Raw genomic sequence first — 72089 nt, forward strand, 5'->3', positions numbered from 1 at the left:
GAAAACATGCACTTTAAATCCTGGTTTGTAAACTGCTGTGCTCCAAAATTAGAAGGGCACCCCAAATATAGTTTGGGGAAAGGGAGTTTTGGATGTGTCCTGTAAAGGAGAAAAGACTCTCATGGTGATGTAATTGTTATTACTGCTTTCTCAGTAAGTTCGATCTCTATGTGTCTTCTGCTGCTAAAATAGGATGTATCCGGATGAATAAGTCTTGAGGAAGAGAGATTTCTCTCTTACAGTTTGGCAGCTTAGGAAATTCAAGTTCAAGAGGCTGTAAGGATGAATGTCTTCATGCTACAATACTCCATGGCAGATAGTGGGAGCTCGGGGAGTATGTGTGTGTGTGTGTGTGTGTGTGTGTGTGTGAGAGAGAGAGAGAGAGAGAGAGAGAGAGAGAGAGAGAGGAGACAGAGAGAGAGGAGACAGAGAGACACACACACACACAGAGAGAGAGAGAGAGAGAGAGAGAGAGAGAGAGAGAGAGAGAGAGAGAGGGAAAAGGAAGAAGAGGAAGAGGGGGAGAAGGAGAGAAGCAGCGATTGGGGAGAGTACACTATGCAGGAAAGGGCACGGGAAAGGTAAAGTATGGTTTACAAAAATAATCCATTCTTGAGATAAGAACCTACTCCCACCAGAACACTGTGAATCCCTCATACATAACCCGATCACCTCTAATGAGCTCTACCGCTGAACGCTGTTGTGTTGGAGATGAGGTGTCCACCATGTGAATCTTTGGGGACATAGTCAAGTCACAATAGTCTCCAAAGGGAAATCTGGCAGGCTGGAGGAAATGCCGTATTAAATATAAGGCCCAGTGTTCCTACTCATGCCCTTTTCTCCACCCTGAGCATAAGAATCTTCCTCTCTGGGCTGCCAGAATTTCCGTGGTGTCAGCAAACCTGACTCAGAGGTGACCATGTCGCAGAGGGTTTGAATGATTAGTCAGACTCCAATTCTCTCCTCCTTTATTTACCCTGTTCGTTCTATGAGTAACAGGTTTCGGCATGATGGCAACACTAGGAATATGTTATCTAAAGTTATTTGTGCTTTCTGCCCTTTTCCCAGTTGTCATCTGACTTACAACAGCCCACTTGGCATCGCCTGTCTTTCTTGGTTTGATGGTTTGTAATGTTTAAGGTTTATCACTGACACTTCAGACCCCACCTCACCTCCCCCCACTTCACCCCACTCCACCCTACTCCTACGAAATCACAGCAAACTAAGGGGATAAATGACTTGAACTGCAAAGCTCAGCAGCTGATTCTGGTGAACAGAAGTCAGATTTATTAATCATCACATGGCTTTGTTTCTACAAGGGACTCTGTCACACGCCAGGTTTGTGAACGGAGCCACACTTTCTTGAAGCATAAAATTTGAGCTTTTGCGTAGATCCACATTTCTGATAGTATATTCACATCTGGCATCTGTGACAGTGGTTTCAGATGTCCTTCTGGAAAGGTATTCTATGGCTGTGTTCATTCGTGCATTGCTGTGTGAGTATTAGCAAGCATGAATATTTAAAAGTTAAAGGTTCTGGGAAGGTTTGAAAAACAGAAATGTGTTTCGTGTTTTGGATAACACCCTCATCGTTCCCTAGGGAGCTCAATGAAGGAGTGACTAAGTGAACTTTCTGGGGATCTGGATTGCAGTTCCATTCCCCTTTGTATCCAATATTATGTGCTATGACTCTAAAGGGGAATGGAACAGGATCTCTGCTTTTCTGGCAGAAAGGCCCAAAAAGGAGAGAAAGACAGATAAATGAGTATAACAGTGTGTGGAGGTTTATTCAGATCATAATGCTCATGGGGCTGGGGAGATGGTGGCTCAGTTGGCAGAGACAGACCACAAATAACATTGTCCTATTAATCAGTGAGCTTTGGGTTCAGTATTACTTGGGGAACTAATCCTAAATATGGTCTACTACACTAAATATTCCTGTTAGCCATGTACCAAAGTTATTTTTGATAGTTACAGAGGAAAGTCATACATTAGTAAAAATTAAAGGGATACTTTTGTGGGATAAGACCCCAGTCACTTGTTACATTGCATTTATTCGAGATTTTATTTATTTTTTATTTTTTAGGGTTATTTTCTTAACAACCTTTTGAAGTGTGGGGTGATTTTTATTTAGGGGCCGAGGAACTTCCTCTGAGAGGCAGGATACGGAAAGACCCAAGACCCACATTGTTGCCTCAAAGCAACCTGCCTAAACGGATCACAGAACCCTGTATTTAATACTTGGGGCAGGCTACATCCCATTAGCACCAGCTGAAAGAGTTGCTTTCACGGGTTCACAGGCATGGCTCCCCCGGGATTTTCTTTCTCAACTGCCCAGAACCCAGACACTGAGTTAGACTGGAATTGTTGCTCTAGATCATTTCTCAGAAGAATGAAACCACAGAATTCACCTTAAAAACAAACCAGGCCATTAAACCTGGCGACTGTGTCACAGACTAAACACAATAAGGGCAATCAGGAGCAGCTCCTGAGATTCCACAACCCCCTCCCCGCCCCCACTGCTTTTTTTTCCTTTTCACTCAAAGAGGTAAAGCTACCCCTCCCCCCCATGGTCTTACCCTAATACCAAGGCCACCTCCCCTTCAGTTCTTGAAAGCGACAGGTATTTAAGGGAGTTCCTCCTTCTGATTTGTTTTGAAGGAAGATAACAAGCTAACTAAGGAAGGAACTAACAGATACTAACTAAGGACACAAAGCTTTGGAAAGAAGGCGCAGACCAAGGGTTGTTTCACTGTTCATTTGTAGTTAGAAAGGCTGCTGTAACCAAGCCTGCAGGTTTTGCAGGTTTCCAAATCCCAGTTGCTGCCTCTGGAAGAAACTCGGTGCTCTTATCAAAAGGCAATGCAAAACAAAATGAGATACAGGGCCATTTACTTGGGAGCCCAACAACCTATACCCCAGCAGTTAAAAATAAAGGTCAGCAATGCCAGGCTGTGCCTTCAAGAGCCTGCCCACCTCCTACCTGCTATCTGGCTGTGCCATTCCCCACCCCTGCTCCAGTCACACTCCCTTAACTTGATATCTGTTTACTCGAGAGGGAGCGGGCTTTGAGAAGAGATCATAAATATCTTGGCCCAATGCCCTAGCAGCCATAACAAGGAAAAGAACATACTCGCAGGAAGATAACGTTTGGGATATTTAAATGTGTGGGTTAAATTTTTATCCACGCTAATAACTGGATATATTTTTTTTTCTTCAGACTCCTTCCTATTTCTTTGCTATTTCTGCCCCGAAGCTGCAGATACAAGGAACTCTACAGGCAAAAATCGGCCAGAGCCTGCTGCCGGATAACCTTTTAAGGACTGCTTCATTGCACAGTACCTGGGTGGCTGTTCCTTCTCCGAAATGGCAGGTGTGAGTGGCTGCTTAAAATATTCCATGTTTTTCTTCAACTTCTTGTTCTGGGTAAGTATTTTTCTTTGAATTATCAGTTTTATACAAGAAAGAGGAACTTGAGATAAATATCATAACCAAGAACAGACTTAGATAGCGCTGGAGGATGAGGAGGAAAAGACATTTTCCATTTAACTGTTTGGATTTGTTTGTCTCTCTTTGGTTGTTTCGGGAACTGAAAATAAGCCAATGACTCTGAAAAAAAAAAAGGGTACTCAAGTTCTCTGAAGATAAACATGTCTCAAATGTTTTCATATTGTTGCAAGACTAAACACAGGGGAAAATATCCCTTAATTAAAGGACGATTGTTCTTAGTTACATGTCAATCAGCAATCTCTGGTTTAAGGACTCCAAGGAAAACAGTTGGCTTCAGCCTGGCTTCTGGTTCCCTCCCTTGACATCTGGGTTTAAAACAGGTGACTAACTAGTGGGTGGTAGGGTGATAAATACATGTGGGGATCATTTTCAGAACCCCCCAGGAAAAAATAAGGGGCCTTGAAACACTCTAGGAGAAGCAGCAAGAGTATTTAATCATAAGCTTCAGCTAAGCCAGCGACTATGCATGGGTATTTGGAAGCATTTTGGTGTGTCATCAACACAGCCTTTCAAACAGCAGGGTTTGTATCTGGCAGAGTATGTTTCCTTTGAACGTCTGTTGATGTAGACCAGTGGGTCTCAACCTTCCTCATGCTGTGACCCTTTAATACAGTTCCTCATGCTGTGGTGACCCCCAACCATAAGATTATTATTGGGGCCACTTCATAACTGTAATTTTGCTTCTGCTATGAATTGTAATGTAAATATCTGATATGCCAGCTATCTGATAGGGGACCCCTGTGAAAGGGTAGTTCCACCCTCATGGGGTTGTGACCCACAGGTTGAGAATCCCCCCAATGGAGCTAAGACAAGTACATTGGAAGTAGTATTTAATATTAAGAAATGAATACCAAGAAGTAAAGGGCTTGGGCTGTAGGAAACACAACCTTATCGTGTTACATATATGCTATAAGTAAAACCTGTTCACAGATAAAGCAAATAGGAATATCCCAGAGTGCTCAAATAGGAAAAAAAAAATCATTTTATATCCTGAATTGTAAAGTGGCTTATGTATTATTAAGAATAAGGAGTTCTGGCTTTGTATCTGAACCGTTTGGCCTATAACAGAGAGATGGCTGGTTCAGTACAATAAAATTCTTCTCTTTTCTTTCTTAACTTTGGGAAAAGGGCTTAAAGAGGGTTGGACAGAGCAGTGGGGGAAAGGGAAAGTTCCAGTCTCATAAACTAAATAATGGTTAATTTAAAGAAACTAATATAATTTTATTGTATGAAATGACTTTCCACTCAATGACCAGTAGCCCTCGTATAGGTGACATATTTGTGAATTAAATTAATTAAATGTTTATTTATATAAATGACAGAGTAAAAAGATTTTGTTCTTTATACTTTGTCTTTTTCCTAGAAAAAAAAAGTGGGCTGCTTTGAAAATACTAGAAACGAGAAAAATGTTTTGAAACTCAAGAATTTATGACAAATTTTAAAAATTCATTTGATAGCTTGCTTCTCTTGAATTATTAAAGTGGCTGAGGGTAGAGTATAAATGCGTACTTTGGCTTTCTTTCAAGCTTTCCAACATTCACAAACGAAGACAAATCTGGAAAATTAACTCCATTACCGGGGCTCTCAAGCCACATGACCACGGTCAATCGGTATACCCATGTTTTCATTCACCCGCCCAGGCAATTATGAAGCAATGGTTAGGGTTATCATTCATCTATCTATACATTAACATGTGTGTTGCAAGGAAATTACATTTACTAATGTACCTACAGTATCATTTTCATACTTCAAAAATTTAATAAGATTTCTTTATCAAGGTTTCACTTTCTAATTGCTTCAAAACTCCTGTTTGAACTGGGATCCAGAAAAGGCCCACAAAGTGTGAGTGTGTGAATGTGTGTGCATGTGCACTCATATGGGTGAGAAAGAACACATATTATGTATATCACATATTTTATATATCATAAATGCATACACAAATTTAGTATAAATACTTTTTTCTTATTTTTTTAAACCAGATTGTAAAATGGGTTGGTTTTCTCATACCATTCAATAATAAGATAATATTTTCCTTATGAGATGAAAATATAGTTCAATGCAGTTCTTATCCTAATTGATGTGCAATTAATTCTGACATTCTTTTAAAAAAAGCTCTTCAAGTTGGTTTCTGAGTCTTTTTGATATGATTATAATAATCTTTATAGCTTCTTTATTATTAAGTGGGACAAATATTCCAGGCTCATTAAAACTGTCTATTTCTTTAAGAAGTCCTGATCTCTTTACTTTTTATAGAACTACATCCATTGTTTATATTTCTATGATATATATGTACGTATCCAATTTAAACAACCAAATATTAATATAATAATAAACAGTTTTTAAGATGTTAAAAAATCTGTCTGTAAATGCCCACACCAGAAACTATCTGCAGATTAGGGAAAAGTTAAAATGTATCATTTTATAAACAGAGAATAATAAGTCCTGATGGAAGTTGCGAATTCATTGTCTAATTCATAAACATGATTTTGAAATAGATGCAAAAATTTTGAACCAAAACATTAAATATTATATAAGGATAATCCCGGAAAGGGATGCATAATCTTTAAGGTCAAAGATTCAAGGTCAATTGCAGCTCTCCTGTTGTCTACGTGAAGTTGTATTTCCAGACAGTCACAGCTTCCTGGGGGAACTCTGATTACTTTATGGTTACAATCTGTTCATTCTCTGTGGTCACACATGAAATCTTACTGATAGCATAGATTTCAGTTAGATAGTCTAACGTCCTTTACAGATTTTTCTCCTCTCCATGTGTGGTGGTGACCTGCAACCTCTGTGTTAGGGATAGCGACCCTCAGTGAAGGTCCACAATAACTGGAAAGACCAATGATAACTTCTTAGCCACATCAGCACTTTAAATCAAAACGTAGGCATCTGGAGCTGTTTCCGAGGCCGGGGAACATTCCTGTTTCTCCACTGTGTCTCCCCTCAGCCCAGAGTTCTCAGTTGGAAAGTTATGATCCTCCATAGGAAGTTAGCAATTTGTCACATTCTTAATGTTTATATGAGCAAAAATTTTAATGTTCCCATTGATGTGGTTTTCTTGTAGATGTCCATGGCCTTGGGTTTTCAAATGCATTCTTTCTGGTTCTAACTTGTGAAACTTGGCTTTAGTAAAGCGAGGCCAGATGGTGAAATATCTTCGAGATATGCATATGGTCATTTGATCTAAACCTAGTGGTTTCTCTTCAGGGAGACCTCGATGTGCCACACAAATATGTGGTGGTTTACAGTGCATAGAATTACTAATCAAAGAAAAAATGTGAATTAAAAATAATTCCCAATCATGCCAATGACAGAATTGGACGTGCTATCAGTAATAGAAAAGTTACAGATACCAAACCTGTTTCCCTGAGTCATATGTCAAACACAGGAAATGCCCAAACTTTCCCATGCCCTTCTTAGATAGGACAGGCCTGCAAATAACAAAGAAGCCTAGGGTTTCCTGGGCATCTGAGCTGGGGCCCTTTATGGGAAGAAACAGGAAAATAAAAACCAGACACAGGGCACAGTGTAGAGATTAGATTTCGTGAGCAAAAGCACAGTGACACATTGCCAGTTTTCACACGAGCACAGTGAGGAAAGGGGCTAAGCCCTAAAGTCAAAGGCAGCCACATCCAAAGGGATCGATGTACAGTGGAGTTTGAAGTGTTTAGAAGGGAGTCTAAACATGGACCAAATCCAGGGGCCAATGATTTAATGTTCATTGTATTTTCTACGTTGAATGGGCTCAGCATAATTAAGAGCTTGCAGGCAAAGCAGACATATCTCTGAGATTGGGGTATATAGCAAATACTAGGACACGGTTGTATAATATTATCCTGTCAACTGATTAAAAAGCTCTGTAAGAAATAGTTCACTGTGGCTGAAATCTATGGTCTTTGTACATGCAGTGACTGTCATTGTACAATTGTTGCTATTCAGTTGAACTACAGCAACAGCAAGGATTTAAGAGCCCAGTTATAGTGAGCCATAGGTCAAACAAGATACTGCTTCTTTACTTGATGTATTTCCTTGGAGGGAGTAGCTTCTCTGTACTTTACAGTTCATTGTCTCCCCAAATTATGACCAAAGTGCTATGTACCTCTTTAGATCATCGTGATGATTGAGTTAGTATGCAAAATAATAATATGCACTTTCAAAAAATAACATTTCAATCAGCATTTTATAAGCATTTTAATAAGATATAATTATTATTCTTTAATAAAAATAAGATATAAAACTATTTCATAATGTGGGGGATGAGTTTCCATGTTGGATTGTAGACTAGAGGAGAAACTAAGACTGTAAGAAATTATGATAAGACAAGAATTCTTCCACCGCAGTTAAAGAAATGGGAAAAAATGTGGATTCACACCACTTATGATTCAGATCCTGGGCACACCCTACTGCTTTGTGTGCTACCTTATGTTTCTTGGCTGTTCTGTGCTCCTTTCCACACGCATTAAAAGAGCGTGGCACATTCACCTAGAAAGATTAATGGCAAAGATTAATTAAGAAATTTTATAAAAACTTATAAGCAAGGACTGGTATGCTGTAGTTTAATTGATTTTTTTATTCCAATGATGGAATATAAGAACCAGCCTCTCAAATGATGATCATATTTTATGTATAGTAAGTTTTTAAAATATAAGCCTAATTTTAACCCTACTTGACCCTTCTCTAAACTAGACACAAGGCAAGTAGTCTGTGAGAATGAAGGGTATATACCTCAATGATGCTGGCCTCTACTCTAGATAGATGAGGCCCCAAAGATCCCCACCCAAGTGACTTCGAGCCCCTTGCTCTGGCTAACACAGACTCTCCTCCACTAATGACCACTGGGAGCAGTTGTAAGCTGGGATTCTAAGAACCCACACGAATTCCTGTCAAACCCTGCAGAATTCCAGTCAGAAGTTAATTCAGAATGTCTTCCCATTCTCTTCCTAGCATTTTGTTGATGCTAGTGTATTGTCTGTCTTAATCTGCTTGGGCCTCCATAAGATATTGCTGTGCATTGGTAGCTGAAACAACAGAAATTCATTTCTTATGGTTCTGAAAGTCGGGAGATTGAAGACTGAGGGCATGAGGGGATGGCCATCTGGGTGTCTGGTGGGGGTCCTCCTGACTTTTTACTATGTTCTCACGTGGCCCTTCCCAGGGTTTAGTTAGTGGAAGGAGAGAGACAGATCGCTCTTGTAAGGGTCACAATCTTACTGGTTAGTAGTCTACCTTGATGATCTCACTTAGCCTTAATTATCTCCTAAAAGTCCTATTTCTAAATATAAGAACTGAAACGGTATTTTATATGAGTCAAGGGAGGTTCTAATCAGACCATCGCTTGCCCATATGCAAATATCAAATTTGCCTACGTTCTCAGAACACTGATTCTGACCAACCACATCCTCACCGTGAAAATCAAAGACATCAAGTTAGGACAAGATAAAACCACAGTGATTCTCTTGAAAGTGAAAGCAAAATAAAAACGGGCCAGTGAGTTCTACAGTGTCCACTGATGCCAGAATTATAGTCAATATATTAATGCCTTTCATTTCATAGTCTTACAACCAAACGTATCTAGAGCTGGGCATATCTTAACAACTTAACAGATCCCTTAAAGCCAACGATGAGAGATGGGGAAGGTTCCAGGAGCTCACTATGATGACCCATCTTAAAACCATGGTAGTGGAACTGATTTGTATTTAATCAATTTGATAGAAGATGCATCTACTTTTAAGATTGCCTGGAGCATTTTTGAGGATTCTAACGGTGTTAACTTTGTGATCCTTACATTTGAGTTTCTCCAATAGGATAAGAAAGATGAGTTTTAAACAGTGTATTTTCATTTTAAAACTAAAATACACACAAAAGAGAGGAATAGTGTTGGGCATGGGCCTGAGCATTTAGTTAATTTATATATGTGTAAAAGGATTTTGTCTAATTGTGAAGAGTGAAATTAGACAAAATATTCTTGACTTTTTTTTTTTTTTTTTTGGTTTTTTGAGACAGGGTTTCCCTGTATTTTCTAGAGCCTGTCCTGGAGCTAGCTCTTGTAGACCAGGCTGGCCTCGAACTCAGAGATCCGCCTGCCTCTGCCTCCTGAGTGCTGGGATTAAAGGCGTGCGCCACCACCGCCCGGCTATTCTTGACTTTTGAGTTAATGAAATACTCTTTTTTTTTTTCAATGTTGATGTTACAGACAATATACAACTGCTGAGAAAAACCTAACATCATTTGAGGGTCATGGTTGATAAGATATATATGTATAGTTTAGTTTTTAAGTGTTTTGAGGTAAGTTGCAATAGAAATAGGAGATAAAGGTTTAAAGACTATCAGATTCTTACTATAAGAGCTATTATTATTGCTTTATCTTTTGAGATCATAATATAGTCACATCATTTCCATTTCCTCCCTCCAAACCCTGCCATATAGCCTTTTGTGTTTTTATTCAAACTCATGGCCTCTTTTTCATTGATTATTGTTGTAGACGTATATAAATATTATCTATAACTATTGTACGTATAAATTTTCATGGCTGACTATTTGCTATTGGAAAACCAATTGGTACACTCTGGGGAAGTCTGGGGAAGACTATTTCTCCAGCTCTCAACATTTCATAGTTGTCTAAAAGTTTTCTCTTTGATATTATAATAAATTCCAGATAAACAATAGTTGACTAAGATAATTAACATTCCTTTTAGTTAAAGTTAAATGCCAGAGTAACTATTAAGATGATCAGAATAAGGGTGTGGGAAATCTAAGACCAGGGTAGACGAGGCAATACGGAGAGGGGTAAGCAGCACTACTTAAACTCTATACACATATAAAAAGAATTTAAATGGAGGCTGGAGAGATGGCTCAGAGGTTAAGAGCATTGCCTGCTCTTCCAAAGGTCCTGAGTTCAATTCCCAGCAACCACATGGTGGCTCACAACCATCTGTAATGGGGTCTGGTGCCCTCTTCTGGCCTGCAGGCATACACACACACATACATACATACATACATACATACATACATACTAAATAAACAAACAAATAAATATTTTTCTTAAAAAAGAATTTAAATGGACTTAACATGCAAGGAGGAAAACAATATCCCAACTAGATATTATATGCTATGAAGTGAAACTATCAGTACCAAAAATGGGTTATATCTTTTTTAGTTGTTGGTCAAAAAGTTCCCATAGACTCCCCCAAACGTTACAGGCAATTGCTGATGTTATTAGCTACCCTCTACAGTCTTACTGTTTAACCCAGCTACCCTCTACAGTCTTACTGCTTAACCCACCACAGGCTTCTGTTATCTAAGATGGAGAAACGTGGCTGGTTAAGTACTGCACTGAAAGCTTCATCCCTACTGGTTAAGTACTGCACTGGAGGTCATCCTCATCCGATTCTTTCAGTTGTGACCCCTGAGAATTGTAATAGCCACTCGCCTCTAAAATATTACTGCCGGTGCAAGGGTGCCATGAATGTTAGAGGAGAAATCAATCGCTTTTTCTGATTGGATTTCATGAGATGGAACCTAGTCCTGTACTGTTAATGAGGTCAAGAGCCCGAGACTAGATATGTCATGGTCCCCAAAGGAAGACTAAACACTATTTTTCTGCTAAATGAACACCTCCAGAAAAATGACTTCTAATGACATATTACTCTACCCAGCGATGAGCACATCCCTCAGCCCTCATCAGAGAAGCTTCTTCTTGAAGTAGATGTTAATCAGCACAGAGACAACTGAATATTATGTAGAGTGTTCAGCTCTGAATAGAATGTTTTTGTTTGTTGGTTTGTTTGTTTTGTTTTTGCCACATTTCTCCCCAATAGGTTCAGGGATCTATGCAGAAGAGTGGGTAGAGAGATTATAAGAGTCAGAGATGATGCGTGGTTTTAAGGAGACAGATGCAGAAGGCAGATATGTATATGAATTCACAGAGACAATGAAAGCATGCATGAGACACGCTCAAGAGGGACAAAATCCCGGCACAAAGGAGGGGAGGTGGGTACAGACTCCTAGACCTAGCCAGAAGCTGTTCACAAAAGATAGCAACTGGCAAAGGGAAAATCGGTTTTCTTTAATGGAGTGATCCCGGGTGTATCAACAACTTTCCAGGCAGAAACCATGCTCACAGGCATTTGTCCAACAGAAGTCAGACTACATGCTTTTTAGTCAAATTTTCTCTTCTTCTTCTTCTTTTTTTTTTTTTAAAGAAAGAACATGAAATGGAATATGAAGGGAGGCAGGATGGCCTGGGAGTAGGGGATAGAAATGAATATGGTAAAAAAAATACACTGTATGAAATTCTCCAAGAATAAATTTAAAAATGATGGTCAGTATAAATGTACTTGTAAAGGGAGAATAAAGGGACAGGTAATACCAGTAAGGGAGTCAATTAAGAAATAAAGAAAACGCAATTTTTATAGAATCAGCATCAGAAGGCCTCCTTAGTCATCAGTGGACTCAAGTTCTTGCTCTCTGACTTGCTGACTAGCACCTGCTAACGTGGGTCCTTGTCTTCATTGGTAAACATTAGCTTGATTGGGAAGAAGGGTGATGAGGCTTGTAACTCTAAACTTTTATTAATAGACGCTATATCGTGTCTATATATGTGCCTGCATTTAAGATAGTCAATTGCATAGGTTATTGTCTACTGAACAAAGAATTTTATTCGTTTTTTTAAATTGCATTAGAATAATTTTTACAGGAGTCAAAACATGTAAGAAGAGCAGACTCACGAGGAGCTGGTCTGGATTTCAACCTTGTGACCGTAATCTATCAGGAATCAGTAACTTTATCTTAACAGTTTGGACTGAGATGGCTTTTGTGGTCTTTTAGGCAGCAGAGATTGCATGTCTCCTCCTCAACTGCTTAGTGTACTCCCTATTCCTTTAACAAGCCCCTTGACCTTATTTCCACTGCAAACTTAATGAGTGGCACTAAAAATTCTGCTACAGGTTGCAGACCTGTGGTTCAACCATGCATGCCAAAAATCAATGACACTTCAAGGTCGCTGGGCTTGGGAGAACTCAGACATCTCTTTGTTAGTGTATGGAAAGGTCAGAAACATCTAGAAAGTCCTCCAAGGCCAACTTTGTCTGGTATGCTATCAGGGCTGCCCTCAGCTTATCGATCTAATGACACATCTTGGATTTTTTTTTTGAGGCCTCTTATGTGTATCTCTTTCCGTTTTCACCTCGAGAGACAAGAGTTTTCCCTACACTAAAGTAAAATGTGTTTTACATTTTATGTGTTGGCCATGGTCCAAATTAAATAATCTGGTAAAGTCATTAAAGGAATTTAAGACTTTGAATACTGTTCACCATTGTTTCTTTTCTCTGGGTAAGCTTTACTACCTATTTTTACAAGGCTAGAGTTTAACAATGTTGACTAATATATACTATCATTGCTAAATTTCACATTTTGTCAAATGTTCTGCTGTTGTTTATCTTTGCAAACTTCCATCTTCCTCAGAAATCCTGAATGAATATTTGATGATTAGTGAGTTATACCTTTCTTTCTTGGTCCAAAATAGAGTTCAAGAGTCAAATCCAGGAGTATTTTAGGAGTATCTTATCTTTAAACCATAATGGAAAAAGACACATGATTGGAATTAAATCATGTGAAATATCTTTTTTTTTCCCTAGCAGAGGTGGCATCTTGTCTAAAGACTAAGACTGAAATTGTCTGGTTATCAATAAACTATTACAGCCAGACAAGTGGAGTTTATGGAATTAGTATTTCATTTTATCTTTGTACTCTAACATTCCTTTTTCATCCTTGTTTCTGCAGATATGTGGTACGTTGATCCTGGCACTAGCGATATGGGTGAGAGTCAGCAAGGACGGCAAAGAGGTAAATACAGACACACAACACAACTCTATCTCCAAACGGAAGAGCAATGGCCGCACTAATGACAAGTAGTGAATGTTCTGTACCAGTTTTCTTACCATTTGTGATATTTTATGGGTTTACAGTTTAAGCCATGAAAATTGCTTGTTATGTGCCTTGCATGGAACAGTCCTCCTGGAGAGTAGAGAGGGGGTGTTATTGTTACAGAAGCATCCATTTTCATGAAGGAAAAGCTGTTTCTCTGGCATGGGTAGAGAGCTATCATTCCAAACTACATAAAAATGCTAAGAGTTAGTCAATCCAATTGGGCTGGTCAATCACTTGGCCAAGGTCAATCACTTGGTCAATCCTAAGGCCAAGCTCTCAGGAAGGCTGATTTACCATAAGTCATGTTAAAAATACAGGATGAGTTAGGTGGTGGTGGTGCATGCCTTTAATCCCAGCACTCGGGAGGCAGAGGCAGGCAGATCTCTGTGAGTTTGAGCCCAGCCTGGTCTACGGAGAAAGTTCCAGAACAGGCTCCAAAGCTACAGAGAAACCCAGTCTCAAAAGAACCAAAAGTAAAAATGCAGGGCGAATTATATCCTTAATGAGATAACATATTTTTCCTTCCCCGAGTCCCAGCATTCTGTGTAGTTGATAGTGGATAACAAGCATTTGGCATGATGCTCACGACACTGCCATCCCCAGGCTGCTTTTGCCACATGGGTATTTGTCCGACCTCCATGACTGAACATGTCAACTGAACTCAAATGTCATTGCTTCTTCTCTTCCTCTTAGCCGTCTTCCTCCTCCAGGAAACTGCCAAGATTTATAGCTCATCTGCCTAGGGTTTTTTTTGTTTTTTTTTTTTTTTTTAAATTTAAGCTCAAATAAAATTATCTTTGAGCTTTCTTCTGAACCCATTCTTAAATTCTTTTATCAATGAGACTGAGAACCCTGAGAGGTGATCCCAATTTCCCTGATAGCATGTGTCACCCCAGATGGGGCAATCCCCTAAATTCTAGTACCATTATTTTCACACTAGAAAGACTTCAGAACAAGGAGATGCGGGAAGGGGTCCAAGTAGAATCTTGCATCCTTCATCACTGAAGGCCAGGCTACTGAGCTGCTCGGAGAAAAAACATCTTTCTTCCCCACCTAGAGTGGCTTCTATAGTACATTCTGATTATGATGTAGCTGATCCCAAGCTGGTTGGTCCAGTATGAAATGGGATGAAACGTTTCCTTGGAGACAAAAGTGCCTCTAGATTTCAAGGGCAGCCCAGTACAAGGATAGCTGCTGTTTACTTCTTACAACCAGAATTAGAGGCAACCGCTTCAACCGCAGCTGCCACACTAGTCTGGCTCAGGTGGTGGTCAGCTTCTTGATCACGCAAACAGTTAATAAAGCCAACTTCCTCACACTGTGTACCTTTTCATCCCAGGGACAAGGTTCTTCTTATCAACATGTCCCCAGGTCTGGAAGTTTAGTTTATCGGCACAGTTCCAGTCCCAGCCGTTGGACTCAACACACACTTTCTTTTCCAAGCTAAAGTGTTACAAATGTGCAAAAAAATGGGGAAAGGGGAAGCGTGTGGGTCGGTTATTGTTTCAGATTTATCAAAAATAACTCCATGCTGGGGCTCCATTTCTCGACTCCCTTATTTCCATTCTCCTCTTCCCTCTCAATTCAAAGGGTAAAATTCCCACCCCCTCCCCTGGCTTTACTGTTCTTTGCTCCTACAGAGCAGTTTGCTCACCCTTGGTTGTGAAGGCAGGTGTCAGGCTCTTACACCGTCACACCTATTGTTAGGGCCTTGTCAAAAGTTCTGCACCAATAACTTCCTCCCTTAAGAAGAATTCCGATGCCTATTGAATGTTATAAAGATAATATTAAGCCAGCAGTGAAGACAATGCTCTGAAATCATTTAAATTATTATTATACCATGGTGCAACTAACTGCCTTGGGGCATGGCTTAGTGGAAAGAAAGATTAAAAGGAAACTGGCAGCTGGTTTGTTTCGTTTTCTAATGTAGACAGCTTTTCCAGAAAGATTCATTCCCCCTTCATTCTCTCCCTCTTCCTCCCTCCCTCCCTTCTTCCCTCCCTTACTCCCTCCCTTCTTCTCTCTCTCCTTTCTTTCTTCTCATCTGTCTTTCCCTCTTTCTAGCTCCCCCCTCTTTTTTTTTAAATCCTTCTCATTTTAATTGTATGGCTAGGAATGTCCTGTACATTTTTCTCCCCACTCCCCTTCTTTCCTCCCTTCTCCCATTCCATTCTCTTACTCCCTGTCCTCCGCTCTCCCAATTCACTCAGGAGATCTTGCCCAATCCCCCTCCCCCACGACTTTTTTCTACCCCAAGGGAGTCCAGAGAATCCCTGAGGCGTTCCTTACTTCCTCAATTCTGTACTTCACCATCTGATTCAACTGGGAGGGGCTGGGTGGAGCAGGACCGCTTGCCTCCCAGCTCATTAGAATTCCATTCATTGTTTATTCTGATAAATGTGGCTCTAAATTCCTGGTGGCCCCACGATCTGGTGTTCTGGAAGAAGAGGAAGTGGGTTTCGACGGTGTATGTAATCTGTCTGACTCTGAGGCTCATAATTTTAAAAAAAGGAAAAGAAAAGGGACCAACCATCACTTTGTAGGTACTTTGGACTTTTGAAGATGTACGCACAGCCTGAATTTTATCCTCTTATTCGATTTCTGGTCGATGTTTTCTTACTCCCCGTGTTTCTGTTAAGCAAATTTGGTGTTTAGTCTGTTAAGAAACGACACATACTGAACACATTAAAAGAGAGCCGTTGTCCTTGAGAGAAAGATTCTGACTTCACATCTGGGAATGAAATGGACTGCAAGGACCCAACAGCGCTGTTAGTCACATTTAGAGCCCGGTGCCTTCAGCCTCCTACCCAGAACAAAAGTCAGTACCAGGGCAACCAGCCTGGCTGACGCGAAGGTAGCTTGCTGTGTGTTTATCTGCAGTTAGTGGTAAAGAATCAAGGCCGAGTGGCAAGCCGCATTTTATTCCTGGGAAAATAGAACTAGTAGTTTTACAAGGGCCAACAGGAGAACAAACACAGAAAAGAATGGCAGGAAGGCGCCATCTCTTTGCTAACGTGCCTTGGAAGGGTACGTTCTGAGGACAAACTTCAACAGTTTCCAAGACAAAAAGCACGGCCACCACCCTTGTTCAGGACGTCTCTTCTAATCTAAAGAAGATCCCAGCAGCCTCGTTTTGTGGACTCACCAGCCCTTCTTTAGAATTTCTCCCCTTTTCTTAAGAAACACGCAGACTCTGTTTATGTGGGACAGCATTGGAAACCTTGCTGGGTCCCTGCTAGAACAAACATCCGGCTCAGATTTCTAGTTTGTTCTTCAGTAAGAATAGGCATTTGTTGGGCTGAGCTTGCAACAGTGACTGGTAGTGGGCCAGCACACAGCTTTCTTTCTGCCTGGTCCTTGGCAGTGGGTGGCCTCAGCACAGCCCTTAATTACTGCCTGTGTGAGTGTCAGTTGCGCTACTGAAGCTCCCTGTGTAGACCGTCCGTCTATTCATTATCTCTATGTCTGTCCTGAGTTCTAGTAACCTTGCTACCTGTTTAGATGTCATAGCGTGTCCAGGTGACCAGGGGGAGCTGCCTTCTCAAAGCTGTGTTCTTGACACATCTGTTTTGTCCCTGACCTTGTACCTACTTGTTAACAACAAGATTTCTCTGTCTTTAATAATTCTCTAATTCAGCCTGGCCTGGTGGTGGTGCACGCCTTTAATCTCAGCACTTGAGAGACAGAGGCAGGCTGATCTGTGAGTTCAAGTCCAGCCTGGTCTACAGAGCAAGTTCCAGGACAGCCAGAGCTGTTATAAAGAGAAACCCTGTCTCAAAAGACCAAAATAAATAAAATAAAATATAATAATAGTTTTGTAATCTTTTTAAGATATATTTTTATCAATTCTTTGTGGATTTCATACATTTGTACAAGGTATTTTGATTATATTCATCCCCCACTCCTCTCCTGATCCCAGATCCACCCAGTCTACCCCTTCCAAAATTTGTGTCTTTACTTTTGTTGTTGTTGTTGTTGTTGTAATAACCCACCAGACCCAATTTGGGCTGCCCATATACTCAAGGATGTGGGGTCTTCCACCAGAGCAGAGCAGTCCACCTACCAGGACCTAGAACCCTTAAGAAAAGCAATTATCCCTCCGAAGAAATCTGGCTCCAATCTTAACAACAAAACAAACACACACAAAAATCTCTCCGCAAAATTCATGAAAAAATATTTATAGCATAAGAAGGCTTTATACTTGTAAATCTAAACATTACGAGTAAGCAAATGTTTTACAGACGAAGGAGGCTTTAGGAACCACAGAGCCAGCCTATATTTCCCTTTCACAAACTACGAATGGGCCCACAGGCTGAGGTTAGCTTACTGTCCTGCAGTTACACGCTTGTTATATATCGGGACCCCAAGTAACATTATGGCTCTTTATGTTTAGGCTTTCATAATTTCAATACATGCCTTCATATTGACTATTGAATAAACACTTCCCATAGGTTATGCATGGATTTCAAAAGACTTCAAAACAAAAGGATCACTAGCGGCATGCTATTTTTGCATTGATTTGGTAAAAGAGGTGACCTGTGGGTAGTCTGAGGGATGACAGAATTCAGAGTCTTTATGTCGTTGGAGACAGCCCAGCACCCAGAGGTTCCAGGTAGCACAGGGGGCGGGGGGGGGGGAGCAGTATGCAGCATGCACGTGTAACACTGGGTCAAGACCTCCATCTTTAGCTATAATCGACTCCTGCGCATGAGTGGAGGAGGACAAGTGGTACCTGTGTTTGGGGTGCTATGAGATTAATGGACAAGCAGATACTTGGGTTGCGTGAGGAAGAACTGAATTATGCGGATGGGTAAGTCAACCACTGTAAACAGACCTAACACATTTTCCTCAACATCCCACAGTTTGATGCAAGAGCGTGTTCCTTAACCCTGAACCCTTTCCTGGTATGCCTATTCAGCCAGTTCCTGCCTTCTTGCCTATTTTGCTCAAAGGCAAACTGCTTTAATTGTTATCACTGCAGCTTTGCCTGTTCTTCACCTCCAAGAGATGGTTCTTGCAGCATTTGCTCTATCAAGCATGGCGTCTTCAGCTAACAAGATTCTGACACTTACTCACGCTGTAAGCAATAATTACATTGTCATAAAACAAAGCCCTTGCTATGCTACTCTACGTATCTGATAAACAACGTGTGAACCAAAGAGCCCATCTAAAGACTAAAAGCACTTTTCGTTTTCAGCTTTTAGAAATAACTTTAAAAGGGCCATTACCATTTCTCTATTCAACATCAACTACTTCATTCTAGAATTATTCTAGACTTACACAACCCAAGAAGGTAGCATTTCAGCAGAATGTGAGCGTGGCCAGGGGAGAGACCTTCCATAGGTTAGACCACAGAAGCTTCTCAGGGTCTCAGAACAGGGCCTGGCCCCTGGTGGGTACTCACTGGATATTTGGAAAACGAGAAAATTAAATATCAAGGCTAGGAATTCACACTCCCACTCTCTTCTGTTTCTAGATTGTCGCTTCTGGAGAAGCTGGCATGAACCCCTTCGTTGCTGTAAATATCTTGATCGCGGTGGGAGCCATCATCATGGTCCTGGGCTTCCTGGGATGCTGCGGTGCCGTGAAAGAAAGCCGCTGCATGCTTCTCTTGGTGGGTTCCAGACCGTTCCCATCATCCACTCTCCAGACCCCCATGGTTGTCTGTAACCGGGATTGGTCAAAAGATTTGACAAGCTTGATGAAACGCTAATTTATTCTAGAGAATTTGAATATGGATGATACTATGGTTTAGGTTTTGGATCACCTCGGTTTAAATTTGAGGGGACTTTAAGATTTACAGTCGAAAATCTTAGTCATGCCTCCACTCATTCGGTCACTTTATCCAAGCAACGTGAGCGTGTTTCCGTGTGTCAGACACTCTGCTAAGGGGTATGGAACCCATTGTGGGAGGAATAAGAAGTGAAAGTGTATTCCAGTGAAAGTGGCCACAGAGGAGAAGGGTGGCGATGGGGAAGGCAGCTTTCAAGCCAGAGATAGAAGTGAAGAGTCCATCTGCTTCTGTGAAAGTTGCTGTGGTCACCGGGAAGAGAGCCTGGGATCCAGAGCTGCTGGGAGTGAGGAATGGGAGTGCCCCGGGTGTGGCTGGAGGGAGCAGAGGCTGTTCCCAGTAATGATAGCAGATATTTGTGTGGGCTGTAAAGTCCACCATGTGCTAACGAAATTGCAATGGAGATACTCAGATCTGTGACCTAGGATTGTCCAGCAGGGTGCACTGAACAGAAACACCCTACAAGCATTCCCTTTTTAATTTATACACTAGAGAGTAATGAACAAATCTTGCCGAGCTATTAGAAAATAGAGTATTTGTCGGGTACCAATTAGAAGGAACCTAAACTTGTTTCAGAAATGTCTGCGTGTCTGAGAGCAATGCTGATGCTTAGCTGTTTGCTCTGAGGGAAGGCAGGCACATATTTAACGGGACTCTAGGAACATCACCTGTGAGAACATTTTGTGTACTGAGGCTTTTGCCATTTGGGAAATTTAATTACGCGAGAAACTTGTTTTAAAAGCAGACTGGTATCTGGGTTCCATCCTCCAGGAAGAGTTCAGGATTTATACAGGAAACAAGGTTCCACATGGTTCCCATAGTGAAGATACTGTTTGGAGGGCTGCTTTGAGCACGTGTCTCTCTCTCTCTCTCTCTCTCTCTCTCTCTCTCTCTCTCTGTGTGTGTGTGTGTGTGTGTGTGTGTGTTCACCTTGACTTAAACAGGAATGGAGAAACAGTACTGAGATTTCAAACCTGCTTCCCTTTAATATGAGAGAACTGACGAATTGACAATAGTCTTTCCAATGAGATTTAACTGCAACCACTTTCCTTGATCGTTTTTTTTTCTTTTTCTGAGGCAATGTTTCTTGGTAGCAATAGAGTATATTTGTAGTTCCATTCCAAAACAATGTTGCAGTAAAGGGAGACTGAGACTGATACTTCTGGCTGCCAGGGTCACATGACAGTGCAGTGCTGTTGGTAGTTACTGGCTCCTCTGAGAATAACGCATCCCTGTCTTGTCTTTCAGTTTTTTATCGGCTTGCTCCTGATTCTGTTTTTGCAAGTGGCAGCAGGTATCCTGGGGGCTACTTTCAAATCTGAGGTAGGTTCACAGATGATGTTTGACGCCCATTGGAAAGACCTAAAACATTGAAATTCTGCACTCTGGCAGAAATAATTTATATATATATATATATATATATATATATATAATTTTATATATTTATATATATTTATATATTTATATATACTTGTATATATATATAAATATATATATAAAATGTTTTTTATTTTCAATTTTCAGTCTAGCCGCCTTCTGAATGAAACGCTCCATGAAAATGCAAAACTTTTGACTCAATCGACTGACGACGCAAAAAAATTCCAGGAGGCCATGGTTTCATTTCAAGCAGAGGTAATTAGCATTTCTTGGCCACTTGGAAATTTGAATATAATTCCTCAATGTTTAACTTTAAAATAAAAAAAAAAAGGCAAATCAAAAACAAAAAAAAAAAAAAAGAAATAAGAAGGAAAGCAAAGGCCTTGACTGCTCTCAGGCATGGTGGAGGAGAAAGTTTGTTGTAGATACACGGGAGACTGTAGGCACAGACGGGGATATCAGGGAGAGTACCAAGTGGACATGACCAGGCTGAGCCGAGCCATATGGGAGAGGGGGAAGGAAAAGGGAGAGGGTGACCAGGGGTAGCAGCCAAAAGCGCAAAAGTACAAAAGGAGATAGTGACCAAAATGTCTGGCTTATATAAGGAAAAGCCTCTGGGAGAAGGGCACCCCAGGCTCTGGGTGGGAGAGTTCAGGGCAGAGGGCAGGGTATTTCAGCCATTCCCTGTTACAGGTAGGGACTGAGGGATGCTGGGAGAAACTGTTGGCCAGGTCTGTTTAGATATGCTAAATAATCACCTCAGTCATTTGTCCCAGGGTTTGGGACGCAACAAAAAGTTGCTGTTACTATCAATTTTAAAACGATATATGTACAGTGTTTTGCTGCGGGTATGTCTGAGCACCACATGCGTTCCTGGTACATGCAGAGGCCAGAAGAGGGCTTTGGATGCCCTGGAACTGGAGCTATGGGTGGTGGTGAGCTGCCCAGTGGTTGCTGGGAATAAAACCCAGGGACTCTGGAAGAGAGCAGCCAGTGTTCTTGAACACTGAGTCATCTCTTCAGTACACTATTTAATTTTTTAAAATGTTGGATTCTGTGACGATAAATTCTCCACTTTGCAGGTTCTGACTGATTATTATTTCACAATATTAAAAAAAGTATCTGTAACAGTTTCTAATCCCCTAAGATTTGATGTAATTTAGAGAATAGGTTAAGAAGATAGGCCTGCAACAAATAAAGCGTTTATGGGAGAAACCAATAATTATTTTAATATTTGCAATCTAAAAGAGTAGCATGCTAAGGCTCTACCTCCTTCTCTTCCTCCCTCTACATGAAGCTAACAAACACATCATGCTCCTTACACTGTGAAACAGTGTTTTAATTTTTGTATTGGTATAACTAAATGCCTGAGACTAAGTATTTTAGACATAAAAGATTTTTATTTGCTTGTTTATTGAGGGTTTTGTTTGTTTGTTTGTCTGGTTGTTGATTTCAGACAGGGTCTCACTATGTAATCTTGTCTGTCCTGGAACTCACTAAGGAGATGAGCCTGGCCTGGAACTCACAAAGATCCCCCTGCTTCTGCCACTCCCCGCCTCCCCCCCCCCCCCCCCCCCAGTGATGGGATTAAAGGTGTGCGCCACCATACCAGGTAGTAAAGTGGTTCATTTTGCTCCCAGCTCTGGAGGTTAAAGAGCACAGCACATGGGCTCAGTTCTGGCAGGGCCACACGGAAGAGGGAGGAAACACCGAAGAGACCACTTCAGACAGGAAGCGAGGGTCTAAGAAGAAGGAAGTCCTGCTCCTTTGTTGCTGGGTCTTGCTCCTGTCGTTCTGCGTGCTCAGATTCTTAAAATTTCTTTTGAAAGTTTGCTTTATAATTAGCGTACAAAGTTGCACAGTATTTACGGTGGCTTTCAGTGTGTCATTTTTGTGCATGCTCTGTTTTACTCGATTCCCCTCCTCCCCTCTTCCCCACTTCCACCACTTCCGCCCTTCAGGCCCTAGGTGTTCCTTTCCAGGTTCACACCGCAGGCACCTATCACCCTCCCCTCTCTTCCTTAAAACCTCTTCTCCTTCACCCCTCTCATGCTAACCCGTGCTCCTAGGAACTAACTCCATCCTGCAAACCAACCCACCCACTCTTCACAGCCAGCAGCAATTGGTTCAAAAGAGTAATGCCTTTTGGCCCAGTTCCCACCTCGGAAGGGTTCTCTAATGCTGCAACACGAGATTGCAGAGCGGGAAACCAAAACAGATGGTGACATCATGTCCATGCATGCGGTTGTTGAGAAGAAGCTGCCAAGTGACAAATGACGGGGACAGAATTTGAGTCCAGATCTAGAGAACCACATCTTTTATTGAGGCTGCTAGCCCTTTCCCCTGCGCGCTCTCTCTCTGTCTCTGTCTCTCTCTCTCTGTCTCTGTCTCTCTCTCTCTGTCTCTGTCTCTCTCTGTCTCTGTCTCTCTCCTCCCTCCCTCTCCCTCGCCTCCCTCCTCCCCCCTCTCTCCCTCTCCCTATCCCCCTCCCTCCCTCCCTCCCTCCCCCCTCTCAGATATAAGGTAAAATTCAATGGAAACATTAAGGCTCTTCGACTATCTGGTTCCTTCCCAGTCTTTACTGAGTATTACTTCTGAAGGAAGCTGTGTCAGACCAGGTTTGTGTGGTCAAGGTCTGTTGAGAACCCCTCTCTTCCTGACATTATATCGTCCCACATCCTTGGAGGAAGCTTCTTGCTTTTCTTCCCCTCTGTAAATGCATGTGCTTTCAATCATGATGAATTTTATTTTGTTCAAGGCTTCCTAGCCACATCTTTAGATTTTAGAAATCTCATCATGTTATCTTCATGTAGTATTCACTGTAGGTGTGGCTTGGCATAGAAATTCTTAGAAGGCTGTAGGAGGGCTGGATTTTATAGGTTATCCATCCTGATTTTTTTCATCGATTGAAATATTTTACATTTACCTTCTATCATTTAAATATTGAGCTGAATATCTACCTATTTTTGTTCATCCCACTTCTGCTAGTCTGATAATCAGTGTGTTCTTTTTCAGTTTGAAAAAACCCCAGCAACTATTTCCCTAGGGTTCATATTATTTAGGCTTAAAAATTTCTGAATCTCTTAGGAAAGAAAGTCTATGGATGCCTGTAAACACAGTGGCTTTTTCTTTGAAAATAGCTGATGTTTGATTCCCAAAGTTTGCTTTTCAAGCAAAAATACCCTTGATTTCTTAAACTATTTATCAGGTGGCATTGTTTCCCCCGATTGCTTACCAGTTCCTATTTGGATAGGTTCCAGCTTACAAAAATTCTCCTTACAACATTGTTTGCAAGAACAGAAATCTGTTGTGAGCCAGCCCCCATCTAAATCCTGTGTGAGGTGCTGTTTTTCCTAACTTCCCGTGGCTATATCCTTCGCTTGCCCACACCCCTCCTACATGATTTCCCCTCTAGAGCACAAATTACTTCAAGCTGACGACAGGAGGAATATGGGCAGCCTCAGCCCTCTCGTGGGGCATACAGAGCAATCTTGGTCCTTTCTAGGAAACCGCCTGGGACAAAAGATCATAGAGATCCAACAGGATTCTGGGACAGGTGCTGAGCCACATGTACTGCCCATTTCCAGGGACTTGAGGCCTCTGTGCCAATGGTGGTTTACTAAATGTGCCTTGTATTATCTGTTTTGGATGCTCTCCTTTTGTACAAAAATCCTATGCCTAAAAGTCCCTGGGCTCTTAGAGCCATATTGCTTCATTGTCCACCCTGAACCTACTTGATCTGTACATCCGTTTGGCTTTCGTTGTTTTAATTACATTTCCTTGGGGGGAAGGGTCCTATTTCAAACTCTGCTGCACCTGTACACACACTACATGTGGACAGAAGTTGTAGACGTTGCATGGATTTCTGTAGGGTTCAGGGAATTCCCACAGAAGCTCCTTGTTAGCATATGATAGAGCATGTCCCTCTAGGATTCTTGGTTAGTATTTACGTAAGGGCGATGCATCATCATCAGCTCTGGTCTTTTACATCCAGCTGTCAACTTACAGTTTGTTCTGACATAGCTTTCTCCTTAGCTCCCCTATTGCATGTCAGAGAGTAGATACCATGGCCAGCTTTAGCCTTTCTGTCTCCCCCACTTCTCCTCGATGTTTCTATGTGTAACACCCGATTCTGTGTTATCCCCTCGGTACAGTTCGCACACCACTGTACCTTACACGAGTCGGACAAGGGCCTGGAGATTGAAAGAACACACAAAGAGACCTGGGTCATTCGGAAGGAGATCAGCCGAATGCCCTTTATTTAGCCTTGAGGAAAATCTTATATACCCCACTCCTGCCCAAGGAATTCCACCCAGGCAGGTGGGAAATTACCATATCTAACTGCAAGGACTTCCACCTAGGCAGGTGGGAAATTACCATACCAACAATAGAGTCAACAATGCCCTATAACAAATCACCAGGCGGAGCAGAGGGAGCACAGGAACCAACAGGATGCTTAGTCATCTGACCAGAAACTGTCCTCAAGATGAGCCCCAGGAACAAGGGCAGACCCGGGCCCTACACTATGCCTCTTACCATCAGGTGTGTATGGGGTGGTCACATACATATGGGATTCCTATTCTACTTTATACATAAAGTCCCCACCGATTATTACGATTCAAAATTACAGAATTGAAAAGAATAAGTGATTTGTCATCTCTGTCATAGGAACATGAAGGAGGTTGTTTGAAGAGAGCCTTCCTTGTTAATATTGAGCTTGAAACTAAGAAAAATTTCAGCTCATAAGAATATCGAGTCATGTGTTTGTACTACTCAGTCTTTGAACCAAAGCCCAAGTCCTTATATTTGCCTCAACCGAACGTGTTAGTTTAACCTCATCATTTGGGTCTTCTTTGCTACTTCGCTCTTCTGTAGTGTCTGACATTTGCTTTCCCCATGTCTTTCTAAATTATTGATGATGATACCGGAGTGATCATGTTCCCTTGAGAGCATAGCAGAGGCAATCATAGACAGTGAAACAAAATTATGGTAGCTAATGCACTTTGAAAAGCAGATTCTATACGCTGAGCACTGAGGCTATTACTTCGTACGGATTTTCTCATTTTTATCTTTGTAACCAATCTGGTGCTTAGGTCCCATGAGCAGCACCTGAACCTTCAGCAGCATGGACTTTAAATATGAACACTATGGCCATCCAACTACAGCCACTGAATGAAAGTTTATTTCCTAATTTTTTATTTTTCATTTTTTATTGATATTTACTGAGCTCTACATTTTTCTCTGCTCCCCTCCCTACTTCTCCCCTCCCCACTTCAGCCCTCACCCAAGGTTCCCATGCTTCCAATTTACTCAGGAGATCTTGTCTTTTTATACTTTCGACTTCTCATATAGATTAGATCTATGTAAGTCTCTCTTAGTGTCTTCATTGTTGTCTAAGTTCTCTGGGATTGTGGTTTGTAGGCTGGTTTTCTTTGCTTTATGTTTAAAAACCACCTATCAGTGAGTACATGTGATAATTGTCTTTCTGTGTCTGGGTTACATCACTTAAAATAATGTTTCTAGCTCCATCTATTTTCCTGAAAAATTCAAGCTGTCGTTATTTTTTTCTGCTGTGTAGTACTCCATTGTGTAAATGTACCACATTTTCCTTATCCATTCTTTGGTCGAGGGGCATTTAGGTTGTTTCCAGGTTCTGGCTATGACAAACAAAGCTGCTATGAACATAGTTGAACACACGTCCTTGTGGCACGATTGAGCATCCTTTGGATATATACCCAAAAGTGGTATTACCGGGTCTTGAGGAAGGTTGTTTCCTAATTTTCTGAGAAATTGCCACCCTATTTTTTTTTTGAGATTTTGTTTGCTTGTTTTTCTCTTTTCTTTTTTTTTTCTAATTAAAAATAGATTTTTCTCTCATACAATAGATCCCAAAGAAAGAGTCTAAATTGTAAGGCTTCATCAAATCCCTCCCCTTAGGGCCCAGGGAATCCCACAGAAGAGGAGGTGGAAAGATCGTTAGAGTCAGACGGAATGGAGGACAAAGTCCTCTAAACTAACTAAGCAACACACTTTCAAGCTCACAGAAACTGAAGCCACAAGCACAGGGCCTACATGGGTCTATGTGGTGCTACACTAGGTTCGTATATAAAAGCTCTCTGACTTCTACAATCTTTCCTCCCACTCTTCTGAGGGGTTCTCCAGTTTCTGAGGAGACGGACCTGATGGAGACCTCCAATTTAGACTCTCTCGGCATAATATCTAGTTATGGGTACCTGCTCCCATTTTCTGCCCAAGGAAGCCTCTCTGATGATGACTGGACAAGGCACAGGTCTATGAGTATAGCAGACTATCATTAGGAATCATTTCTTTTGTGTGTGTGTGTGTGTGTGTGTGTGTGTGTGTGTGTGTGTGTGTGTGTGCGTTCTCCTTGTTATTTCTATTTGGTTCTACCCTAGGTTCCTGGGCTATTCAGTCTCTGGTTCCTGGCCACCCTGGTCCAGGCAGTGTAAGGAAGTCTTGGGCTCCCTCTCCTGGTGTAGGACTCAAGTTAAACCAGACATTGGTTGTTTTTTCAAGACAGGGTTTCTCCATGTAGCCCTGGCTGTTCTGGAACTCACTCTGTAGACCAGGCTGGCCTCAAATTCTGCCTCCCGAGTGTGAGAGGCATGTGCTCAGGCATTTTGTTTCATTTGTTTGTTTGTTTATGAGTCCGTGTCTCACAATGTCGTCTCAACTGTCCTCGAGCTGGCCATGTAAATCGAGCGGCCGTGAACTCACAGACGCTGGCCTGATTCTGCTTCCTGAATGAACTCACAGACGATGGCCTGATTCTGCTTCCTGAATGCTGGGATTAAATTCACACCTGAAAGATCAACCAGGATTTGCTGTTGTTTACTGAGTTTTCCCAGCGTGTTCTTTCTGGCAGACGAGTGAGGAGAGGGTGGAGCGAATTGCTTTCTCTTCTTCACCGATCATTCCGTTCAGAGTCAGGCTTGCTTCTTTGCCTCCCTGGAGCATGACCTCTCTTGCTTTACTGAGTATAGTCTAGGCTTTCATCTCTATGACAGTTTCCTGAAAGGCTGATCCTTGATTTGTGCTCATGTTCCTATTTTAAAGATCTCTATGAAAGTTCAATCCCAGGGAAGTTTTGAAATTCTTCAGTCTTTGAAATGTCTCTGCTCCAGAGATCCTGGGATAGAAATTTTATTTTGATAATTACTCAAAAAATTGAAATATATGCACATATATACATATATACATATATTTAAATTGAGAACTTGACTTCTTTTTGTGAACCTGGGATGCATAGCTTGGAGTCTACCCTTTCTCTTGTCATTAAAACAAAAAGTTGAGAACTTTTTTTTAAACCTTATTTCTAATTTCCTTAGACTTTTACTATCTTGGTCATCTTTCTTTGTGTTGCTGTTCAGACAAAACCAAAATATTCCTTCCATTCTAAAAATAGATTTTATTTTTATTTTAGTTGTGTGTATGTGTGTGCTCTGTATGGGTAAGGTGACATGTCATATCTTAGCATAAGGAGTACTGCAGGGCTGGCTCAGTGGTTAAGAGCACTTGCTACTCTTTCATGAGAACTCGGAGTTCCATTCTCACCGTCCATGTCAGCTGGCTCACAACTGGCCATAACTCCCTTAATACAGTTCCAACAGATCCTATGCCCCCTTCTGGCTTCCCAGAGCATGTGACTGGCAGATTTTTGCACACACAAACATACACCCACCCACCCACCCCACAATCAACACATAACACATAAATCAAATCAAATCAAATCTATATTTTAGCAAAAGACGAATCTTTGTAATGACGTTTAGAAGAACAGTTCAGTGTATGACAATGTTTCTGATTATGCTAATGACTGTTTTTCCTTCTGCTTCTCTTTTCACAGTTTAAATGCTGTGGCTTGGTCAACGGAGCTGAAGATTGGGGAAGTAATTTTAAATATGCTCAAGAGTCATGCAAATGTACTAATGTGACAGAATCTCAGTGTTCTTATTATAATGGAATTAAGGTTAACAAACAGGTGAGAATAAGATCTATTTTGGCATATTAAGTAGTTCTGCTATATTTTTTTCACAATGACAGTCTCTGTAAAAACTTAAAATACAGCAAGCATTGGGAAACTCTGATAGGAAATACAGCAATATCCAAATGTAAAACTCATCTTTAGTAAATATAAAAGACATGTACCCCTCACCACAAGGTTTTTCCTAAGCTGTTCATTCTGCCTGGAAAGGATTAGTACACACATGACAATTGGCATTGATTTTTTTTCTGCTATTCTTTGGAGACTCCTCTATATCAGTGATACCACTGTAACATCAAAAAGGCTCCAACATCCTTTAAACAATTATCTGGCCATGAGAGATCCACAAATGCTATGGCAAACCACAACAGATTAGTGTCTGTGATACCCAAAGGTTATTTGCCATCTAGCAATATTTTTGTTTACCAATGTTGATGTCATGAATAAATGAAATAATAATAATAATCGTAGGGAAACAATTCTCCCCTCTGGACTACTGACCTTTACCTCCGGAGGTGAGGAGACTCTGCCCTGAAGCAGCATTGGGACACCCCATATTTACAGTGACTCATGGGAGAAGAAGTTGCCAGATCGCAATATTACTGTGCCATTTCATTGTCACAATTAAATTTTTGTATTCTTATTTTGATATCTGATTCTCTCCTGCCTACTTAAACTTAGCCACATCCAAGGTAGAATGTAAATCTACCTGGTACAGATTAATATGGCTACCATTTAGGACGAGGAAGAATTCATAGGCTTTGTTGACACGGATGCTTATTTCCTATGAAAGGCTCGGTAGAAAGATGTTTTTCCCTAAGATATATTCTGAAAAGCCCTCATAAAAGGATATTTTCTGAAAGTTCACACATAATTCGGTTGAGTATAAGCCAACAACTGTCCTACTACCGTAAAAGGAAGGTCAAAAATTCGTTGAATACGTCCATCTGCCGTGTGTCATTTGCAAGTCTGGAAAAATAGGAAATCTGCAATGATCATTATTCTGGTTTCCTTTTATTTTCTTCCCTCTCTTTTGACAAGATCACTTTATTTTCTTGGGTGCAGCAGACATAATGAATGCGAACCAATAGATGTCATTGTCCATCTTCCTCTTGACCCTAACTGACATGATAATCCCGATTGTTTTCTGTTTTGGATTAGAAATAATGGGAGAAGTCCATTACATTAAGGAATGGACTGGGGGAAAGACCTGTCCAGCCTTAGGGAGATCTTTCACTATTTCTAGCTAATAGCATGATTTGGTCAGTCTTTATATAAATGAGTATCATAAGGATGACAGAGTTCATGACAATATGAATTATGTTGTGCAGTGTTTCTACATTTTAAAGAGTTACCCTTGTAATTTTCAGTTACTGGAATGTTTAGAATTTGCCTGAAATATTCTAAAATTTGGTTTCCAGGATAGTTTGAATACATTCCAAATAATGTATCAGAGAAGTAACTTTTAAAATTCTCTCTCTTACTTAAAGTAATAGCAGAAAAGTACACAAAATTTTTAAAGGTAAAAGTAGCACTCATATTTATTATTAAAGTATTTGAAATGTTTTGCTTTTAAGAGGAACATCTTACTATGTCTAGTTGTAGCCTCAACAATAGGTTTCCCTGCTGCAGCTCACAAACACACATAATCCATAGTTAGGGGAACACCAGTTCTTTAAATGAACAATCCAAAGATAATATTCAATTATTTATAATCTTTTGATTATAAAATTATAGTTTGGAGATTATATTGGTATGAATTCATTTTTAAATTTTCAGAAAATGATTTTAGTTTTTCATTTTCTTAATTTTATTTTGTTACATTTTATTAAGACAATTTTAAAATTTAAATCTTTTTGATCATATTCTTCCCTTCCCCCAAGTCTTTCCAGACCCTCTCCCCATCCCAATCTCCCAATTTTAAGTTTAAAAAAAAACTCATTAAATTAAAACAAAATACACCTGCTGAAAAAAACTCTACCAAACTGTAACCAAATGAAAGTGCATGTGCGCGCGTGCACACACACACACACACACACAAAACTGTGGAGTCAATTATTTATTGGTCAGCTAACTACTTCTGAACATAAGACCTGTCCTGCAGTAATTGATAAATTGGTATCATTCTATTGATTATCAACCCCAACATTCAGGAGCTATGTAGCTAAAGCAAAAAGAAAATATATTTATCTCAAATGCTCTTTCACACTAAGAAGAAGATGAAGCTAGAAGTAGAAGAAATAGTTCAATTCCTTTTTGTTGACCTTGGTAATACAACAAGTCAACCAGATGAATAAGTATGAGATCAAAATTTCACTAAAAGCATTGTTGTTTGTTTGTTTGTTTGTTTTACCAGCCCTGTCTTGATCTGATAAAAGATCTGGTTGAAAAGAACATTATCATAGTCATTGGAGTTGCTTTCGGACTGGCAGTTATTGAGGTACAGTATTACAGTGTCATTGTCTCTGCGTTCATTCCACTTCTCATTGATCCTAACAAATGCCAAATGCGGGTGCTGAGAGAGCACTGGGTACACACTGCCCAGGGCACAGCATCTCTCTGAGTCAGCCTTGAGTCTGGAACAGGTAGGATTATAGTGCTATAAACCAAGAAGGGGCGAGGCTGCTGTTTCTAAATGTCTTCTTGCAATGTACCAGTATATATAGGCCATATATTCATCTACACACAGATGATTTACCTGAACACAGATGTCACAGAAAAAGAGTAATATATACTAGGTATTGTTGAGGGAAAAAAATAACATCTGTACAATTCTTATTTGTAGGTATCCCTTTGATATCAAAACTAGTTCAAGTGTTAAAATTTTCTGAAGTGAGGTAGAATGAAGGAAATGAAAAAAGGAAAAAAAGATCCAGCTGTCACAACTGGCCATTTCTAGCCATGATCTTGCAACACAACATAGAAGCCGAACTTAAAGGAGTGGAGAAATGTTTTGCCTCCAATTCATTCTAGAGAAATTTAAGAACTTCTTTCTTTCTTTCTTTCTTTCTTTCTTTCTTTCTTTCTTTCTTTTTTTTTTGGTTTTTCAAGACAGGGTTTCCCTGTAGTTTCTAGAGTTTCTGTAGTTCTGAAACTAGCTCTTGTAGACCAGGCTGGCCTCGAACTCAGAGATCTGCCTGCCTCTGCCTCCCGAGTGCTGGGATTAAAGGCGTGCGCCACCACCGCCCGGCAGAACTTCTAAACAGTAGAAGTAGTTACCTTGGATTTTCTCATCTTAGATACCATGAGTGATCTTGGAGATATTTCCAGGAAAGCTCTCAGTGAAGCGTGTGAATCCTTCCATCAATTTAATGATTGATGTTGAAAAATATATTTTCCATTGGATTTCTATCTTGATGGATTTTCTTGTCATTTTATTTTATATCCGGAAAAGTAACTTTCATATGGTCTCCAAATATCTACAAAGAATATGAAATAAAACATTTTCAAAGCAGCATTTATAGTATTAAATCATGGTATGGTATTAAATTTATGGTATTAGACCATGAGAAATGTAGACCTGATGTGTCAGAACCTCCCATGACCACATGTAAATACAATAGCAAGAATTCAAACACTGTGTGGTACTTCCCAGGTGATTGCAGCAGAATGACACTTACATCATTCTTGTGGAATGCTGGGTAGTGTTCCTTTAGGCTCTTCCTCTTGTCACACAACTGCTTGGTCAGAATTTTGGTTGAGATTAAAGTAATTAATCAGTGTCCTCAGTTGTTACTGGTGGAATTTCTTAGTCATGTATCAGAAAAGAACCAGGTACTACTAGTATCAAATACACACACACACACACACACACACACACACACACACACATCTTGCCACCCAAATGAGTCAAAGTCAAATGTTACTTTGCATTAGGTCTGTTTTTCTTGATTGTGCCATTGGTTCTGTGTCCTGTGTTTACTTCGTATTCTGGCTTCATGCTAATTTAGAAAGAATAGACAACGGCTCCAAAGGCAATTGAAGAATCTCATATATATTATTGTCACATGAACACGTGGCACACATACACTTACGCTTTCATAGGGTTGATTTTAAAGGAACAGTCGTGGCTGAGGATATGGCTTGGTCATAGAGCACGAGGTTAATGTGCCCAGAGACCTGGGTTAAATCACTACCTAATTAAGATTGGGAAAGCAGGTTTTAAATGAGGTTATGTATTAAATTTCATTTTACACTCAAACTTAGAGAGTTGCCTATGACTGAATATAGCTCACGCATGCCTTTAAGAGGTTTGTTGAAGCTGAGCCAAAAGTAATAAGGACATGAATGACTAGAAAGATTGGTGTCTTCCATATCTTAGCCAAACTTACTGCCAAGAATCTAAACAGATCTGGAGGAAAGGAAGATTGCAAGAGGGATAGCACGCATATCAATATTTTATGAATTTGATAAATTCCATGTACTTGTTACACATTTAGGGACGTTATTAGTTCTCATACCTGACTTTCCAGTGAAGTACTTGAATAAACCCTGTGTACAATAGTTTACCACTATGGGTTTGTGTGGTACTGTCATGATGTGCAATCATTAGCGAGCCAAGTGACATTGGGATGCCTAGACTATATGTAGATATAGTTAACAATTGATTGACAGAATTGTTGGATACTTTTCTTTGATTTCTCAATCTAAAGCCTGTCTTCTGTCTTCTGGAGTTTGATGTAAAACAAGGATTTGATGCCTTACTTTATCCAAAAGAGAGCTTTGCAAATGGCCCCCGTTATCCAGTCAGTAGAAATGTGCCTGCCCCCAAATAGACTCTAGTCTTAGAGTCATTCAGTGAGTCTCTCAGCACTTCAATCTTTTTGACTTCCAAATTTAAGGAAACACAAAGATACACACAGAGAAAGTCTCTTCTCACAAACCTTTATAAAGAAATAGAAGCATCTCTCTACAAACCTAATGCAGAAAGTATATGCAGACAATCTTCTCAGGAAAAAAAAACACATCATCATCTGTATTTAGGCTTTAGGTGGAGGCTTTGTTAAAGCTATATTCCTTTGGGGCTCCTTTACAGCTTGAATACTAGAAACTCATATAAAATACTCATACTTAATTCTGTGAAAAATTCATCTGTAAATGTTTGGAATCCTTATCTGGACTTAAATAAGCAGATTATTATTAAAAGGTGGTCAGCATTTTGTGGTTTTACTTTCACTAAGCAAAAAAAAAATTATCAAATGACGTATTCATCTTTTAATAGGACAAAAGTTAACCTCAAAGGAGGTCCTAAGAACAAAGCAATTCAGAGAATTGGCCATTTTACCACATTTCTAAAAACAGCTCCAGCATATGGGAGTCTGAAGTGCACAAACACTTAGCAGCAAGTCTGTTTTGAGTCTTTGTTCACATATCATAAAACGCTGAATCTCGTTTCTGTGTTTCTGAACACACGTATTCTTAACATATAAAGAAATGAAAGAAGTGTGATATTAGTGATAAAACATTAATATGAAATTACTATTTGAAAGTGTTTCATTAAGTTCTTCAACCTGTGCACAGTATAAATGGAAGTCGCCACCCTCCTCCCCAAACTCCACGTCTCCTTTTCAAGGGAACTGTGGCAGAGGAAGCTGCCATTTGCTGAGTCATCTTAAACGCTCATACTCTATCACTTCTACATCAGAACCAAAGCATTCAAGTCACTAGTTAGTTGTGGAGTCCATTAGAGAGAGTTTGGAGGTTTTTTTTTTTCTTTTGGAAGAACTGATGACATAGAATTCACACCCTAGATTTTCAATTGTGTTTTGTTACTTCAAAAGAAAATTCCTGAGTTAAGCTAGCCCCCATGTTTGCGAGTGATTTTTTTTTCTTCTTCAAAAATGTATATAATTCTTTCACTTCTAAGCATTGGCTAAAACTTCAGTAGGAGAAATTCTAGACGCCTTGATTTCTCTGTGGATGATCCAAACCAGATGACCGTGGTCTTTCCAGGGAATCAATAAGTATATTTAGCTCCCACAGCCTGGTGTTACCCAGAGCTCAGAGGGAAATGCTTTATAGAAGGATGTATGTGTATCACAAGGAGAGAACGTCCTTTAGTAGCAGTTGATACTGCACAATGAAGCAGGGGCATACAGAGAGAGAGAGAGAGAGAGAGAGAGAGAGAGAGAGAGAGAGAGAGAGAGAGAGAGAGAGAGAGAGAGAGAGGGAGAGAGGGAGACAGAGAGAGAGACAAAGAGAGAGACACAGAGACACAGAGAGACACAGAGACACAGAGAGACAGAGACAGAGAGAGATCTGTACTCACTCTTTGGTATTGTTCTCTTCGTTCTTTTCCTCAGGAGTCTAAAATCTCATGAGAGATTCAATCCACAGTTTCTGTTTTCTCCCTATTATTCTTTAAATTCCACATTAATCCTGTTTTTTTTTTTATTTCTAGATTCTTGGTTTGGTGTTTTCTATGGTGCTGTACTGCCAGATTGGGAGCAAATGAATCTGCAGATTTACCAAGTAATCCTAAACACCGTTTAAGTTTTTGCTTTGGCTTTGTAACTTTATATAAGCGAGTACTGTAAATACCAGGAGCAAATGTCTTATTAAAATGTCTTGCCTAGGCTCACTACAGATATTTTCACACATACTCAGCATATTTAAATGTGAGGGACAGAAAAAAAATGAATGTGTATTTTTTTCACACAATAAAAAGTGTTTACGTTGATGCTTTTCTGGTGTCTGGTCAGTGTGTTCAGGTGGCTCTGTGCTTCCGGGGATGTTCACCAGGACCTACCCAGGGGAACAACTTCATTTCTCAGTGACAAGAGAATAGGAGGGCAGTGAAACTGGGATTTTTCAAAAAATACTGTTTCAAAAAATACTGATTTTTCAAAAACCCGTTTCATCAGGTTTTTCAGTGACTAACAATGAGATTGTCTAAAGTTGAAGTACTTAAGAACGGTCCGGCCGTGTAATCACCACTTTTTAAAAAGATCTTTATGGTTCTGTGTTTTGCTTCAGATGTACTATAAGTGCCAAAAAAAGTGCCTATTTCTCAGCCTTAGAGCCCCTTGGTGCCTGTTGCCTCGCTGGACCTTCCTATGGGACAAAACAGTTAAAGCTACATTTACTTTCTAGCTCATGGAAATATATTTTTAATTTTACATTCTACTGAAATGTAGCATGCAGCAGAATGAATAACTCTTCAGTGTGTAACTCTGAGGTTGTGCATATATGTCTGTGTAAGGACTATCCAATGACAGTATTCTTAGCATACCACGTTGCTCCCTAACGCCACTTCCCAATCCTATTAATCAGAGCAGAGTGTTCACATTTGTATCTCCTTGCATGTCTGTTTACTAAGGCTTGCTGGAAGTGTTTATACCCTGGACATTGGCAACTGCCATGTCAGGATTTTTAGTCTGAATAGTTATGGAAGCATGTATCAGCACACTGACTCAGTGTTTCCTCAATGATAACCATTGTTCTGACTCTTGTGATCATAGATCAATTTTCCTGCTCTTAAACTTCCTCTTAGTACAATAAGAAGCTGTGCATTTTGGCTTTCTTTCTTGGCTCTTTGTCTATGGGATCTATATTATTGCATGTAGGTGTAGCTTATTCCTATTGCTATGTAATAGTCTACTATGTATGGACATACTACAATGCATTGATCCATTCTTCTGTTGATGGGTATTTGGTTGTATTGCTGCAATAAAGCTGATACAAACATTCTTTTACATGCCCTTTTATATGTACATATCTGTGTATGTACACAGACATACATATATGTATATATGTGCATGCGTGTGCATACACACACACAAACATATGCAGAAACTGGCTTTCTCCTCTGTGCAGGAGAAAGACGACAGAAGGCAATTATTGTTAAGTTGCTCAAAGTGACAGCAAAAGAGTAGAAAATTTGGGGTATCTCTGCTGGATTGAACATCTCTATTCTGTACTCTCCAATTCAATGGTTCTTCTGTAAAAATGTATCATCTGCCAAGCACTCTACAATATTATCACCTCATGTCTTCCCACACATCCCTGTGAAATAGGCCCTCACAATGACCCCCATTTTTCCGGTGAGACAGTGAAAACTTAGAGAAGTTAAGTAACTTGCCCACAACTGATTTGGGATTCCCCTCTGTATGCTGTGAATAGCATTGGTTAATAAAGAAGCTGCTTTGGGTCTATTGCAGAACAGAATAGGGCAAGGTAGGAGCTCCAAGCAGGTAGATAAGGAGAGAGTAGGCGAAGTTAAAGAGAAGCCACGTAGCCGCCAGAAGAAACGGATGCAGAAACTTTGCCCGCTAAGCCACAGCCACATGGAGATACACAGATTAATAGAAATGGGTTAATTTATCATATAAGAGCTATCTAGCAGTATGCTTAAGTGATTGGCTAAGCAGTGATCTAAATAATATAGTTTCTGAATGATTATTTCCATTCTATGTGGCCAGGAAATGAACAAGCAGCCTCTGCCAACACACGACAGAAATGATAAACAATGGGCAGAAATGAGATTCAAGCCTTGACTGTAACCTCCCAAATGCTGTTATCTGTTGGCTTTATAGTATAGATATATTTATACTATCTATAAATTTTCCATATTTTGATAATCACTATTTTTTGTGTCTGTTGTACATGGAAACTCTTTGAAGACATTGCTTCTTATGTGTGCTTATATCCCTATTACACAGTGATTTTAGCACTGAGCTGGCACTATAACTAAAAGTTATAGATTTTTCTGAGCATTCACTCAGTCTCTGAATATATTCTAAACACTTTGCATAGAGCAACCCTCTTATGTTGTTGCTAGTACTAGACCCATTTTGAAACAGGGAAAGCCTGTCCTGGAGAGACTAATTTAAGGGCACATAGGTAGTAAGTGAAGGAATCATTACTGGTTCCACATGACTCAGAACCTGTGCTTTTTGTGTGGTAGAATCTAAAGCAGCTGTGATAATTTATTCTCATATGAGATATGTATGGGAAGTGTATTCCCCTCTTCTGAGCACGAGGGAAACCAAGGAAGGCAGTTACAAAAATCCTTACAATTTTTATACTGAAGAAAACAGTTATGAAAATGAATATTAATATTTCTTTTGCATAATTTTGGGTACATAATAGGAGCTCAGTAAATAATATATTGTCTTGATAATATAAGGGCTTTCTTTTTAATCAGACAGCCTTAGTAGGAAAACAGAAGCCCTCTAACCCCTTCAAATAATAAGGGCATAGAGCAAGAAACTAATGTATGAGGCGCCATGTCCTGCCATAACAAAATAGACTAAGTGGTTAAAAAGGCAAAATTTCCAATTTCTGAAAGCTGAGAATTTTAAGACCAAGATGCTGGTGGATTCCGTTCCTGGTGAAGACTCTTCTGCCTTGCAGTCAGCCCCTTCTCGCTGTGTTCTCATGCTGGGAAGCAGGATAAAAACGGGTGGAGAGCATGTGTTCTGGTATGTATTTCCTAGACAACAATACTACCAGTTCCAAGTTCTACCCCATGACTGTATTTAACATAGATTACTTCCTCATTCATACACTTCCACAGTGGGAGTTGGGGCTTTAAAATATGACATTTAGGGGGAAATAACTCCTTCTACATCAATTACTCACATAGATGGTGGGGGAAAGTAGACAGAGGATAAGTGAGGTAAACCAGAGATTAGCAGCAGGAAGACATTGCTAATGTATGTAGAAGCAAAGGCAGAGACAACGCTGGGATCCGGGGTTGTGTGGAAGAAGATGGAACCAAGAAAGGGACCACAGAGGAAGGATTAAGAGCCGTGGAAATCACACAGCAGCACCAACCCCATTCCTTTGCCATCCCTCCACCAGCTGAATCCACCAGACAGGAGAGCTGGGGGTTCAGCTCCCACTAAGGCCGAACATAGCTGGATATAGGAAAGCCTGACCGAGGGCAGAAACAGAAGAATCATCAAAACTAAATCAGCCTTTGAGAACAGGCACAGAGGTGCTTAATTTTCTGAGAAAAGGGCATAACCATGGTAAAAATAAATAACGAAGAGATTTTAGAATCTGTATGAGAAATTGTGCAGTTTCTCACATTTTCCCCCTCTTGGCTAAAGTTGATGGTATTTCAAGGACAGAGAAGACTTGAGAGCAATTGCTCTGAATGGGGGCCATTTTACCCTGAGGGGTTATTTGTCAATGTCTGGAGACAGTTTTGGTTATCAGCACTGTGAGTGGAGGAGGGTGTTACTGGCATCGGTGGGCAGAGGCTAGCAATCCTCTCACACTCTACGGCGCACGCGAGCTTGTCCAGCAGCTAAAACTATCCAGTTCAGAATGTCAGCTGCGCTGTGCAGGGCGGAGAGAGCCTAATTAGAGAGCCACATGTGAGCAACAGAGCAGGAGAGAGAGCCCTAGCTGGGGAGAGTCTCCTCGTGCAGGTATCGAAGGTGAATAGAGGGGGTAAGAGCTTTGACAACTCCTTAGAGTGGCGACCTTCACAAGTCACTTGAATTTCCTCTTCTTCAAGGGAGAACTTTTATCAGGAAGACATTAACATTTCCAGACATCACCCTGCAAAGATCAGCGGCTGAAATGCATCCAGGCTTCTGCTTTGGCTGTTTCAAATTGTTTATTTTCTTTTGATAATTTGCTTGCTTTCTAAATTTGTTGTTTTTCTTTCCTTTTCTTTTCTTTTTTCTTTTTTTTTTCGCTCTGGATGCGATTATAAAGGAAGGTTTTACTTTCCTGAGTAATGTTAAATTCTGATTTAAAAATAAATTCATCTTTTACTTCTTGGCTCCAAGATCAAACCAGAATATTACAAAATATGTAAAATTTTTTTAGTTACTTAAAAATCCTAGCAAGAACAAAATGAAAAGATTTTTTTCCCATCAACCTGTTAATCCAATGAAAATGTTTCTCCAATTCAGTGACGTGTAGGTATTATTTTTCATTATGTTTAAGGTTATCCATGGTGCTAATCTAGATACATAAAACTCAAGTGAACACTGGCATGTTTCTCAGATCTACTCTCTTCTCCGTTTCTCTTCTGCCATCCTATTTTCATGATCTCTCCTGAAGCAGAGTCATTATAAAAACCACCTCTTAAAATATTTATTATTCATGTATGTGGATGTGTGTGCCTCTGTTCAGATGTGCCATGCCCATGGAGGACAAACATGGGCATTGGGTTCCCTGGAGCTGGAGCTTCAGGTGGTCACGATCTACTTGATTTGAGTGTGAGAAACTGAACTCATCCTCTGCAAGCACAGCAAGCGCTTGTAGAAGGGAGCGGCGGGCTGTGTCCCGCCACCCGGCTAGCTTTACCCAAAATAATTACACGGAAACTGTATTCTTTTAAAACACTGCCTGGCCCATAGTTTCAGCCTCTTATTGGCTAATTCTCACATCTTCCTTTAACCCATATTTAGTAATCTGTGTAGCACCATGAGGTGTGGCTTACCAGGAGAGATCTTAACCTGTGTCCATCTTGGAGAGGGGAAGCATGGAGACTGCATATGGCGACTGCCTGAAGTGTCTCCCCACTCCTGCTACCCAGCATTCTGTTCTGTCTACTCCACCTACCTAATTTTCTGTTCTCTTAAAGGGCCAAGGCAGTATCTTTATTAATAATGAAAGTAACACATAGACACTCCTCCATCAAGCGCTCTTAACTACCGAGCCATCTCTCCAGTCTCAGTGCAATAACCTCTCAATAGGCTTTTCCACACGTGTTCTACTTCCTTCAAATCCATCGCCTTCAGTGACCCTGGAACCATCTGTCCAGAAGAGAAATGTCATTTGTATTCTATGCCGTATTATGTGCTCAGGTTCTAAGATACGTGTGCAGTCTCCTGTGGCTTATGATGCTCTTCATCAGAGCTGTGTCTGTTTCCCTGCTCCTCTCTAGGCTTTGTTCCGTGTGTAACCCCCAAGCCTTCTCGTCTTTGCCTGGTTCCCACACTGTCACCTTCTGTAATGGCACCATTCTGGGCCCAATCAGGACTGTTCGGTTTTCCATTTAAATGCGCACGTCCTCATATGTCTTAGTTATTTTTCATCTGCATTTAGTGATTAGATTTTTGATGACTCTCAGGATCCTGAATTTGCATAACAGATCCTAGCACAGTAACTAGGACATATTAATAGTTCAGTCAGCATATACAATTATTAGCACCTGGCTCATTTGAAAGACAATAGCCCTGCTGACCTAAAGACCGTTCATGAAGATCAGCGTTGACTTACTATCACATATATGTGTACATATATACACATACACATATACAACTAGTATACAAGATAACACATATATTATAAATAGCTAATATTATGTTACTATATAATATTATATCATTATAGTAATTATATTTGTATATTATGTATTTTATATAGTTATATTGATCTTATATATCCTCTATATTACTTATTATATATAACTAAATTATTATGTTTGTGTGTATATATATATAAAATAGTCTTCAAACGAATTCAAGCTCATTTGAGTCTCAGAGCTATTCTCTTATTAAAGTTTTTCTTAGAGTTCAGAGGAGGAAACTGTAATACAGGGAAGTTAAGCAAGTCATTTGAATTTGCTACAGCCAAGATGCAAACTCAGGTATCCTGGTTCCATATTACATTATTAAGCCCCAATATATATCTTGGGGAAAAGCTAATCTGATTAAAATTTGAGTTTTAGATTCTTTTCAGAGAAGTCAAATTGCTAGGGCTATTATGTGAACATCTGGTTATATGGCAGAGTACCATAAATTCAATGGAGAGTCTTCCCCTTTCTTCATACTTCTACTACATGTATGTTCTAATATATATTAGATATATGAGATCAATATAACTATATAAAATACAACATATAAAATTATATATACATATATATATATATATATATATATATATCTCCCATCATGATGTTTACCACATGCTGGTTTCTTTTATCTCAGGAAGATCAATTTGAAAAAGAAATGCATTCTTTCTTACCCATATAATCTACTCATTTACAGGTTGTCAAGTTGTAGACAATATCTTTTGAATTAATAAGATGAAATATATTTTACATTCTAAAAGACCTTGCAATAACCACACCCATGAATGACAGTTAAGGCATGTGACTTACAATCAAGTAGTTTGACTCCAAAAAGAAGATGAGAATATAGTGTTATTCTCCATGAGAGGAGTTCATTTGGTTATGGCTTATGTCTCCTGCTGCTGTATCAATGAAGAGGAACTGCAAGCTACAGAATCTGTAAGCAGATTCCTGAAGTTTCCAATCGTGGCTTCACCATCCAGCAGCCAAGTGATGCTGGACATACTCATGCCTCTGTGACTCATCTGAGAACTGAGAATGAGCAGAAGTCTCTACAGAGTTGTCGTGGTCTTAACTAAGACAACACATACAAACTGTTTAGTATATGCAGTACGGTTAGCACTCAATAAGCATCAGTATCTACAACATTGTGATTATGTAATTATTATAAGTAAATTATTTTAAAGTCACATTCATCAAATTTTTGTTTTTGATCAGAAAGCTCCTTTGGACTTCAAAGAAAGTTTGGAGCCATCAATAACCTCATCTTCAAAGCTATGTAATTTTGAAATGGATTTTGGCAGCAAGTCCTCCAGAAAAGGCTAAATCCTCCAGTCAAACTCTTGTTCCAAGGCTGCCCTCTGGATAGTGTGTTAGGAACCGGAACCTAACAGACAGAGCAGAGACGGGGGCCGGAAGCTGAACCTCAGGGAGGGAAACGCGGTAACTGGAAAGGAAAGGCGCTGGCCATCATTGTGTCAGGATGAGGAGAGAGAGCGCACAGTGGGCTCTGCTGGCCAGCTGAAACCTAAGGAAGTCACATGTTCTTAATACAATCTGAGCATCAGCTTTGGCAAAGCCAAGAGCGCTAACTAGACGAGGCGAGCAGGGCGCTGCACCTGGCTCACGGGGTCTCCAGGAGTATCTCTGTGGCACTATTCCAAGTGAATCTAATAGAACCTGTTCTCCACAGAAGTTGTGGTTTGGGGAAAACAGGTGAGGGTTCTTGGCAGAGCCGAAGATGAAACCTAGTGGAAAAGTTGCAAACAACCAAGGAAGTATTCATTATTTCATAAACAAAAGTCATAATTGACAACAGAACTTTTTAGTTACAAAACTAAACATTGATGCAGAACTGGGAAAGTAACATACTAAGCCTAACAAATACTCTGAAATAAAATAAGTATCAATTAGTATATAATGATGGATGATGAGCACTAGGATGTGGCCAGTACTTGCTGAAGGATGAAGGATGAGGTCTCAGGGACCTAAAAGCTGGCACTGTGCTCAGTAGCTTGGGCCTTGGCTGGCTTTGTTTCCAACACTTTTTTTTCTAAGCTTGACAATTATCCCTTAGTGTCTCAAAAATCTTCGCTTTGGAAAGTACTTTCAAAAGCCCCAAAGATCTTACAAATCCTTCCATAGAAGAGACAAGTTTCTGAGGGAAAAGTCAACTTTCTTTCCTGGAACTCATTAAGTGGTAAAAATAAATCTAAAAATATCATGGAAACAATGTATATTTAGAGTACGATAAACCAGAACTTTGATTTTTCCTTACCACCTAGCTTACTTTCACATGCAATCATCTTTATGGTCAAATGGTACTGATGTTGCTGGTTAAAGATAAGGAAATGTTATAACTAGTTGGAGAAAGGGAAAGAAAGGAAAGATATGGATAATTAAGAGACCACTGGGTAAGCAAAGGAAAATGGATGTTCATATTTTTCTTCCCTCGGGTTCATAGATTATACTTAATATTGGATTGCTTGTTGTTGTGGATTAAAATATTGGTAAGACAATCAAAATTCCTTGTACAGCCAGGAGTGGTGGTGCATACCTTTAATCCCAGCAATCTGGAGTCAGAGGCATGTGGAACTCTGTGAGTTCAAGGGTAGGCTGGTCTACAAAGTGATTTCCAGGACAGCTGGGGCTGTTACACTGAGAAATCTTGTTTCGAAAAACAAAAATAAAACAAACAAAAATTCCTTGTATAACTTATTAATCATTATAAGAGAAAGAAATGCTCAGGAGATAAGATGGGGACAAAAGGGAACATTTCTATAGTAGATATCAGTTCTTTGTCAGTCTCAAACCTAGTTTCTCTACAGGAAATGTCTCAGTATCAATGTCTGGGTCCTGACCCTGCAGAGTTTGAAGTAACTCCTGGTGACAGCGTGAAGAAGTGTTGGGAACTGCTGTTGAGTGGTTTCTGTCCTTTGGATGTCTGTTCCCTTTTGTGGCTGGCTTCCATACATACTTTCAGAGTTATATCTGTGAAGTACTCAGATTCCACCTGCAATCGCCCAACGAACTCGAAACACTCCCATTCGTTCTTACATGCTTTCTTACTCTTGAACCTGTTCAAAACCTCGCAGATTCCATGGCTTCCTCCCTGCCCTAATTTCAGAATGGAATTTGAGGCAGCTGATTTATTATTATTATTATTATTATTATTATTATTATTATTATTATTATTATTATTATCATTTTGCTACGCAGGCTCTCATAATATAAATCTGTCATTTTCCAGGACAGTAGTCTTGCACGGATCTCTCTCCCATTGTTCTGTCTCATTTGGAATGATCATCTTCTGTCTCCAACTTGAGTCTTTGCCTCAGATGTGCCTGTGGAAGAAAATGAAGCAGCCCTACTTTATAAAGTCTCCATTATTTCTCTTAGGATGGTAATGTGGTACTCATCTTTCTTGAGGTTAGAACTGCATCCCTTCATCACCTATTCCCTGCACCCCACTCCATCATACCATTTGACACCCACAGAATCCAAAGATAATTGTACAAACCTGCTATGGTTTGGGTAACCCTTCCCCCATGGTCCATATGTTAAAGATTTAGTCTCCAGCCTGTGAAAGGAGAGCCCTTAAGAATTGGGTGCTTCATGAAAGACCTTTTGATCATTAGTGACACATTCTCAGAGGTGACCATAGTCTCCCAATGTCTTTCTCTCTAATTCTCTACCACAAAATAATCAGTCACACAGTCCTACCACGATGATCTTACCAATAAAGCCTGACCGTGGACCCAACCTTCAAAACTCCGAGAAGACATAAATCTTTCCACTTTTGTAAGTAGATTATTCTAAGTGTTCTGTTACAGTACTAGAAGGCCAACACACTACTGTCACTATAGACTCGCTTCCACAAATGTCTCTTGTCTGTGGATAAACTTGGTCATAAACAGCATTCACCTGTCAAAGTCAAGTGTAGGACTTTTGGTAATGATAGAAACCCTCTTGACATAGTATTAGATTTTTAGCAACCAACAAAGGAATCATGCCTGTACACTCAAGTCCATGTGAAATGAATCTGTTGTGGACTATTACTTTAATTATGTGGAGGTGTGTTGCATTTGTTTCATCTTGTCTGCCTAAGGCACCTGATTAGTCTAATGAAAAGATGGACAGCCAATAGCAGGTGAGGGATAGGCAGGGCTGGCAGATAGAGAGAATACGAAGAAAGAGAAATCTAGACTCTAGAGAGAAGAAGGAGGAGAGACTGAGGGAGAAAAAGAGGGACATATCCTGGACCAGAAACCAGGCAGTCACCAGCCAGCTGAATGTGAGAGGCAGTGAAAGTGAGATACACAGAAGGAAAGAAGGAAACAGACCCAAGGCATTTAAATCATAGATGAAGAGAAACAGGTTAAGTTATAAGAACTAGTGGGACAAGCATAAGATAAGGCCAAGCATTCACAACAGACAAGAAGTCCCTATGTAATGATTTGAAGGCTGATTGGTGACCCAGAAGAAATCCTGGCACGTGAATCTAATCTGAAATCTGTGCCAATCTTTGGCTGACAAATTCTGTTTATTTTTCAATGTTCAAAACATATCAACCAGATCTTGCCATGCAAAAAATAACCCAAGAGATATGATAGTCTCCATTTGGGAAAATAAGGAACTAAGCCAAGCAGGCATCTTCTCCTCTGACCATCATACGAATGCTACCATACTGGGGGGTGGGGGTGAGTGGGACTGTGTGCAGAGAGGCTTAGAGAACTAAACAGAAATTCCTCGGGCAGAGCAGTTCTTAATATGGGAAGGAAACACTTTATTTTAATAGGGCTGATCAGAAGAAATATTTCTAAATTACTGTAGTTTTAATTTCAAATGAAAGTATAGCATATATTAAGAAAATAATGACTTTAAAAAATGACTTTTGAAACAGGATCTCCTATTATCCTAGAACTTGCCAGGTAAGCTATACTGGCTAAAAACACTTTGAACTGCATAGAAATAAAAACATGGCACATGGAAGTTGATTAGATGCAGCTAAATCAATGATTTGAAGGAATCTTCCATTATTCTTTTTTAAAAGGTTTAATTTTTCAGTGGAAGGAATTATTTAAAGGAATGCTTCCTTTGAAAAATTAAACTTTTCTTTAAAAAATGGGAAGGGAAAATATCAATGGTAAATACAATGCAGTAAAACAATGACTAAGGGAAAAATCAAGAAAATAAGTTAACAATTTTAGAATGTTTTATTTTTCTATTTTAATTTCATGTATATGTATGTCTGCGTGTGGCCATGTGCGTGAATGTAGGTGCTTGTGGAGGGCAGAGGCATCGGATTCCACTGCAGTTAGAGTTAGAGTCTGTGAGTCAGCAAACATGGGTGCCGGACTTCAAACTCAGGTCTTCTGAAGGAGCAGTCCATGCTCTTAGCTGTTGAGCCACAGCTACAGTCCTGAGCTGATTTTGTTTTAGAAAGAATAACAAAATTGTAAGTTTGCAATGAAGACAAGACGGAAAATTTTCTAGTATTCTAATATAGGGAATGAGAAGGAAGACAAGATTATCTGTTTTCCAGCTAATAAAAGAACATGTAAGAAGATAGTAGTGAACTTTGTTGGAAACAATTGACACACCAATTAGAAGAACAAATTCCTTTCAAACCATAGCTTTTCAAATTTACAAAACGAATATCGAGCTATAGCTATCAGAATTAATAAAAATAATTAGTTTAATGAATATAATATCAACAAAAAAGACTTTCTCTATGTGCCAGTAACAAATAAGTGGGAAATGGTAAATCAACCTTTCGTAACAAAATAAAATAGTCAAATATCTGCAATTAAGTTAATGAAATACATGGAAAAACTATAATGAAATCATGATATGCTATTGAGATGAATTGTGAGAATCCTACACAAGTAGAGAGACATTTATATTCATAAATGTATCCCTTGGTTTACGCTAAAAAGGTGAGTATTACGACATTCCTTCATTTCAAATTGTTTTGTAGATTCACGGCAAACCAGTTAAAGCCTCAGCATAGTTTGTAATGAAAACCAGCGAGTCAATTCTATAATTTTGATAAAATTTCCATTTCTAAAGAGCCATAACAATGCTTTATGGTAAAAGAAGCTGTGAGCCTTTGATTCATAGATACCAAAATGTACTGCAATAAGAGCACAATTAGGACAGAGTGTACTGGAATGAGAATAGACAAGCAGCCCCATGGCATGGAATCGAGGCCAGAAACATACCCATTCATACCAAGTCACCTTGTTTACAGGGCTCTTCCAACCACAGCTCAGCGGTTGAACAGATGTGTCGGGAGATGGAAACCGCATTGTAAAGTGAGCAGAAAATTTAATATAAATCACTGTGCACCGAGTAAAATATTATTAGGTACTAAAAGAGAAAGCAGAGAACTGTAGGATGTAGCAAGTGCAGGAAACAGTTACCACCCCTCTGGCTGAAGGATCAAAGGGTAAAGTTGGGAAAGTGAGAGAAAAGCTTCTGGGGCCAACCTTGAGTTGGGGCTTTGCAGTTGCGGTCTTGGAAGAGGAGAAGGCCTGTGGCACCGGGTCCTATAGCCCCAGGAAGAAAACAACTCAAGTGCCACTCACAGAAATCGTCAGCCATGGAAAACCCGGGGGAGGGGGAGGGGTTCAAAGACATAACCATGGAGAAGCAAGCCTGTTTTCACCAGCAATCTCTTTCTAGTCACCCTTTTTAGTAGACTCTAAGAGTAAGACAGACAACACAGTAGAAAAGTAGATTGAAATCCCCCAGCAAGGCAGCAGGTAGTTGGGGCTTGAGGTGGGTTGGGGTTTGGAACTGAAAAACAGTAACTCAGTATGGGCGTGGACAGTCTGCAATAAATGGCAAAACCTTTTTCAAGGTGTTAAAAATGACCTTTAACCACTACTTTAACTCATATATAAAATCAATTCAAGATGACCTAGATATAAGAAATTAAACTTTGAAAAGATAAGGAAATCTTTAACACCCTGGAATAAAAATTCCTTATGTAGCTAGAACAACATTAGTATGTAAGAAACAGCTTATTAACTATTAAAAGTGTGAAAAGGCAGGTGATATCCCAGGAAAAAATGTTTGAAATACATATAAATTATGGAAGGAGAAAAGCGATTTAATTATAAACAGGGCAAAATAGATTTTAAAAAGTTGCTCATCTATAGATAGTTTATAGCATGGATACAGCTGGTCTTTGATTCAATTAGAATTGAACTCAAAGACTTAAGTTTGGTATATATAAAGAAGTCCTTCAAATCATTAAAAACAAAGGGCATAATTTAAAAATGAGAAACTTCTTAAAAACATAATTCACAAAAACTTTTGAAAATCCTAATTCACAAAAAACGCTATTAAAATAGCTTAAAGACATGTACTCACAAATTGAAGACCATTGCTCTAAACCCTTGAGTCAACAAGAACTCAGCTTATGGATGAAGCCATATGCACCTTGTAAAGAGCTGCATGCATGCTTTACATTGGCATATATAGTATAAGAAGCCATGCCCAAGTGGGTGGGTAACTTAGAGGCTACTAGCCGTAGCAATTCCTACACCAGAAATGTCCTCATTATTTCATTCAACCTTTTTTTTTTAAAGTCTTCATTAAGCTATTTAATTATATCCTCTTTAAGTGCCTTGAACATATTCATGATTGCAGTGTTGATCTCTTTGCCTTGTGTTTAACCTAAATTGCATTTCCTGGGGTTTATTGCAAGAGGGTTTCTGGCTTCTGAGGGAGGCATATGGATTTGGCTCTTCAAGTTTGTGTTTGTGTGCTGGGATCTAGGCATTTGGAGCTAAGATACTGAAAATGTTTCTTGGTGTCAATATTGGGTCTCTCTTGTTTTTTGGAGGGAGGGGTTGTCTCCTTGTTGCTGTTGCCCACTCTAGATTCTAGGCAAGTGTGACAATTTTTTTGAGATATACAGTGTGTAAAATTCATTCATCTAGATGTACAGCAGATATGTTCAGTGAGATGGTAAAGGCACTTATTATTGGGCTTGGGGACTTGGGCTTGGGGACTTGGTGGCCTGAGTTTAATCACCAGGATTCACATGTTAGAAGAGGGAGAAGCGACAACTATACATTGTCTTCTGACTTTGACATGCAGGTACACCCACACACAAAGAAATATATACAATACGTATGTATAGATGTACATATGTACGTGTGTGCGTGTGCGCATGTGCATAAAGGCATAAAACCTCCCTTGAGATTTTGGGATTGCACTCAGAAAGGAATGCTCTTGTGTGAAATTTACATCATCAGAATATCTTTTTTTTTAAATAGACATAAAGCTTTATTGAGAGAGAGAGAGAGAGAGAGAGAGAGAGAGAGAGAGAGAGAGAGAGAGAGAGAGAGAGAGAGAGAAAGAGAGAGGGAGGGTGCGTGTGCACACGCAAAAGGGGGGCAGTGAAAAGAGAGAGAGGGAAGAGATTCAGGATGACTCCAAGAGACCAGAGGTCGCTGGGAGTGGGTGTGGAAAGGGGCGGGGACCAAAAGAATAACATTCCCGGGTATTTCTTACAATAAAAAGCAAAAAATTAGACATCACAGTTTGAAGGAATTGGGGCGGCGAATTCTCAAGACTGCTTCCGGCTGATTGTGGGCGTCGTCTTTGGTGGGGGGGAACCCGAGAGAAGGCTGGGTGCCGGTCACATCCTGGCATAGCTGGTCTCTTTGCTTCTGACTGGTGTCTGTGGCATGGAAATGTCTGGTGTCTCTAAGGTATTGGCAGAACAAAGAACAAAGTTAAATGAAGGAAAAAAAATTTTGGACCAGGGAATTGAGTGGGTATCTGACCTCCCATTTACCCCCCTCCCTCCTCCACTCTCCCTCCCTCTCCTGTCCAGAGAGCAGTAAGGGTTCCCTGCCCTATGGGAAGTCCAAGTTCCTCCCCCCTCCATCCAGGTCTAGGAAGGTGAGCATCCAAACAGGCCAGCCCCCCGCCCCCAAAGCCAGTATGTGTAGTAGGGTCCAAATCCTGTGTCATTGTCCTAGGCTTCTCAGAAGCCCTCATTGTCCGCCATGTTCAGGGAGACCGGTTTTATCTCATGCTTTTTCAGTCCCAGTCCAGCTGGGCTTGGTGAGCTCCTAATAGATCAGCCCCACCATCTCAGTGGGTGGGAGCACTCCTCGCAGCAATGCTTTCTTTATCAGAGTTGCCATGGCCATGGTATCCCTTCACAGCAATAGAAACCCTAAGACAGATGTTGTCACGAGCTAGGTGGGAAAGGGATGGGAGGTTGTCAGTGGTCCTAGCACTTCAGTTGCCCGAGATGAGCTGTATTAGGAGACTGCTGTACAGCATAGTGCCTATAGCTACAATAATACAGTGCTTTGCAAGATTTAAGAGACTAGACCTTCTGTTAACTGTTGTTCCAAGAAAATAAAGAAAAAACACAGGGGCACAAAACAATTCTGGGATGTTAGTATGTTATCTTGGATGTGGTGATGGTTGAGTGTTTATATGTAGAGTTTTTAAGCTTACCACATCCTGGAGGGAGTTGGGAGGACCTTGGACTCAACATAGTGTAGAGAACCCTGATGGCTCTTTGGCCTGGAGAGGGAGGGAGTGTGGGTATGGGTGGAGGGGAGGGGAGGGAAGGGGGAGGAGGAGGGGAGGAGATGGCAATTTTTAATAAAAAATAAATAAACTGGAAAAAAATCTAGATGTAGAACTCATCAGAATATCTTGAAAGCACAAAAATCTCAACGTTAATGTGAGAATTTGTTCTCGGCTAATACTACTCATGGAGAACACCCATGACTGAAATACATGAAGATGTTCACAGAAGGAAAAAAAAATTCCATGCTCTTGCTAAAACTGAACTCAGAATTGTAAAAACAATGGTCGAGCAACAATCTGCAGACAAATAGAAGCCCAAGAACATGGGGACAATAAGTGAAAAAGAATAAAGCATCCATTAAGAAGTTAAAAGACGTAATAATAGAATCTTATGCCATATATATGCCATATATAATATAACATAAGGACAAAAATATCTTGACAAAATACTGATGACACACTATTAGAAAAAAAACACAAAGAAGAAAATGGGGGGGCTGGAGAGATGGCTCAGAGGTTAAGAGCATTGCCTGCTTTTCCAAAGGTCCTGAGTTCAATTCCCAGCAAGCACATTGTGGCTCACAACCATCTGCAGGCATACACACAGACAGAATATTGTATATATAATAAATAAATAAATTAATTAATTAAAAAAAGAAAACGGGACTGTGAAGGAAGTGATTACGTTTTTAAGATAATCACTGTAAAAACCTAAGTTAAGCGAAATCAGCCAAATTAGAACACTGGTACATAAAGAAGCTGATTTCATAAATTTGAGAATATAACTGTTGCTAACCTAATAGGAAGAAGGGAGAAGTGGGGGAAATAATGATCGAAGGCTTCTGAGCTGTAGCGAAAAGTAGGCAGTTCTGGGAGGCTACTGTGCATTATAGGGAACACGCTCTTAAAGTAAATCCCCCGAACCTTTTCCTCTTACAATCTTTCCATCCTAACTCAATGTCCCACGATTCTTAGGTGCAGGAGCTGTCAATAATAGTTTTGGAAGTACATGAATAGAATACAGACACCAGAGAGGCCATCTCACTGGAGACAAAGAGCAGAGGTTGGGGCAGAAATGCTTGATTTCCTATAGTGTCCCATAGCTTTTATTGCTCCCTTCGGCTAACACACACCAAAGCACTCTTGAGCCACTCTGGCGCTGTGGCATTTATCTTCTCCTTCTTTGCAGTCTGTCCCCCTGATTTTCATTAATCGTGTGATTTCTGATCTTATTTCATTTTTATGCTTTCTTTCTAGTGCCCTAATGAAAGATAAATCTAAAAGTCCTGTAACACTAAGGAATTTTTCTTTCTTTTTAGTGTATAAAATAATTGCTTTCTCAACTTAACAGTGGTAAAATTATTCCAATATATGAAAATTCCTACATGAAATGATGTACCATACACACACACACACACACACACACACACACACACACACACACACACACGTGAGGCATGAAAACAGAAAGGTGACTATGAGTTGGGAAGGAAAAGCCTAAAGGGAGAGAGGAGTGGGAACAAGAGAGGGTAATGAGAAACATGAGTTATGAAGGCAGAGGAAGTGTTTTTTTTGGTAGGGGAGACGAGCAGGAAGGAAAGGGAGGCTAGGGGTGAATAAGAACACAACACAATGACAGTTATGTATAATATAGAAGGTTTTCTTTGGAAGTGAACCAATAAATAAATAAATAAATAAATGAGTAAAACTGTGCATTTGAGTTGGACCCAGAAGGTCTAACCTTAAAGGAGAGCTTTCTCTGTGGGTATCATGTTCTTCTTCTGTTTCCTACACAGAGTTTACATGCTACCTCCATGAGCAGTCATCTTTCGAGCATAGTGACTTTATGACTGTCTAGAATTATTTATAAAGCTAGGCTACAGGTCAGCCACATCTTTCCACAAACTGCCCCACCACGGTTCATTTATTACCATTGTGCAGAAACTTGACTCTTTGAAAGGGGATAAAAGGCTCAGGAAATACGAGTAACTCCATCTAGTCCCTTAGTAATCTTATCAATGGGTGGCGTCAGATGAAAGGAAGGCTAATATTGTTAAGAATTGAAACATCGTGCTGTGACTCACACAAGGAAATCGTCACAAACGTACTCAGAAATGTCTTTCCTTTGTGTGCCTTATCTTCCCTGTCAGTACTGCGTTCCTGATGCCCTCGGCCTCACTGCTTCCCCACCCCCACAAGCTTCCTACCCTGTAGATGCAACAGCTGGACCCTAAATAGTGTCTCCATCTTGTGAGTCGTTTTGCTTTCAGTTGATTACTATGTTTTTTTAACCAAGGATAAAAAAGTGAAGCAGAGAGCCCTAGGAAGAGAAATGAATACTTGATTAGTTGAGAGCCATGGTGGTTTGAATGAGAACACCTCCATAGGCTCACATATTTGAATACTTGCTCCCTAACTATGGGACCTATTTGGGAAGGATAAGGAGGTGTGGCCTTGTTGGAGGAGGTGTGTCACTGAGGATGTTCTTTGAGGTTTCGAAAGCCCATCCCATTCCCAGTTAGCTCCCTTTCTCTCTCTCTTGGTTGTACATATAGACTCTCAACTACTGTTCCAGCAACATGCCTGTCTACCTGTTGTCATGCTCTGTCATGATTCTTAATGGACTTTCCTACACGCTGGACCTGAACCAAAAACCCTAAATTAAACATTTTCTTCAATAAGTTGCCTTAGTCATGGTATTTAGTCATGGCAATAGGAAAGTAATTGAGACAAGATTCAAACAAAAGGATTTCTATTTCTTGCACCGTAGTAGGGTAGAGGAATGTATTTGGGGGAAGGAAGCCTTTTTCACATTGTTAAACAACATTAGTTTCAAACCTTCATACTCAGAAGAAAAACCGTAACTTGATGACTAATAGACATGGCAGATAAATATGAAAACATGCATAGTCCCTGCAGAGGCAACTGTAATTAGATTTTAAGAACATTTTGTTTATTATAATAAAACATGATGAATTTGATTATGAGTAAAAGGATGGCTGAAACCTTGGTTTTATAATCGCAATAGACTACATTTTGAATTTATTTGTAAAAATACATAAAATTTAATTGCTTTAATTTTTAATTTATAAGTTATAATAAAGTGAATATTTAACTCTGTTTCCAAATGTACAAACAAGTGGGATTGTGGTTTTAAAAATTATAATTTGATTAAAAGTTGGCAAAGGAAAAACAACAGGCCAAGAGTGCAGAATCGGTACATAACACACGCTTGTCTCTGATGCATGTGGGAGCACAGTTGACTTTCGTAGTAATTATGGAGAAGGAGTTGTAGTCTAAATGATCTGTTGATTGGATCTGGCCCAGTGTCATCCTGTCCTTATGTGACCTATGAGGTAAAAGGCTTTCTATGCTTTATATGACTGTCCAAAGAACAAAGAAAAACTACTGTTTGCAACAGACGACATTGTATGAAATTCACATCTCAATGTCCATGTGAAAAGTCTTATTGGAACACTCCTGCCATGAATTGGCACGCTCATACTTATGAATCAGTCCTCTTGGGCTGCTTTTGCCCAGTGGCTGAGCTGAGTGGCTAGGACACAGGCTGTTTGTCCTAAATGACAGAAACAAACACTTCCTGGTCCTTGACAGAAAAGGATCAGTGTAAGGAATGAGATGGAGAAAATAAGTTAGTAACTCTTTGGGTTCTAAGCCTCTGACCATCATCCCTGTCCAGGACTGACTTTCCAGCTCAGTGCAAAGAGAATCCTTCTGACCGTTTAAACCCTGTAGGCTTAAGGCATAAATCGTAGAAAGCTTCTAGATTAGGGGCGGGACTCTGTGTCCACTTCTGTGATTGGCCGAAAGCAGGGCGTCTTTTCTCAGTCAGTGCTAAAAAAGGAAAGGCAGGATTTCCGACGGAAGATGGAACTACGTGGGCGAAGACATGCTCTTTTCTTCTGTGTCATAAGCTCTTGCCTTGTACGTCAAAATTCTGGCTTCTTAACCTCTTGAGCCATCCCCACTGTCTGAAAATCCAGTTCCAGGGGATCTGACACCTTCACACCAATGCACATAAATAAAAGTTAAATAAATCATAAAAAAAAAATTCTGGCTTCTTGATGAAATGAGCCACTTTGCTCCCATCAACAAGTTTGAGCTGAGTTCCTCCACATAAGACAGGAAGACCTGTCAGATGCTTTAGACCTTGTGAAAGGTTGGCAGTTGTTAACTATGTGGGCAACAGCAAGTGTTGTTTTAATAACATGGTTGATGAAAAAGCATCTTTCTTGCAGACTAGACGATAGATGGCAGGCTTCCTTTTCACAGCGAACAAGGCGTCATGAGATTTTTAAAAATCCCCTCGTAGAATGAGTTACAGTGTCCTTGACTTTAAGTTTCCCCCAAATGTTTATTACAGCAAAAAGCAGATAAATTTGGTTAATTGAACTGACAGTTTTGTGGGAAACCATATCAATATATATATATATATAACATATAATAAACATATTTTTATGTTTGTCTATTTTGAATCAAAAACCTGCTGATTGGTTCCTAGAAATAAGCTTAGAAGGCCACTTCACATCTTTATAGTAAAACTTCTTAAGGTATTTGGATCTTAAAGAGTTTACCTGAAGGTTAATTTTCATACATGGAATATTCAAACGTGAAACAAGGACATTCCCACATTGTACGTCAATTCGACAAATTTATTCAAAAAAGGAACAAATAGAAATATCAGATGAAACAAAACGAATGCCTAATTGAACTTTAAAACGTGTACGTTTTCCGTAGCATTGGGTGTATTTACTCGCCCACTTGGGCACCAGTTTGTGTAGGGCAGTAGATGAGCCTGGCACTGTTCGGTGCTGAAGGAGGGGGGGCGCGTTACATAAGTCAGTTTCTTTTTGAATCTCGTAGAGAAAATCAACTATACTCAAACGCATAATTCTGGGCATTGACAAGCGTCCTGGGATGGGGGAAAGGACAGAAATTAAGGCCGGCTGACACATCTGAACAACTGGCAGTAAACAAAGGCAATGCCATTCACTATAAATCCCAGAGCACAGCACAGGTACACAGTGAATCGTTATTGGATAATTTAGTGGCTAGGGTTATTGTTTTAAATACAAGTAAATTAGTTAACAATAATGTCAGTAGAGGAGAGTGTATAAATTTTCTGAAAAAAATAGGATGGAATTTAATAGCATTTTGTAACAGGGTTTGCCTCAACCCAAATGATTTTTCAATTTTCTTTTCTTTGCAATAGGAAATTAGTTGCTTCACTAAAAGTTGTTCTGGCAAGAAACGTCACATGAACAAAATTTTCCATAGAAAAGGGAGCTTAGCAGCTATTGTATTTCCTGATTATAATGATTAAATTGATATTGCGCCTGTACTTTAGTAGCGTTAGGTTATAGAAAGTTTTGTTTAACTAAATTTAGCTAACGTTAACGAACTGGTTGATCCCAATAAAGAGAACCTGAATGCAAATGCTGCACTCCATGCATTCTGTCTGGTCGTGCTGCAGAGACTGTTCTCTCTCAAATGCTGCACTGCCTGCATTCTGTCTGGTCGTGCTGCAGAGACTGCTCTCTCTCTCTCTCTCAAATGCTGCACTGCCTGCATTCTGTCTGGTCGTGCTGCAGAGACTGTTCTCTCTCAAATGCTGCACTCCATGCATTCTGTCTGGTCGTGCTGCAGAGACTGCTCTCTCTCTCTCAAATGCTGCACTGCCTGCATTCTGTCTGGTCGTGCTGCAGAGATGTTCTCTCTCAAATGCTGCACTGCCTGCATTCTGTCTGGTCGTGCCGCAGAGACTGTTATCTCACACTCGTGGCTTTGATTGCACGATGTCTAGTGGCGCCTTTCAGAGCAGCCTTTACGGTGAAAAACGATGCAACAGAAAAACAATTAAAACCGTGCAATAGAAAACAGAAGATGCAGGCAAAGCAGGGTGTATGCTGTTTTAGTTTGTTCTTCTTGCTTCTCCCCTGCTATGTGTCTGCTATCTCTAACTCTCAGCTGAGTTCTGGCTACCCATGTACCCTCTGAGACCTTTAAATCATCCATCACAGCTTATCCTATGGCTTTATGACTCACACGTGAATCTGAACTTTAGGAAAAATGCCTGCTTTACAATTTATGATGAAAACATAAGGTATTATTTTAGTTATCACCTCCATAAGACTTGTACTAGAGACCACAGCTTTTTCTCTGGTGGTGGCTATTACCAACCCTTTGACAGCCCATAGCAGTAAGTATGTCTACACAACCATGTGTGTCTTGTCTGGGAAGAGTGACTGCTTAGATTCTTTTTATTGTATTTTTAAGTGACTGTCTCAGGTAGGAAGCAGTCAGTTCATGCCTGATTAAACTGATGAATGTGTACCAGGCTTTGAAAATATCTTGACTCCAAAGTCAGAAGAAATTATACACATCTCCTCCCAACATCAGGGAGTCAGTCAATTGTCTGATACTTGAGAAATACAACCAAGCATGGCTTTGAGGAATCCTGACTTTTTAAATCATCAAGTACACCACGGCCTTGATCCAAGACAAGGGCAGTGGTAGAACAAGTTTCCAATTGTTTCCACTGCCTTATCCCAAACTTCTGGTCTGTGATATCCATTGTGTTCATTTAATTCCCTGAAGAGCAGCAAAAATGTCCTTGTAAAATCAGGTTATGGCACGCCTAATTGAACCCTTACCCCACGACTTTCCATTTCACCTGTAGTAAAATCTGAAGAGGGGCTGGAGATGCTTCTCAGTGGTAGAGTACTTGCTTCACAAATATAAGACCCCGTGTTGGATCCCAATATATCAATAAGCAAGTAAATAAATAATCCAAAGTTCTTTACAATTCTGGGTGTGGGACATAACTCCTTCACTCCTACAACATTATCTGTATGACCCTACTAATTGTTTTCCAGCCACTTGGGCTATTTTTTTTCTGATTATCTGGTAGAGGAATCCAAGTATGTCCCTTGTACTCAGTGTTAAATGACGGAGTGAATGGCTCAGAACAACAGTTGCCAAACCTGCCTGCACATTGGAAACCATGTAGCGAGCTTTCAAGGTAAAAGCACTTGAAACACATCTGTGGAGTCGCTGTTTTAGTTTTGGCTACAGTGACATTGCCCTGGCCTCCCCTTGGCTGTTTCTGAAGTGCAGACACAGTTGAGGCACTGTAACTTAGAGGACAAGACAATGTGAATACCCTATCAAAAAGACATGGCACCTGATAGGCCTCAGCATTATGAGCTGTCCCTAGCACACTCGTTTTTGTTGGGTACTGGCAGTTAGGGCAACAGAAAAGCCTTATTGAATTTTGTTTCTTTTGTGTTAGTAAGCACCAAAGTGATTCCCAGATATTTAAAAACACAGGGTACAAGGGCCATTTGAGTCTGTTTTGTTCACTGTGCTTTGCTGATTAAAAATACCTGGGTCACGGCCAGAGGTATCGTCATGTTGGCTACGTGACCACCGCAAACAAAGCCGGGCACTCAGGCAGATCTGAAGATCAAAGCTTATTTAGTCTGGGAACACTTATTAAAGAAAATGTCATTTGTGTTCAAAATAATAACTTGTAACTCTTCCAGAACTGTTTTTCACCTAATCGGATTCATCCTTACAAAGGAAATTCCAAAGAGAAAAATCTGGAACTTTTGGCCTGGTATGTGTGTGCAGAGACCAGATGGCTGCCAGGTACTCAGCTGGGTTTTGTAGAGGGGTACACTGAATGAAAAAAGACAAGTCTTTTAAAGACGACAATAAATTTCCTAATGGGTCTGTGTGAGCTGTTTAAGGCCTGAAGATAAAGGTTTTGGGTTGCATTGTCCTGAGTTTGAAAGTGGGTCAATTGGTGCCAGATGGGCTGTCATTTCTGTCGTATGATTGTCATCTGAATCTGTGAACATTATAAAAGAAAATAGTTGCAATTTGGAAGCAATAAATTACTGTGCAGCCTACAGAGGAAGCACATCCATGTGCTGGTGGACCTGGACAGTCCTTTTGAAGGTGGGATGTTGACGTCTCAATTAGAGCCTATCAACTCTCAGAAGAGGTTTTTTTTTTTTTTCTGTTGGCAATGGAGAAACAGCTTCTCTTCTTGATGGGGTAGTATTCAATGAAGTGGACTTCCTTACCTGTCTCCTTCTTAGACTCGAGAACTAGTTCTCTCTAGGGCTATTATGCATTAACCACAACTCCAAAATCCAAGAAGCTCTTGAAGATGATTGTTTCCACATAGTTATTTGAAGGGAAAACTTGTCCTGGATCAATAGGAGCTTTCGATAAGCTTTATATTTCTCTCTCTCGTGGTGAATATGTATCTTTCTCTGGAACTATTATCATGTATCTGGTGGGTTGCTTCCTCAGGCTTTGTTGAGGGGGTGTTATGTTCTCCTCAACTCATGAACCCACTACCTCTCAAAAAATAAATCTGAAAAAAATTTGAATTCCATTGAATTCCAGTTGCATCTTTCTTAGATGGGAAATAGGCCTCCTTAAACTTGTTAATTCACATGCATTAAAAGCTCCTTAAGGAGCTGGAGAGATGGCTCAGAGGTTAAGAACATTGTCTGCTCTTCCAAAGGTCCTGAGTTCAATTCCCAGCAACCACATGGTGGCTCACAACCACCTGTAATGGGGTCTGGTGCCCTCTTCTGGTCTGCAGGCATACAGACAGACAGAATATTGTATACATAATAAATAAATAAATATTTTTTTAAAAAAAGCTCCTTAAGAGGTTAGGGAGATAACTCAAGGGCTAAAGTCTGAGGCCCACAGTTCAGATCCCCAGAACCCACATAAAAACTGGATAAGAGTGATCCTCCCCCTTTAATCCCTGCACTAGAGGGGCAAAGACAGGGTACTCTGAGGCAACATGGTAGGGTTGCCTGGTGGAACCCAGTGAACTGTGGGCTCAGTAGGAGGGCCTGCTTCCATGAAGTAGAGTACAAACAAGGAAGAACCTGATGTTGACTTTGGGACTCTCCATGATATTCACACGTGTATACATGCACAAGCAAACACACATACACATATGTATGCACTCTACATACATGTATGCACACTATAGACACACATGTAAGAATAATAAAAATTTAAATCCTCCCCACAGATGGTGGTCTGTGGATGCAAGATCAACTCTTTCGGTTATATCCGAGGTAGGCAGTAGCTTTGACTATCTTCAGGGAAATGAACTTGGAAGAAGGAAAATAAGAAGGGTTTTGCATATGATTTGATTCTTAATACACAAACAGAAAATAGTGCCATCTGGTTGTGGTTTTTCAATACGCAACTAGTAAAAGTGAGTTTAACATACATTTGTTCTTTTAAAGTTATTGTTATTCTTTTTTTTTGCAGCTCCCAAGCCAAACTCTGAATGATGATTAAGATAAGATTTATGTAAACAACACAGAGATAAAAGAATTGGTGAATTGGGGTCAGTTGGATGGGGTTCGAGCTGGACTTGGGTAATTATTCTGAGCTGATATGGAACAGATTTATTTGGACTAGATTTATAAGTTCCTTCCCTGTGAAGTGGTCAAGTTGAAGAAAAAAAGAAGTTGATTACTTTGATTTTGCCTATTTGGAGTTTGGAAAATTTATATGTCTGAAAACCATGAGGTTTATTTTCAGCATGATGCAGGCCTATTATAAAAACAGCAGCAACAAGCTAGAACCACAGAAACACACAATGCTGTGGATGGGGGATTCCATTTTCTTAAATTATTTTTAAAATTTAGCATACCAAGTAAGGGATATCATATGGCATTTTTATACAACTTTTGTTCTTACTCATCCTCCTGACCCCTTGCTCTTCTCTGTCCCCTGCCCCCTCCTTTGCCTCCATAGTAGCTCCTATCTGCCTTCATGTTCAAATGTTCCATTATCCTTTATCCCAGATTCTGATGAAGAAACTGTGATTCCGTAAAGCTGAGAGTTAGGCTTAAATTTGGTTGTCTCATTTCTGAGTCGTGATCTCTGCGCTTCTCCACTGTTTTATTTTAAAGTACTTCATAAGGACTCCTCTAGTCCATCTGTGTACTTGGACAGCATCTGCCCTTTGTGATCTCCCATTTTATTGTTCAATTATTTTGGTGTCAAATGTCGAATTGCAAGTGACCTGGGTGATAGAGTGTTCTAATTAAAATCAACTGGATGCTGACTTCTCTTAATGTTTTAATCACATAAAAATTCTCTTTTAAAGACAAAATGATCATATGAAAATCCATGAGTTTCTCAACTTTAGTTGAATCTGTATTTTTTTCCTATATAAAGACTTTTTATAGTTTATTCTGACATTTTCCTTTAATTCATTTAATTATATATAGTATTCAAATTTTATGTAAGTATTTTGAAATTTTATGTTTGTATTTGTATACATTTAACATGTGTTTTAAGTGTACAGTATCCCCAGTATCCATGGGGATGCATCTACAACCTCTTTCCATCTGCCTGGATAACAAAATTGTCATATGTTTCAGTCTTTAATAATTAATGGTTAATATTTCCGTATAACCAATGAATAACTTTGTCAAATAGTTTAAATCATTTCTAGATTATTCATAAACTTAATACTACATAAACACTATGTATGCTTATATTTATATATAAATATATTGATATTTACATATATTTATATTTATATATAAATGTATTTATAGTTATATATATTTATCATACTATATTGTTTAGGAAATAATGGCAAGGAAAAAAGTTTTCAATATTCTTACATTTTTCCTCAAATATTTTTTATTTTTTAATTTATTCCTTTTAACAATTTCATATACATCTTTAGTATATTCTGGAAACTCTCATCTCCACCTTATATCCCTCCCACTCCTATTATCTTCCCTCTTCCAATAAGACCTCCTTCAACTACCATGTTTTTTCTGCTTTGTTTCTCTCTTGTGATTCCCCGAGTTTAACCAGGAGTGTACGTGTGGCCTTGATTATAAAGCTACCCACCTGAAGGACTGTTCACCTTTTTTAGGCAACTTCAGCAGTCATTTTTCTATGGGTCCTGCATGCCCAGATCATACAACATAACATCAAGTAGTCCAGACAAGAGCAGTTTCTTTCCCAAATGGCTAACAAGCTCCATGAGAAGCCTCTTCAATGACCATCATCTTCTTGAAGTAATTGGTGTTGCCATGAGCAGATTTCTTTCATGTCACAAAAAGTCCTAAATTTTTAAAGCATTTTAAATGCTATATTCTGAAGGTCTCTAAAAGATTTGAAGAATACCTAACTAATATATATCTTTATATGTCTAGAAAACCTAACTAACACGACTAGAAATTTGACTACTATAGATGATTTATTAATCTATATTTCTTAATTATACATTATATTTTTAAATGAGCTGCACAATACAATACCTCAATCAAGAGCAGAAATATATATATATATATATATAAACAAAATTTATCTTAAATTTGTATCAATAAACCAAGATCCATACCAATGCAAACTATCCATCTCTACAACATATTCCCCTTTAAATGTAAACAAACATTTATAAACAATCATTTAGGGAATTTGGGTGTAGTTCTCTCCAAATTACTTCCTGCTTTTTATTGGATGAAGTAATTTTTGGTGGTGTTCACGGTGACCTTTTAGGGGTTCTTGATCCATCAAACCACAGTAGTTTGGAAGAAATCGATAGGTTCACATCTTCCGTGGAAACAAAAGAGAACCTCTTGTTCAAAGCAACAAATCTTTAGACCCAAAAGTTGAAGACAAGATACCTTTGAAGTATACATGTTGATTTAGCTTAGCAGCCCATGCAGTGAAATGTCTCTCTGAACTTAGCTCTTTCACAGTCAAAAAATTCAAAGAGAACACAATAATATACATAATCCAGACTCTCTGTGTATATTCCATCTTTACATGACTTATTTTTCTTACTCTATTACTTTTTCTATAAGTTTAATATTTATTTCATTATCTTTACTCCTTTACTCTATCACTGTCTTTTATATTAAATTTACTGTCTCTCTACTTTTTTCTTCTCTCTCCCAAGCCTACATACATTTTTTAAACACACTGTGTCTCGTTTAGAGGTCTCTTATGTTTGAATTTGTCCTATTGTGTATCTGAAATCTTTTTCTGTCCAGGAGCACTTCTTAAAATGCTAAGTGGTGTTACTAAGACTAAGGCTGCTTTGCCTTTTGTCTCTGCCTAGTTCAACATGGCAGAGGTGTGTTCAGTGTGTGTCATGTTCAGAGCCCCATTTTCAGGCACACAGCGGGTCGATGTTGCCATTAAGCAAGTTGTAGCACTCTGCTCACAAACCCCATTTAAATGCTTGGCCTTCTGACAGAGCTAGAGTTTGTGCTGGCAGCATGGCCCAGAAAGCCACCATTTTGAAAATGCACATGTTTTTTTGCTACTGCTGAATCAGGAAGACTTCTCTTAAAGGAATTATGCCTCTGCTTGCTTCTAGCAAATGGAGCCCAACCGAGAAAATGCTGCTACGAAGAAGCTATGCTTAACTCTGTTCTTTTAGGTCTAGGATTCCTTTCCAAGCTTTCTCAGGCTTTATGTGGATTTAGTCTGCCCCATGTTGGGTGCCAATTTGTTGGGGGAGACCACTCATTCATTCCCAACTGCTTAGACCCAAAATAATCACACAGAAATTATATTAATTACAACATTGCTTGACTTGTTAGCTTGTGCATATTTCTAGCTCACTCTTATACCTTAAATTAATGCAATTCTATTATTTTATATTTTACTATGAGGCCTGTGGCCTACCAGCAAGGTTCTGGCTGGCAGCTTGCATCTTTCCCCTCTGGCAGCTCCTTGGTATCTTCCTCATAGCACCTACTCTCTCCTCCTTTATCTGCTTGAAACTCCCACCTTTATCTGCTTGAAACTCCCACCTTTCCCTATTCTGCTAAGGCACTTGCTAAAACAGCTCTATTCATTAACCAATAAAGGCAAAGCATAGACAGAAGGACTTCCCACACCAATAAATTCTCAACTTCTGGAACGGTGAGCTTAGCTATTCATCTAAAATTACCACATCTGCAGGGCCCACAGACCCCTGAACTGGAACTGACATCAGAGCTCCCTTCTGAGGCCTAACTTTCATGGTACCTTAAGGTGCCAAACAAGTTTCTAAAAAAGGGGAGCGGCCAACTGTCCTATTCAGCTATGATGCCCATGGATCACAACAACAACATGGCATAATAACCCTAAAGGCTTAGTATTGGCATACATACGTTGGCAGCTCTCTAGCTGAACTCAATGCCCACTTAGCAAGGAGTCAATAATACCTGGTACTGTCGTACCAGAGCTAGTCAACTATCCAGGAATAATTATGGATATTGAAAAAAATTTACAACCACCACTTTACTAAGCCAACAAAATCTCTAACTACATTTTAAATATGTGTCTTTAATACCACATGTAAGTGTAGTTTTCACCTCTAGACTTCAGTGTTGCACTTTCAAGAAGTGATGTTTCTCCTTCTCTCATTTTGGGTTCATGGACTGGTCTTCATGTCTTCTTTTATGTGAAGTATATTCTAGGTCTTCCTGACTTTAGTGAGCTTGATTACGAATCCCTTTTATGTGTTGATGCTCATTTTTGTTGCCAGATTTGGCCTTTTCCAAGTCAGGAAGAGCCATTCCTACTATTATTGGTTGTAGAATTATGCCTGTGATTCTATATCAACACTGTTTTATTGTCCTGGTTCCAGATATTGTAGAGAATGTAAACTCTCATATGACAGAAACCTGCTCTCAAGATTCCAAAATTTAAATACCTTTGCTAGAAATGATCTGAAATGATGTGTTCTGGATTTCACAAAGCAAATAATAGATTTATAGGGCGTTTCAGAAACATGTCTTTTAAAATCACATTGTTATGAGGCAATAGTCCCAGATATTATTTTTAAGTTTTTTAAAATGTTTATTTACTTTGTTTTTATTCACATAATGAGTGCATGCATGCAAGTGCCTTGGTACATCTGTGGAGATCAGAGGATAATTTTCAGGGATTAGTTCTCTCCTTCTACCATCTGGATTCTAGGGATAGAACTCAGGTTGTTAAATGAGCAGGAAGTAGCTTCATCCACTTACACATTTTTCTGCTTTCCAGGACACTTTTGTTATATACAGTGCTAGAACATCCCATGGATTATACAAATTAATGAATTTGAAATAATGTTATTTTAGTAATTTGTATTTAAGCTTCTATTTGTTTTTGAGAAGATCTCAGCTCTTTTCCTTAAGGGAAGGTTGTGTTACCTGTAATTCACACCCTTACTCAGGGAAGGTTGTGTTACCTGTAATTCACACCCTTACTCTTGCCAGTCCTTTGCTCTTCTCATGGTCTGTCGTACGTGCATGGTCTACTCATAGATTCTGTTTCTTCCATGGATATGTTTATTGGCCAGTCCTACAAAATCACCAATGCCTATGAAGTACCTACTATTTGTTAGACATTCTTATATGGCCTTAGACTTGTGAACATATTGAAATCCCTATAATACCAGAACATTCTAATGGAGGAATTCAGAAACAATATAACTAAAACAAATAGCAATAAAAATGACACATAAATATATTAGTATTTAGAAAGTATTAAGGAATATGCAAAAATTATATAGGGTAGCATGAAAGAGAGAGCCAGGGAATGAAGGTTGTGGTTTAAAATCCCCTGGATCAGTATCTTCCTAAGCAAGATTATTCTTTAGGAAAGACTTAGGTACATGAGGGGTTGTCCATATGAATACCCAAGGAAAACTACATTTCAGGCACTAGAACCTTAGAATGTGGAAGACCCAATGTGAAAACATGCTGCTTATTAAAGAACATCAAGGAACTCAGGGAGGCCCCAACAAGGTACCCTACTAGGAGAAGATATCAGATATAATGTGGTGAGTCCCTTTGTGGTCTTTTATTCTCTATGTATTTTTATGTGACAAAGTTCATCTCTTAGTCTGCTTCATGTTGCTATAAAAGAATACTTGGGGTGGGTAGTTCATGAAAGACAGAGCCTTTTTTTCCTACAACTGGAGAGGCTGAGATGCCTGGGGGAGGGGAGATTTGTATGGAAATTCTTATGTGTGCGTCCTAGTACAAAAAAGGGAACAAACAAGAGAGAGTTAGAGGGATGGAGAGAAGGGGAAAGAAACAGAGAAAGAGAGGGGGGGGTTTATGAGTCACTCTTGCAATAATGAACTCAGTCCTATGACAACATTAATACTCACAAGGTCAGAGATCTCATGACTAAGCACTAAACAGTCACCTCTCTCCATGGTTGCTTCGTAGCTTAAGCTAGAAACAGAGAAACTTTGCAAGCCACATTCAAACCACAGAACATTCTACTTCAGAGTTCTACATTCTCTTGGTCCTTTCCACTACCATGACCGTAAGGTTCCTGCAGATCTGTGGGATTCTGGTTTCTGTTTTGATCTCCTTTCTGAGGCTAGCGTCTGTCTTTTATTTGTCTTCAGTAAGAATTTCTGCAGTGAATCACAGCACTTTCAAGCTTACAGAACTTTTGGCACAGGACAGGTCCTAGAGTCCTATCTCAAAACTACTTTAACAATACATCATGACTTATTTCTATATCTTCTACAATGATACTAAGTTTTAATTCAAAGGACCATTCTAACTGTACTCTGGTTTTGTTTAACTTGATAATGTATCCACAACTTCAAATTATGTAATGTTCTTGCTCTCCACGTGATGTGTTTTTATATAATAAAACTATACTTAAGACATATTTGAGCCATAACTGCCCCTAACCACCAATGGCAGGCATTAACAATGAATGGCTCCTATCAGTTATTTGTGACTAACAGTCTATTTCATTTTTTGTTTTGTTTTTCCAAATTTATTGTGTGTCAGTAAACTAAATGTAACAATTAGACTTTTAAGTAAATAGTCTCAGAGGAGACTCTAAAACAGAGGCTCAACCCGTGGGTCACAACCCCTTTGGAGGTCACATGTAAGATAATGTCCCGCATATCAGACGTTTTCATTATGATTCATGACAGCAGCAAAATTGCAGCTATGAAGCAGCAACAGAAGAATTTTATCACTGGGGCCACCACAACCTGAAGGACTGTATTAAAGGGTTGTAGCATGAGCAAGGCTGAGGACTGCTGCTTTAAAATAATCTCCTTTGAGAAAAATCCCTGAAATTAGACCCTTTGCTTTAGATGTTTTAGAGACTGTCTTGGTTTTCTTCTCTTTTCTTTCTTGTTAATTCAGATTCGGCTCCTAAAGGGAGGGTGTTTTGTTGCAAGGAAGGCCTGAATAAAGATATCTTCCTGATGCATTTCAGCACACTGGCACTAGGAATTGGCAAGGGCATAGCATCCATTTTACAAGACTCTTGTAACTTTTAAAGTCTTCTGTTGACTCTGAATGGGTGTGAATCATTGATTAACTCTGTCTTTGCTTTTCTTTTTATATTTAGACTTTGAACCACAACTTTATTTAGGACTGCCTGGCCCCACTGTGTTTATTTTCTCAGTTTAGCTTCGAGGACAGTTAACCTATTCCAGATTAACATATATATATATATATATATATATATATATATATATATGTATATATATATATATATATATATCCTCCGTTGAATAAATAAATAAATAAATATATATATAATATCTTGGGTGACATATTTACTGAAGAGAACTCTATATATTGTGGGTGGCAAATTGAGTCTCAGTTAATTTCACGTTTTCTGTCCTTTGTGAAAAAGGCAAGTCATGTATTTTTTAAAATGTTTTATTAATTCATTGAGAATTTCATGTATTGTACTTTCACCTTACTTCCCCAACTCTTTCCATATTCATCCTTCATTCTGTATCCACTCAACTCTGTATCCTCATATTTAAACAAATCTACAACATCTCGTTAATATTGTCAGTATTCTCTCAAGTGTGTATCAAGCCAATGCCATGTATTAGACCCATCAGGGATCAGACCCTTGAAGAAAACCAACACTTCTCTCTCCTAGTGATTTCAATTATCAATAGCTCCTCAGTGAGGTGTGGGACTTCATGACTTCGTCCCTGCCCCATTCTGCAAGTGTGTCTGGCTTGACTTTGTATAGTCGTGTGCATGATGTCAGAACCTCTATGAGTTCATGTGTACAACTGCTCTATTGTATCCAGAAAATACTGTTTCCTTGTGGTCATCCACACCTTAGAGTTCTTACACCCTTCCTACCTCTCTTTGACAATGATCTCCGAGTCTTGAGAGGAGGGTTGTAATATATACGCACCATTTAGGGCTCAGTATTTTACATTCACTTATTCTCTCAACGTTTGCATTTGTCTTTGAGTTAATTGTCATCTGCAACATAAGAAAAAGTTTCTCTGATAAGGTTTGTGGGATGTACTCATCTATGGGCATAAAGAGAAGTCACTAAGAGTCAGTTTAATACAATGTCTTATGAACACAATAATAGTAGTCCGTTCTCCCCAAGGGTCTATCAGTCATTTAGCCACAGATCATTGGTCCCTATAACTGTGTTAGGTACAGATTCCATCCTTGTTAAGCAAGTCTTTAATCCATTCAGAAGATGGCTGGTTACTCCCATGACATTTGTGGCACTATTGCACCTGTGGGTATATATTCCAAACTGTAAAATATTCATTTTATATGTATTATTGAAGTATTAGAAATAGGTAAATAAAACACTGGAAATTTTGTTGACAGGAATCATCATTATACACAAGATGGTGGTATTTTACCTCCCCACTACCTAAAAATTATTCTTTGAAGACAATGGAAAATTTCTTAGTTTGTAAGCTCCCCAATCCTTGTGACATGGTCAAAAGGTTTAATGACTGTATATAAAAAATGTCTGGAAGAAATGGAATCTTATTTTATATGGGTAGGACAATTGATAAATGCTATAATGGATGCTTTGTATTTGAATAATTCTTAGCTTTTACATTCTAGATTTTAAACAAAGAAGCAAAGGCAAGGAATTAAACTGAAGAAGAAGAAGAAATGAAGAGAGCGAGAGCACAACCTTTGAGAACACTCACAGGTTTGAAGCACATCTACCTCCGTTGAATAAATACCTAACTTGAAACCGCGATAGATGTGGGTTGGTGTTCATCCATCACTGGATTTACCTGGTTTCTTTTTTTATTCTGCAGGTGTTCTCATGTTGTCTCAGCAGGATTTTAGGTCATTGGAGACAGCTTTTGTCCTCTTCATGTTTTTTTTCTTCTGTAGTTAGGAAAACAAGTGTCACTTTGTTATGTGAAAAATTGTAAGGACTTAAAGCTCATGGATATGGCAGACCAGGAGAGGAGTGCCAATGAGAGAACACGTCACTCTTCTTAATTCCACTACAGTATGTATGTGCATATGTCTTTGTGTGTATCTGTGTATGGCTGCACGTGAGTATTCGGAATTTTGTCCCTTGACTCCAGATAAGACTATTTCAGAAAATCCAACATATGGCAATTACATTAAATATGGTATATTAAAATAGAGAATTGACTCAGAAGTGAGATTTGATGGGGAAAACAGAATGAGTGGAAACTGATTTCAATTGATTTGGTAAAATCACTAAGGAGTCAGTTTATTTAAATCCCCATGATTCTGTCTATATTCAAAACCTGTCTTACAAAGAATGCACTTGAACATGCATTTGAAGACAACATACGGAAGAACATGCTTTTGTAACCTGCCCAGGTCTGAGATCAGGGAGATATTCCACTCTTTTCTCAGTAATGTCTTGCCTATAACCTTAACCTTGAGGAGAGATTGTTTCCAGCTGACCTGCGCAGCTATAGTTATAATGGCTGTAGGAATCTTAAGAAATCAGTGGCATTTTATGTGGTTCTCATTGCTGTATAATTCCTTCTAACTCTTTTGTTCTTGTATGTTTCTTCTAGTAACTTTTCATTAACATTTATTATAGCCCGAGGCTGGCTAAGTCCAGGAGACACTTCTGTTTATAAACCCACACCTCTTCCCTTCCAGCTCGACATCTGCACCAGCTCACAGCTCATTGTGAGTCACTTGCAGAACTGCAAATGATAAAGATTATAAGCTCAGCTGGCTCTATTTTCGCTGGAAGAAGGACAAAACTATGATCAACAAAGCATCCATAAAAAATAAAGAAAAGAGCAAATCCCGTGAGTTTTTTTCCCCCTCAGCTTGTTCACTGAAGAAATGGAAATAGAATCCTATGGGAATTAACTTACTGCCCTTTCAGTTTGAATCAGAAGAAGGTACAAGCGTGTAGTAGCTGGTGTTGTGTGTTAACCTGACACAGCTGGAGCCATCAGAGAGGAAGGCGCCTCAGTGGAGGAAGATGCTCTGTGAGATCTAGCAGTACATCATTTTCTCAATTAGTCATCAGTGAGGGAGGGTCCAGTCCATGGTGGGTGGTAGTCCTGGGTTCTGTAAGAAAGTAGGCTGAGCAAGCCATGAGAGCAAGCCAGTAAGCAGCACCCCTCTATGGCCTCTACATCAGCTCCTGCCTTCAGGATCCCGCCTATTTGAGTTCCTATCCTGACTTCCTTCAGTGATGAACAACGACTGTGAAGTATAACCTAATAAACCCTTTCCTCCCTAACTTGCTTTTTGGTTATGGTGTTTCGTTGCAGCAATAGAAACCCTAACTAAGACAGAAATCGATACCAACATAGTGGGGTGTTGCTGTGATAAACCTGACCAGGTTTTGGGGAGGATTGCGGAAGGACTTTGGAACTTTGGGCTAGAAGAGCCACTGAGTGTTGAGACCTCAGTAGGATGTTCTGTCGGAGCCTGGAAGATAAGAAGGTTGAGAGCAATGCAGAATATGGAGGACTGACTTGTGGAATTTCAGATGGGAATGTTAAAGACTCTGTCAGGGCCATTTGCTGTTTTGATTTAAGATTCTGTGGTTCTGGCTAGCTGAGACCGAAGAATCAGCTGCGATTAGCAAGATCCCAGAATTGCTGAAGTGAAACCTTTGTGCAAGGGGGGACAATTGGTGCTGAGCAACTGGAGCTAAGAAATTAGCAGTGGTTAAAAAGAGACCAGCATCACTGAGGTAAAATCTGGGAAGTGTTTCCTGAGAGCACAGAGATGCTGTTTTCCAGGGGCGGCCTTGGATGTACCTTGTGCAGGCAGCCAGACTTGCTCATGTGTCAGAGTCACCCAGGTGGTACTGGTTTAGAAGGGGTAAAGGGGTCATGGAGAGCAGCTGAGGTTTGGCACTGTGAAACTGTGAGTGGCCAGGAGAAGCCACTGGTGAAGGTGCAGCCTCAGTGGCAGTTGAAGGCCCAGGAATGAAGGGATCATACAAGGAAGTTGAGACTTGGCACCATGAAGAGAACCCGCGAGCGGCTGTTGTTGAAAGTGCAGCCCAGTTGCAGCACGCGAGCCCAGCGTTTTGGAGATGCAGTACTGCGGGATGACCACCAAGAACAGCAGTGGCAGTGGAGTGTGGTAGACGGAGCCTAGAAGACAAGCTGAGTTGAGGACAGACCTGGAGAAGTGACCCAAGCCCTTTGGAAAATTCCAGAAGATCATGAGTGAATCCCCAGATCCTTGGACACTGAGTTATTTATGCTATTGGAGTTGGTTTTGCTTGGTTCAGATTGTGATGGTACCCTGGTTCTTCCCTCTTGAAGAAGGTATTTAATTTTGATTTTTAAAGGGGTCCACATGGAAGACTTGAACTTTTAAATGAGATTGGATATTTTAAAGAGATGGAAACTTTAATGTGTTTGAATTTTTAAAAGACCGTGGGACTTTTAAAATTAAAATGATGATTTTTAATGTGAGATCTTGGGGATGAATAACAAAGAAGGGTTATGGCTTAATAGTGATGGGCTCGTGTGTCAAGTTGACAAAGATGTCAATTGTAACTGGCTGGTTTTGTGTGTCAACGTGACACAAGCTAGAGTCATCAGAGAGGAAGGAGCCTCAGTTGAGGAAATGTCTCCATAAGATCCAACTGTAAGGCATTTTCAATGAGTGATTAGTGGGGGAGGGCCCAGCCAATAGTGGGTTGTGCCATCCCTTGGCTGGTGGTCCTGGGTTCTGTAATAAATCAGGCTGAGCAAGCCATGGGAAGCAAGCCTGTAAGAAGCTTCCCCCCCATGGCCTCTGCATTATTTCCTGCCTCCAGGAACCTGCCCTGTTTGAGTACCTGTCTTGACTTCCTTCAATAATGAACAGCAACATGGACATATACACCAAATAAACCCTTTCCTCTCCAACTTGCTTTTTGGTCATGGTGTTTCGTCCGAGCAATAGAAACCCTAACTGTGATAAAGGGATATTTTCTTAATCCATGAAAATTAGAAATGCTTCTCTTGTTCTTCTTGTGTCCCTATGGTGGCCGAGTCCTTGCATGTGTATCAGCAGCTCTTGAAAGCTAAGGACAAAGGACAATGCTCTTCTAGTGTGGTCTCGTGTCTTACCTGTTCCATAGTTCCTGCTCCATCTTCACCTCCCACATCAGTCAGACCTATAGCCACTGTGACAAATAGAGAAGAAAATGGGTAAAAAAGAGAGAGATGTGTTTTGGGCTCATAGTTCTAGAGGGGTCAACCAATGCTTGGTTTCCATTATGGCTCCAGGTCTGTGCTGAAGGGAGCATCATGGTAAAGAGTGAATAGCACAGCAAAGCTACTCGCCTCACTCAAGTCAGGGAGCAGAGATGGGATTCAATCTTCCCAGGCA

At 39.8% G+C, this 72089-nt stretch overlaps 1 protein-coding gene and 1 long non-coding RNA gene across 5 annotated transcripts; both read left to right on the plus strand.

The window, feature by feature from the left end:
* The first annotated feature begins 1246 nt into the window (after positions 1-1246).
* Positions 1247-35293, plus strand: Tspan8 (tetraspanin 8). Of its 3 annotated transcripts, none has more exons than XM_038315013.1 (9): positions 1247-1338; positions 3221-3426; positions 13294-13356; positions 18917-19054; positions 20480-20554; positions 20756-20863; positions 28476-28610; positions 30970-31053; positions 35014-35293. In XM_038315013.1, exons 2-9 carry the CDS (start codon positions 3367-3369, stop codon positions 35065-35067), a joined length of 717 nt encoding a protein of 238 aa, XP_038170941.1. In that variant the 5' UTR covers positions 1247-1338; positions 3221-3366; the 3' UTR covers positions 35068-35293. The 3 variants fall into 3 exon arrangements, with proteins under 3 accessions (XP_038170941.1, XP_038170940.1, XP_038170939.1); XM_038315012.1 differs by lacking the exon at positions 1247-1338 and adding an exon at positions 2885-2937; XM_038315011.1 differs by lacking the exon at positions 1247-1338 and having other exon boundaries at positions 3070-3426.
* Positions 35294-57916: 22623 nt separating this feature from the next.
* On the plus strand, positions 57917-69845 carry LOC119803539. Of its 2 annotated transcripts, none has more exons than XR_005283665.1 (3): positions 57917-58113; positions 68355-68445; positions 68558-69845. It is a non-coding gene; the product is annotated as an uncharacterized LOC119803539 (long non-coding RNA). The 2 variants fall into 2 exon arrangements; XR_005283664.1 differs by having other exon boundaries at positions 57917-58081.
* The last annotated feature ends 2244 nt before the right edge of the window (positions 69846-72089 follow it).

The sequence above is a fragment of the Arvicola amphibius genome, chromosome 17 (genome assembly GCF_903992535.2).
Source record: "Arvicola amphibius chromosome 17, mArvAmp1.2, whole genome shotgun sequence".
In the NCBI taxonomy this organism is placed as follows: domain Eukaryota; kingdom Metazoa; phylum Chordata; class Mammalia; order Rodentia; family Cricetidae; genus Arvicola; species Arvicola amphibius.

Excerpts from the sequence above, each read along its gene's own strand:
- Tspan8 (XM_038315013.1), top strand. The coding sequence starts at position 3,367 with ATGGCAGGTGTGAGTGGCTGCTTAAAATATTCCATGTTTTTCTTCAAC. Across the intron at positions 19,055-20,479 it reads GCCGCTGCATGCTTCTCTTG|TTTTTTATCGGCTTGCTCCT; the intron begins GTGGGTTCCAGA and ends CTTGTCTTTCAG. Across the intron at positions 20,555-20,755 it reads GGGCTACTTTCAAATCTGAG|TCTAGCCGCCTTCTGAATGA; the intron begins GTAGGTTCACAG and ends TTCAATTTTCAG.